Source organism: Rhea americana, unplaced genomic scaffold, assembly GCF_003343005.1.
Source record: "Rhea americana isolate MKP2758 unplaced genomic scaffold, rheAme1 scaffold_20, whole genome shotgun sequence".
In the NCBI taxonomy this organism is placed as follows: Eukaryota; Metazoa; Chordata; class Aves; order Rheiformes; family Rheidae; genus Rhea; species Rhea americana.
The window spans coordinates 5,674,448-5,746,536 of NW_028186150.1; the positions used below are offsets into that span (position 1 = coordinate 5,674,448).

Consider the following 72,089-nt stretch of genomic DNA (forward strand, 5'->3'; position numbering starts at 1 on the left):
CTTACTAGTTTTAAACTCTTGAATGACATGATAGTTAGAAACAACCACCTCAATTCCCTTTGAAAGGCCTTTCTTGATGAAAGCAACTAGTTTCAGGTGCAAAATGTATTTTGATAACTTCATATGTGAGGGGAACCTCACAGAAATTTGTATTCTATGTTATAAATATTGATACGCATTTTTGCAGATTATTACACTCTGTATTTGCTGTAATAAATGTGTATAGTTTTGCAGATACAGTAAAATAGCTATGCTTACCATAAATCAGCATGTTTTAAAAGTTACTTAYGTGAGATAATCAGTCTCTCTTTAGGAAAACAACAGAAAAGCATTAATGTAAAACAAGAAAGAAAGAAATCACAGTTTTCTACTTTTTCTGTTAACTCTTTTCCTGTTCACTCKAAACAGCAGAAAAGGTGTTTAGAAAGGTGGAAAATCTCCATTTTCTATGAACTCAAACTAATAAGAAAACTCTGCCAGGCTGGTCGTCTTTTGAGCCTTCAAAGAAGTGGCTAAAAACCCGCGGGGCCAATGCAGCATGGCTGAACACCGGACTGACCAAGCCCGTGTCGTAGCACGGGTTAGTCACAGCAAACGCCGTACCGCTGTGCCCTTTTGGCATGTCCATTCCTCGTCCTGAAAAAGAAGAGCACGTTGTCGTGAGGGAGGATGGTGGGTGTGTGGTGGTGGTTGGAGGAAATGAGCCTGGTGTACGATTTACATGCATCTTTATTTTTGCTGTTTAATTCAAAGAACTGAAACTGCCTGCCCTACCTCAGCGAGGTATTTGTCTAATATGCATTTGATCACTATTTGGGTTAGAGAAAACATAAGCAAGCAGCCCCTGATGATGAGATACCAGTCAGAAAACCTGCAGACGCAAACTAGAAACAGCAACTGGAAAGAGGAATTCACTCAGAAACTTGGGCAGCTCTTCATAGCAGAAATGATAATCTTTTCACTCATTTGGGACCGGTCTCAAGACAGCCACATGTCTCTTCTTTTGATCCATGGGGTTTATTCTAGCCATGTGCAGTGCGAGTAACTGGCACCACATCCCTGAGCTTAGGGCCTGAGGAGGTGCTGGCTGCCTTCAGCCCCGCTGCAAGGAGGGCTGTAGCACTACTRGGCAAAATTAACTTTGAAGGTGAAGAGGGTTTTGTTCTGAGAAGGTGAAGTGGTGTTATTCAGCACTCAGAGGTAAAGGCCTAATCTGGATTTGGATTCTGATCTCAGCACGGCTGTTTCATAGGGGAAAAAAAAAAAAAAACTTGTTACCTTTTCAGCGCCTGTAATGTGGCAGAAAAAGAAAGCAAATGGTATTTCACAAAGCAATGAAACTCCACGTTTTCATACGCAGTTTGAGTGTGCAGCTGTTTCCCGATTTACCCCAGCACAGGTTCTTGATGGGAATAATATTTCTACTTACTCATCGTTATTCTGTTTTGTTTCTTTTGTAAAAGCTTTCTTTCCTTCCTCCTCCACTCCCATCCCCCTGTTGTCTTTGTGCCTAGTATTTTTCCACACTTTATTTCCTAAAAGACTAGCAGGTTTGACGATGCATTGTGATTTCTTTTCTACAGGGCTTTATGAAGGAAGCTGGAGGCAGTTCTCATTAGTCTCACTGACATCTTTTATCACTTATCAGAGGAACAAGCAAACGGAGAGCAATTCCTTTGATCATGGCAAAAGTAGAAAGAGTATTAAAAATCCTATGAAGATTCACTAAGTAGAAAGTGGAAAAGACAGTCTGTGGCATGTTTCAAAGAAGTAACATGATTTAAAGTTGCCAGATTTGCTTGTATATATTAAAGAATTGTTAATGATGCTACATTTTACATGCATCCTTAGTTTTTTCTTTTTTTAAAAAAAAAAAACAGGCAAAGCAGTTCTTAGGTAGAACGAATGGACTAGATCAATTGGAAAATATCTCTAAAAGGTGAGCTGTGTCAGAGAGGAATTCTGTGATTCAATGGAAATTGTTGGAAATAAAAATAAGGTTGAAATGGTCGCACAATGGATTGAAAAAATGTTCTCATGGGAGAATGCTGAAAAATCTTAAGAATTCTTTTCCTTTTGGAGGCATTCTGTGGTGAATCAATATATGTTTGTGAAGACGGCGTATGCGAACTGCAAGGCTTGCAATTATTCATGTATACCCAACTGCCTAACTCTGACCTCAATGTGCTGTTTCTTCTTCATTCTGCGGGAAAATAAGATTTGTCTCAGTGGTTCTGAGCATTGATTCACGTAGCATGCTGCCATCATCACGTGCCTTGCATTATTAACAATGAGGTAGTGAAAAAGTGAATAAATACACCCTCCTACCCACAGCTTTCAAGCATTCTGTAGTCTACAGCTTAATCATCCACTACTTACAAATCAGTTCTTGATTTCTGCAGGTCAGAGCTCATATCTCAAAGCATCGGATTTGCATTGCCCTTGAATGCCCTTTCCTTAACCTGTATAAGTATGGAGGCCATAATTATTTAGCCATTCTCTGCCAGAGAAGACTCTAAACTAGCCTTGTCCCTGCAGTATTTTTTACTACCATAGCTAATTTTTAACTGTGTTGAACTTGATTTGGATATGATGCAATATAGTATATTTCTATAGCACCTTTTATGCAAGCATCCCCAGAGTAGTTTCTGATCAAGGCAAAATTACCTCTGAACTACATACAAATTCCTAAAAGATTCATTTGAAAAACTGGTAAATAGGAGGTAGAAACATATGCTTACAGTTCAAACTTACAACAGGCAGGAGGCCAAGTTCCACTTTGTTACACCAGAGTAACAGAGAGGAGAAAGTGGATCAATGTATTTCATTTTAACAGACTTGGAGTATGGATGATTCTATGTGATGGATGCCACCACTCCATGAATACAGTAAATGGCCTGGAGGTGAAGTAATATATAGATGGGTTATCAGATCTCCCTGTATGTGCGTGTTGTTCTAACATGCTGTTTCTGATAAGCAAGCGGGAAAGCCACACAATCTGTTCTGGTACATGGCCTTGATCATGCACTAGAAAGAAAGACAGTGGAGGGATAAATAGAGAGCTTTGAGGGACCTGAATCATGGATCCGAAGTGATACAAATCTCATTTTGCCAGAGAAAGAGGCCTAGAGATAAGAACTWACTCCAGCTGGTTTCTCAGGAATACAAAAAAGAAGATTGTTCCCAGAAGCTGTCAGGAGGGACAGGATGACAGAGGGAGAGACTCTGAGGAGGGAGGCTAAAAGAGCTAGATCTTTCCTCAGATTTAAGATTGTTATGAAAAACAGACTAGCATATGATCTCTTTCATTGTTGTAAGACTTTCTTTTAAGCCTTTTGTTCTATATAAATAAAACCTTTCTTTAGGGAAGCAGTTTTGATCACCATCATTGCTCCCTCGTGGAAGAGAACTGTAGGGCCTGAGGCTGTATCAACCCAGCTGAAGAAATCAGAGCAGATTGCAGCATGAGCCGCCAGGTGATGGTTGGAGGTCTGAATTAGCTACATAGCCGAGGACCCCAGCAGGGAACAGAATGTAGCTCACTGCTCTTACTAGCAGTCATGCACATTTGTAGAGTCCTGCCTGTACCAAAGACAGTAGTCAGGCTGGCAGAGGTCCATCTCCATTGCTTGTGAGCAGTGAGACAAAGCTCATCAGTATATTAGGATCATGCCTTGGATCATGGCAACTATRTCACCAGGGCAGATGCTTGAGGGTTGTCTGGAACAGGTAGGAAAGCCTTAAGTGGGAGTAAACAAAAGGAACAGAAGTTTTAAATCCATGTGATTAGGAAAGACAGTATTTGAAACCTGGCATTTGTTACAAAAAAGAAAAAAATATCCTTAGAGAAAAGTCAGATTTTTAAATAAAACYATACAAGAAGACAGAAGTGCTTGTAACCACTATTATTTGATTATGCAATTAAGATGCWTTTTCTGTGATTCCATCAGAAATGCTAAATGCCTTCTAACACTTAATGGCCTCAAGGTGTAGCTGAAAATATGGGTACCCCAGCTGTATTGCAGTATGGCAGGAAGGACCATAAGTTAGTGAGTATGCCTGAAAACCTGATCTCAGGCTGAGGTATTTGGATCTCTAAGGCTAAGGTGCATTCATTAAATYAAGAATTTTACCAAAATAGGAAGACAAAATGTGGAGGCTGTGTACATTTGGGCTACAATGCTCAGTGAAAAATTCCCAACTCACAGAGTCCCCATCTGGGTGCAAGGAAAGACCAATGCAAGAGGTCAATACAAAGTCCAGGGCATCTCTGGAGAACGTCCTGCTGCCAGTGACACTTCATGCTGCGGCAAATCCACCTAAAGTTCATTTTCAAACRTAGCAAGAGTGAGGTGAGAGATGGTCTCTCACGTATTTTGTTTCCGATTTAGAGGCCTTTCCATAGCTACTAAATCCAGCCACAGGAGCTATAATCTGTTTTACTGCAAATATAATTGCAGTGTCCGAGGCGGAGGGAATGGGACAGGAGGAAGCAAAGAAGAAGCAGCAGAGCAAAGGTATGTGGAGCCACATGGTGAGAGAGAGAGATGCAAACCAGTAACTATAAACACATTCAGCAGAAAGATGTCTGCCTGAATTGACATACAAATAAGTTGCCCAACTGTACCATATGCTTCCTCTGATGGCTGTGATTAGTTACATAATTGTTCTCAGCCTCGGCATTCCTTCTTTTGTTTGTTTATTGTCCTTACTTCTCCCTCCTCTTCTCTATTGTTAGACTCAATGGCGTGCTGCAGAGTGGCAGAAATGCGCAAAACATGTTGGGATCAGATGCATGCTATCTTGAGGCTCTGCCTCTTAACTTAGGTATCAAAGGGTTTGGGGAGAGTGACAGGGGACACAYGGTATTGCAGAGTGCACTGTCTTCCCCAAGTGGAATGAATTTCTTTCCTACACAAGAGATTTATTTGGCAAATGAGGTCAGTTTTCATTAAGCTGCCTCACAGCAGGGCAAATCATAATTTTAAATACATTTAAAATGTAAGTACATTTTAAATACGTTCTGGTGATACAGTACAAATCAAGCCTCTTACAGTTGCTCTGAGGATGAACATGGAACATGTTGAAGAACAAGTTAGCTGGGTTCACTGCTGCTTGTGAAGACTACATAATTTATGCTTTTGTGTGTGCTTACTTACAACCAAGTGTCCTCACTGCTATCTCCTCTCTCCTTAGGATAAGCAAAATATAAGTGCAAAACCCAAACCCCTATTCTTCCTTTCAGTCTCTGGATTTTTGTTTTGTTCCTTAAAACGCAACCCTTTGTTCTCCAGAGGAGATGAAACGGCCGGAAATTTATGTCCTTCCTTTCCCAAAGGTTTCTAACACGAGCCCTAAAAAGGCAGCCATCTGTTATGCGATTGAGTTCCTCCTTCCTTGCCCAGGCATTTGTTTACTTCTTCCCAGATTTCTTTTCTCTCTTCATGGTTCCCAAATGACGAACTTTTCTTCCTGGCTGTGCCCTCTTTGAGTCTCCTCTGTAGATCATCACAGCTGAGTTTCGTAGCAGACTTTATAATCTCAGGGGCACCAGAGCCCTCTGCCAAGGTTTATGCAGATTTAAAGCCTGGATTAATCTGGCCTAGCATTTATAAAATGTTCTAAACATACGAAGCACTATAAAAGCACTGTATATTATTACTGAATTCACAGAAGTCCCCCCACCCCGGCCAACTCAGCACACACTAAGCTCCTGTTCCTGGAGGTGAGGTGCAGTGACAGTAACAACCAAATCCATGTCTCGTCTTCTGAGATTGTATCTCTCCCTCTCTCCTTCTTTCTTTCTTTCTGTCTGCCTGTCTGTCCGTCTCTTTTTCTCTTCCTTTCAGGATTTCTGGAAGAAACTGAATAGGAAGGAGGAGACCCCCTTCAAAGCTTTCACCTCCCCAGAGTATGCTTTTAAAGAGTTTGGCATAGTCCTCCTGCTTTTTGCTGCTGCTGGACTGCCCAGTTCCCTCAAGCTGTTTCCTAAGCACTTTTGAAAGCTGGCAGCCTCTTCAGAAACCCTTTGAAAAAAAAAATCTTGATGCAAGGGGAGGCTGCTTTCAAACTCCTGTGCGCAGCTGGCACGCAGCGTGGGGAGAAGGCAGCCCCCCAACCCGGCCCGGTCCAGCCGCTTGATAAAAATCRCTAGCACAACTTGTGGAAACTCAGGCCCAGGCTAGCCAAATCTACCTTGTTTTTCAGTGGCTGAGCACAAAAGCATTTCTATGTTTTTTTACTTAAAGTACAGACAAAAGAGGTGACTGGTGACTTCAGTCTGAATTTAGTCATCATGCCTTCCCTTTCAGGGTTATCAGCAACRAAACAAAGCTCAAATCATTTGTGTRTTTGTGTGTGGTGCTTGGAGTGTATTTTTGTTTTTATATAATTAATGGAGCTTTAAAATATTTTAAAATAGTCAGTCTCAAAACTTGCTCAGCCCTCATTTTCACACTTGGGAGCGCAGCTCTCTAAAATGGAGTCAATAAACTTTCCCCAGCTGCTCAGAACGCATTATGGGTTCAGTTATTTTTCCTTCCCTCCTCCCATTATTTGATAGTTCTTTTAAGAGTTGCAAGTTTTACTTGGTTTCTTTTGATCAGAAGGAAAAGGTACTGTAGGAACTGAGACACTGCACTGGCTCTGGCTTTGAACTCACCAGGTCTTAAAAGCCTGCAAGAACATTTTCTCTTTCAGCTTTCTAGCCAGCTCATATAGCTGCCTGATAAAGCGGTAGTTAAATTATCCTGAAGGACATCTAGAAAGCTAGGTGCTACAGTTTGAAACTCACAAAGAAATTGCTATAAATATATATATAATATATATATATATTTATATTAAACATATTAAAATTTAAATGTTAGACTTTAAAGTAGTTTTTTTTAAATTTCAAATACTTTAATCCTTTCTGTTGTTAAAAAAAGTTTATTTTCCATTCATTTCAGCTTGCTGGGCCTCTGAGTTCCTGCAAATGCTGCAGCTCCATCTAGTGGTCCTGTAGCTATTTGTCACAGTGAAGGCAAATATTTTAAGAAATGCTAGTAATTAAGAAAAGTAGTAGGAGTTAAAACTCTGTATTTTCAGGAAAATTCTTCAGGATCTCCTTTCAGATATCACTGTTAAAGTCTACCTGCATATTGGTTGTAATGAAACAGTATTCAAACGATATTACTTTAGAGAAATTACTATACGAATGTCCAGCCAGTCTGTTTCTCTTTGGTATTTTCCTTGCCTACATAGTCATAGACTTATAGATGTATTCCTACTTCTAATAAAATGAGGTAGTAKGTTTAAGTACTGTGTATATATATCTAGCCGTGTGGCCCTTATAATAGTAGCTTTCATCTAAATCTCTTAAAGCACTTGGCAAACATATATTAAGCATCAAAACATCCAAATCTGTCTGCTCCATCCATCCATCTGTCCACCTATCCATCCATCATGTACCGAGATTGTGCGCATGTTTATACACACAGTAGACCTCATTCTGCTCTCATTTTCGTTTAGACCTAATTTATTTTAGTGTAGTTACTCTCAGCTCTCCCCGGTCTGACATGAAAATTAGTGTCTTGTGTATCTGTATATACAGCAAATATATACTCACAAAGTGTGATGAACATATGTTGTAATGTGATCTTAATGTAAACAGGTTGGTTCTTTGGGGTTCTCACCTCATCCAGATGGGAGTTGACAGTTGGTATTTTACACCATTACAACTGTGTTTAGTTTTTCAACACATCTTGCCCCTGCCTTTGATCTAATCAGAAAATAAACATTCTTGTCTTGATTTGCTCAGCTGCTGTCTGAGCCACAAAACCTTTCTAGATTTCAGCTTATGTCCTGAACTGGACTCCCATGCTGCTTGTACAAATCTGTTGAATTCAATAAATATATTTAGCCTTATTAAGATGCAGGAAAGCAAATATTATCCTCCAGTGATGCAGCAGATAACAAGAGTTAATAACAAGGATGTGATAAAGATCACAGGATTCCCTGTAAACAAGATGCTGCCTTGCACAGAGACCATCTTGTCTGCATATGTTTCATAAGTAACTAGGCATCCTCATGGGCTTCTTTAGTTATTTTAGAAAGTTGTGTAAACAGTATTATCTACTTAATGCCCCAAATGATATAATAATTGATATGGAAATGGGGCAAAGCTCAATAGATTGTAGTACAGCTCTCCATGGACTCTTGGAGATTTTTTGCCCAGATTTTATTTAAATTTTCTTCTAGCTGGTGAGCRTGCAGGCTGTGGTTTGTCAGACATGCTAAGCAGATATTGGCCGGGCAACATTTTCTTTTTTTTKRMYTTTTTTTAAAGAAGATTTTGAATGTGAATATATATCTGGATTGTTATCTGTTGTGCTCTGATGYGTAGTGTGATGTGTATCTCAGCTGAAGGTTGAACAAAGTAGATAATAACAGATTGTTAATATTTAGGATAATTTAAAATACAGGAGCAGGGGAAAGAAATACTAGAGTTCCAAGAAGAATTGCTTAAAAATGGAAAAATGTATTTCAAAATATTTTCCTGTTCCTTCTTGTGGAAAATGATATTGAAACCTGGGGATTTTTTTTAATAYGTTCTAAAACCCCTAACGCTATACTTTCTCTTCTGTTATTTGTATAAAATAGAGGATAAAAAATATTTTCCCCATTCAACCACTTATTACTTCTTTGAATGTTTTAATTAGTCAGATTAACTCAATCATTTTTTTCTACAATTGACATCACATGCAATTGTCCCAGGAATCTGAAATGAGGCAAAAATCAAGCTGTGTTTTATTTGACCATGCAAGATGAATTTAAAAGCATGCACCCATGCCAAGGGTCTGTTTTGCAGATCTGTGAAGCTGGTAAGGCTTAACTATTTCTCCAAACAATTAATGTCATCTCCAGACCATTGTATTAGAGCAGGTTGCTTCTCTTATTTACACCGCAATTCTCACAGTTGTGAAGTAGGGAAAATGGTACTCACGTTGTTTCTAAGGAGCTTTGGAACATAGGGACAAAACGTAGCTTTATAAAAGAGGGCAAAGCACTCTAGGGACTAGCATTTAAAAGAAATCTGAGATATCATTAGACTTAACCAAGGTCACTCAGTAGGCCTGTGACATTGGCAAGAACACAGCTTTGGTCCCCAGACTTTGTGTGTTGAATCGAACTGCCTGCCGGGTGTGGAGATGGAGCGACGATGTTGGTAATGTGAACAGCAGAAATGCCAGCAACGGTTCGTTTCCATGTATTTAATTAGGCTGATGAAAATCTTTGTAGAAAGCACATGTTGTTTTGTGAGACAGAGTTTTTCTTACTGAAATGAATTTAGTGGCTTTTATCRCTTAGATATTGTGTACCAACAAAAAGAAGAAGTAGAATGGCTGGCTGGAAGCAGGAACTACCTGCTCACTCATTTCGCAATATTTTATTTACACATTTGTGGTAATGCCAGAGTTTTCTTCCAAATTAGCTTCACTGATGCTGTAGCATTCACCGCTGCTGGCCTGGCAAGCGGTGTGTCGGGGATGTGTGCGCCGGGGACAGCACAGCCGGGCTGGCAAGCCCCGCTGCAGAAGCCAGGAGGACCTAACTGGTTGTAAAGAAGCTGCTGGAGAAAGAAGAGTTGAGGGAGAGGGCAACAGATAGGCAAGCCAGGGAGATTTGAAAGAAAATGTTAAACATGTTCTTTTGTGAGCCTTTCCAAAAACATTACCCAGAGTAAACACAAGATGCTGTAGCAGGTGGAGAACAACTGTTTAGTTTCCATACATCTAATGAAAAAGCTGGGGCAGATTCAGCTCATGAATGGGGGCTCTGCAGCCACTACCGTACACCTGCACGGGGCAATATTTGTGCAGAAAGAGGTCAATCTTCATAGACTCTCTGCAGGAAATCTGCTGTACCCAGTTACACGTTTTCAGCTGTGGAAAATAATGTCACATGTACAGGCAGGGGAACCTGGACCTTTCAGACTGTCATTCCAAGTGAAAGATGGTAGGGTCAGTATGGGAGCAGGAATGCCTCTGGCTTTTAGTTAAATGTCATTTTGTCTTGTTTCATGGCTTTTCTATTCAATGATCACTGTGGTAAAAAGCTGAATGAGGAAATGCTACTGGGGAAGTCCTGGCTGAGGAAATAGGGCACAGAGGCTGGAGTGACTTGTGCAGAGGTCAGATGAAGCCTGTGGCAGAGCTGCAAGGGGAATACAGCCCCTTGAGTCCCTGTCCAGTGCCATCACTGTACCAGCCTTCTCAAGTCTTCGTTTTCAGTACCATCTCTGAACTGGTTAATAAACAGCATCTGCAGTGATCAGAGGTTCACAGGCTCAGCTGCTTTCAGGAAGGGGATACATATGTGATTTGAGAGGGAGCTGAGTTGTTGCATGTGGAGAGACTTTTATTTTATATATTCCAATAGTAATGAAATGGCAAGTTGATTTGAAGCCTTTTATGGACACTGCACTTGACCCTTTGCTCACATACACTGTTGGCTGTGTGGATTCGTATGTGAAGCAGCTTGTCTGGAAATCTCAGTGCAGCAGAAAATGAAATCAGCCCTCTGAGTGAGGCAGCTGATACGTTCTCCTTGAACAGTTCTCAAGATGAATGACTTTGGTTCTGAGGAATGCTAAGAAACTATGGCTGAGTGGTTGCCATAGATGCATCRTTGAAAAGGCTCTCCAGTAAAGATGTTTAGTATGGGGGAATTACCCAACAGACACATTGCTTTTTCTTCACACCATTCCTGTATTTATTTATTCCACTTTTTTCCCCATAATACAAGGAAACTGATGTGTCTCTGTGTTCTGAAGCACTTGCTGATGCATAGGGACAAAGTGACCTACTGTACGAGCATTTTGCTGACATATCTCTGCCAGTACTTTGTAAGGAAATGTATTCTCAGAAGAAACTTGGCTTATACCAGTGAAAGAGTGCTTTTTTGGAACTGTTTACTTTAGGGCCTTCTGACTGAAATAAATTTTACTGTTAGCCAAATTGCTCCTCCTTACATTCCTAATGTGCACAGCCATGCCAACAAAAATTGGTTAGCACTGGATCAGTTAATCCTTCAGTGATGGAAAGTTATAGCATTACCATAAGTAAAGGTCAACTGAGATCTGCTACTTCTTGTCCCTGACATGCCACTTTCCTGGTGCTTGTCTTCTCTAGAGGGCATGTACTTACAGACCCCTGTAATCTTGTAGTCAGTTGTAGGATGAAGGTCTGTGGATACAATGAGCTGTTCAAGCCCAGTCCCGTAGGAAGCTGAGGAGCATCCAACATGTCAGAGACATGGTACATGGTAAAGGGAGAGGGCAAAAGGAGTGATATTGTTTTTCCCTGTTATTTCAATCTTTCACCATAAATTGCTGTGGAGATGGAACAGGGTAATGGCCATACTTCCTTTCTGCCTTAACTCCCATTTGCCTGAGCCTGGGATGCAGTCTGCAGACATGCTTTCTTCTCTACTGCTTTGWTACTGATTCATTCATGATCCTCTAAGAAGATGTTACCTTTGATCAGTTGTAACTGTCCTGCAACATGCTATGGTTGGGAAGATTAGTCCTCAAGTCTCTTAACTAAATACTCTTAATTCTCTTACTTTTGGTATAACCAGAAAAAATAATAATGTATGTCAGATAAATAAATAATCCACATATTTAGAGCATAATGCCAAGCTGTTAATTACTACTTAAAATATTAACCTTCCATTCTAGACCCTTCTATTATTTTGTATTCTCTCTAAGCTGTCCTTCTTGTAACATTACACAGCAAAGTTTTTGAGATCGAATGCATTTTTAATTAGCTGATTCTTTTATGTGCCTGTGAGGTAAATTAATACAGTTATTCTTAATTTACAGACAGAGTCACAGCAGTGAATGCAGTACTCGTATCTGATCGACAGGCCTGGAAGTACCCAGTGGACTGTGCTCTGTGGAGAGTAATGACCAATGTAAGCATGACCTTGTTAATTACAATATTTTGAGGAATTAATTTATAGGATTGCTAAAACACTGATGTGGGAGAGATAACAGAGCTGAGAATTCCAGGCAGCAGGTAAATACAGACTTTTCCAGCAATTAGGAAACTTTCCTAGAAGCTTTAGGGCCAAGAAAAGCTCAGTATTCATATCTGTGGATGGGGTCCCTGCAAGAATCAGCTGTGTCATTGCAGCACCTGCAAGATGGTATCTCCGTTGTGTGTACCAGGCTGTAAACCTAAGGCAACACCCACTTTACATAAACCTCTGAAAGACAACCAAGAAGTACAAGCTCAGCACAGATTGTCTGTTAACCATGTGTCTCACAGCTTGAAAATTAGAATTAAATACTACCATTATATTAGCCAGATGTTYCCCTCCACAGCATCCTTCTGTGGTTCCTTTTCATGATGTATATATTGCATGCAGTATGAATTTTCTACTCAGGTCAGAGCTGCATTTAAAAATCAAACAAGAATGTGGCTTCAATACAAGTCATTAAACTGTATCATTTACAAAAAGGAAATGAAGMATATTCCCTCGTCTCTAATGGAATCATCATCGCTTGTATTTCTTGCTCCTRCTGAAGTTGACTGTAAACCTTCCCCTAAAACCATCCCCTCAGACCAGTTGACTTCAGGGGGAATAGGAACTGTCCCATCATCCTCAGAACCAGCAGTGCTCCTTGACAGTGCTTCAGTTGGAGGAGTAAAAATTACACTGTTTCTGAAGATGCATCCTTTAGATTGCGTGGACTGATATTTCTTTTCTTGAAAGGAAGTAATTTCCACATAAGCAAGCAATGCCTGTGATTCTGCAGAAAGTATTTTATTCATTATATTTTTCTGTTCTGAAGATACACATGAAATCAGCTATGTTCAATATACTATCAAAATAAGCAAATTATGAAGAATTTTTTGTTACAATTTTCTTTCCAAAAGTTTTGATAAGCTTAGGTGTTTCTTCTATCTATAGAGCAAGTACAATATTGTCCAACATAAACATTAGTGTCCGTTTTGAACATGAAAGATATTTTATTTAAATTTTGCTAAGCACAAAGTTATGTTATCCAAACAGGTGATTTCCAGTTCCTACTCTGTCAGGAGTTTGTGTTCAGGATGAGGAGCTGATGGCTTTACTCTTTAATGAAATCCAAATCCTTCCTTGTGTTCACTGTACATACTCCCGAACTGCAAGTTCTTTCAGGGTAAAAGTCTTTATTGGATGTTTTTTTGCTTTCCATTCTTCCAGTTTCTGTTGCAAAGACAGAAAATCCTTGCCAAGTTCGTATGCCAGAGTGATCATTGTTTCTAACAGCGGAATGTAATACCTGTGACTGGTGTGTACCCGAAGGCGCAGCAGAGCCTTCTCTCCGTATTCAAAGGCACTTGCTGGGTTTTCCAGGTCCTTGTGGCACACCACGATAGCACACAGAGTTGGGACAACCGAGACAGGGTTGCCTCTCGTTAGCCTTTCCTGCAGACCGATGACGTCTAACAGAATTTCCAAAGCTTTGGTGTACTGGCCACCCCGCAGGCAACCATATGCTTCCTTAAGCTCTGGCCTTGTTAAAAAGTCAATAAATTTTTTTGATCTTCGGATATATTTCATAGAATACAGAAGTCTCAGATAGTCCTTAAAGGCTAATTTCCTCTCATTGATTATTTCTTCTGTGAAGTTCCTGGTCAGATTTTTTTTAGGGAAGCTCACATCTTCCATTTCTTCACTGAAGTCCTCCAGAAGATTTCTATGCAGTTTCTCAAAATCTGAATAGCGCCGTTCAATTACAGATTTGTTGTGGTCAAAACTTCCTGTTTGMAGAATGATGATTTTATACATCTAACGCAACAAAACAGAAAAAGAAGCATTAGAATGACCGTTCCAGCCTCAGARCAGCTGGAATTTGTTACTGCTTCAAAAAGACTTCATGCTTTCATATTCTACTGCTGAAACCTTCCTGCACCAATCTTGCATGAGTAATCTTGTATACTGCTATGGCTTGTAGTGGTGCTGCTGCATTAATCGCTGGTTAGGAGTATGGTGCATTCTCAGCACAGGGGAGACCTTTGAGAACTGTATCCACCAAATATTTAATTCCTACCTCCTCCTGTTTTGGACTGTTATCACCAGACTTTACCTTGGCATATATAAATAAGTTTGTAGATAAGCAAAGCACCAACTGATTCTGTCCTGCAAGGTGCTAGACTGGTGAGCTAGCAAAGACTGAAGCACACAAAATCCCTTGCAGAGTATTTCTGTAACTGCACTAGGTTTGTAACAGCCATGGCTGCTGCAATCAATCATCTTYAGTGAAGAGAATAGATTTCCCAGATTTAATATTGAGTGTAGTGTATTTTACATTAGTTATAATACTCAGAAATGCTGTTTTTATCAGACAATTCTCAGGACTTGGGGGTGAMAGAAGAGGGAATAATTGGCAGGAATGGTCAATGTAAGCAAAAATCAGATGGAATCACTCCAAAGACTTATTCCCCTCTAAATCATTGTCCTGTTACTCAAGCTTACTTGGCATGTAATTAACGCAAAATAAAGTGACATTTCTGAAGAAAATATGTGTTTTCTGTCYAAAATCCTTCACTAACAGTTAGCAGCAACACTCTCCCACTTTAACAGTATTCAAGAGTAAGTTCTCAGCTCTTCACTGGCCTCAGAAAGGAAATGACTTTAATAAATGTGATGTTAGAAAAATAATTACAAAATAAAATTGAGTGTTATGTGTTGTACAAATAGATTCCCTTTTAGTCCTGATCCAAGAACAGTAATGTGGAGGAAATCTCTTTGCCAGGTCAAAACCTTAACGTATGTAAACCAGTGAAACCTCACTGAGGTCATCTTAGCTGTGTCATCGTACACCAGCTAAGGACATGGGCTATTGACCTTGATGTCCTTTGCATGATGATGATGTTCAGTCAGCTTCACTGTGTTCCCAGTGAATTAAACAGGAACTGGCTTACTTATGTCACCTGCTTTGTTTGCTGGTATTGGAACATGTAAACTAATACTAGCACGGGTATCTTTCTGGTTTTCTTCTTCTTCTTCTTCTTCTTTTTTTTTTTCCCTTAAGAGAAATTCTTAGTTTTAATCTTCACAAACCATCTCCTTTAGAGATATGTATATTTGAGCTGACTTCACTGATTGCTTTTTATTTGTATGCACTATGACATTTTCCTATACTTTGCCCTGCTCTCTGCTGAAAAGTGTATATATTCCTAGTGCATATCCAAAAATACAAGAGAAATTTTCTAAGCTACCATTTTATGAAGGACAGCTAAGTAAATATTTTTATTTGTGGAATGTTCAAGAGAAGGAGAAGAAATACCATTTCATCAAATTAATATTCAGATCAGCATAATTTTGTTGTAATGTAAAGCTTTTTGCCTAGGCATTTAACTTGTGACAAAGTTTAACTACTGTACGCTACAAGTAATACCCTTGCCCTCATACAGTTTTACTGAAAAAAACTTTATTTATTCAACAACTATTCAGTGCATGTAAGAATGGCAACATCTAATTAGCTGTGTATAGCATGCAACAAGATGTTAGGACAGTTTATGAAATGTTTACTTGCCTTAAATCCTACTGAGTTTAGGCRCCCAGTATGAGCAATGCCAGTATAATTCTCAGTATTTTTCATCTAAGGTTCTCAAAGGCTTTGCAAAGGAGGAAAACATCCCTATCTGAATTTCACCAAAAGGAGTACAGAAGCAAAGAGACACAGGGTAACTTTCTCTAGATGAGTCCACCAGAAGTCCATGAGCAAAATCAAACAAAACCCAAGTCTCAGTACTGTGAGGAAATATATAAGAATCCAAMCTATTCTGTTCTTCCTGTCCCTCATGATTATGTTTCAGCATAAAAAATCTGATAGAAATGTGACATCCAGTGCAGCTCTAGGTAGGGACAAGGAACCATCCCAAAGGAGATCGAGCTGGAGGATGAGTCTTAGACTTTGTCTACATCAAAGCATTTTGCATTTGTGCTAACGCACAACTTTGATATGGAAATTATACAAATACAACCTGCCTGTTATACCAGCCTAGCTTAGAACCAGTGTAACTACGTTGCTGCTTTTATACCTGCGTGAATTTGCTTAGTGTTGACAAGCCTCTGGGTGTTAAGGATACTCAAACTGCTATTTTACTTGATATCACTTTTCTATCGCTGCAATGTTTTTTCACGGAAAGATTATATCAGTAATGCCCATATGAACAGTATCTTACTCTGAGAATAGGTTCTACTCCTTATGATCAAGGCTTGCAAAACCCAGCCTTTGGTGAGACTTTCATCTAGTGAGCCATGCTGTGCAGACCCTTGTAAAGTGAGTAAAAATTAACGATCTTCTTACATACCCATTTTTGCTTACCACGTATTTAGATAAGTGGTGCTCTACAATTCTGGTTGATGGGATTTCAAAAAGGAGATTGACTTGTCTGCACTGGCGTTTTTCATTTCTCCAATATTCCTGAAGCTCTTTAGTGGTCATTGAAGAATTGGAACTCAGCAATGCACTGGAATCTGAAAACAATATATTTAATATTTCAGATTGTAAGCTTTGCATCTGGAAAGAAAACTCTTACATATTTATTGTGAAAGTAAGGCCTAGAATTTCTAATGCTATGACAGCAATACCTGAAAACTGAGAAGTCATTCCACTGCTAATGAGGACAGCTTCAGATTTTCTAACTGAGAAGACTATAGTGCTCTGAAATTTGAAAGAGACTAAATTGGCTGCAGAATATAAACCTACCTACATGATGGCAATTGCCTGAAGTAGGAAAAAATACTGACAAGAAGTTTCACGTGTCTAGGTTGTAACCTCAGGCACAGCCTGAACAAGATGTAAGCTTCACCATCCCAGAAGTAGCCCTAGGAAACCCTGACTCAGGCAGTCTTCTGAATTAGACATTTCTGCAGGCTTCTATGTTGCTAAGAGGAGGAGATAATATAATACAACTGCAAACTCAGACACATATTCAAATCCTTTCCTGATTGGAGCTGTGCAGTAACAGGTGAAAGATGAGAAAATGTGCATATCCTAACCCTAAAGGAGAAACTCAGATAAGCAGCAGAGCCAAAGGGGGAAATCTCACTTCCTCTTTTTCTTTTATAGTGGAGCTGACACCACAGAGATACTTATTATATACCTCTCTCTATGCACACACACACAGATGCACACTCACATGTATATATACATACATATATATATGAGTATATATATGTGGGTGTGTGTGTAAATGGAGGACAAGAGATTGAAGAGTTTGCATATAGGAGAATTTAGTGTAGCTTTTCACAAGGCTGTTTTCTCTGTCTTTGAAATCTAGTGACAACAGGTTTCGTCAGGTGGCATCTAGGATAGCAAAGCGGGTAATATGAATGGAATATTTGTATTTCAGTGGGCACATCAGCCTCCATTTCCTGAAATGATGTATCTGTCAGTGCASCCAGCTGAAGTCATTGTCTGCAACGTGTGTGACATTCAGACAATGGAAGTGAATGATCATAAATGAATGGGAAGATAACTGCTTGATACAGAAATAGAGCTGTAAGTGCCTCATAAAATTCCTTTGGTGTCCGCATTGGGGTTTGGCTGAATCTCTGCAAAGCATCTATTTCTTATCAGTCATGTGCTGTTTAGGACAGCTTTGCAGGGGGGCGGTTCTTGAAAAAAATGTATRTATTATGGATTATATTTAACATTTTTTCTTAATAACAGATGAGAGCAGTTTTAGGCATAGTAAAAGTTCAGTGTAGCTTCTTCCGAAGGGATGTTATAGACCACTGCCTGAGTTTAGTTACAATCCAGTTCTTGGTGCCTTTGCTAATACTGCCAAGAAATTCAGATTTTGTGATGTACAGAAAGCACATTCACAAGACAGACCATCTGATGGCCACTGTTTTGGTCCCTGGTGTGTGAACTAAATCTGTAGCACATTTTAGGAGCAAGGATTGTAAAGGAAAACTCGACATTTATGTATAGGAGGATATGCACCAGTTTTACTATYACTATATTATTATTACAGGTTTAATCAAGGCTTATGTTCAGTGGAGGAATAGCAGTATAAATCTGGAGTATTGCTGCAATAAACAAAGCAAAAGTTTTTATGTAAAAGGACAATAGCACCAATAGATACATGTAACATGGAATGAAAGGATAGCATCAACCTTGAAGGTTATCTTTTCCTGGGTTTTCTTTGCTCACTTGACATGAAACTTCAGCTCTGGGTTGATTTTGTTCTTCATCAGATGGAGTTGTGGCAGAGAATGGAGTAATCCTGCTTACAGCTTCCAACAGCTCTCTTTCTGCTGTATAGTGTGGGTCCTGGTCCATTGCAAAGCTATCACTGAAAGAATACAGTAAGTATGACATTTCTTAATAGCAGGCCTTGAGACGATCCAGTCTGGTAATTTTGCTTTTTACAGACTTACTCATTGATCTCTGTGAACAAATTTCAAGTCATCTATAGTTTATTTAATAAAAATGAGAGTAATAAATAGAAATACACACATAGCTATTAGTAAAGAAGTAGTATTATTGCCACTGAAAGTGTTTGAAATCTCATTGTCAGATTAAAATAAAATGTGGAAACCATAATAAGAAGTTATGCAAATAAGATTAGATGGAGAACTCTGACTCCATTTTGATCAGTGAGATTTTTGTCAGAAACTTCAGTGGTGACAAATACTTGCTCCTTGTATTTTGCCTTTAACCTTGAAGTAGTAGTATGGATGAACTCAAATCTTGCAGCTAATTTGTATGACTAGTAGTCTGATTCTCTTGTATTACTAGAATTTGCTCTTCTTAAGACTCCAGAATTTGGCATCTGTTCCTAACCACTATGTTGGCCTGTAGGGCAAAACAAGGTGGACTCTGAAATAATACTTTTGTCATGTTTCTGTTTCATTTTCCCTCCAGAGACTTGTCTCTGATCTGTGAGAACAAAATAACTGAATCTCACAATGGCTAGGTAGAAGGAAAACCGAGTTTTCTAATTATTATGCAGAAGCATTCTCCCTTTACTTGTCTTTTTTCACCCATATACTGGGTGTGYAACAGATTGGTATGTCTGTCTTATGTTAGGACTGCTATTTTACCACATGTTCATAAAATGCATAATACAATATGGCCCATAGATTGGATTAGCCTTTTTGCCACATTTTTGTCTCCCTGGAGTGGATTTTTTAAAAGTAACTATTTATAACATGATTATGATATACTAGCATTTGAAAAAGTTTTAAGAGCACCTTAAAAACTTTGCTAGAGTGCTGTGTTCAGTTAGTTAGCACGACAGAGAAACTGCTCACAAGTCAGACAACAGGGGAGAAAAATCAAGTAACATAAAGTAACCTTTAAATGTTCTAGTCTTCTTTGCACATATGTAAAGATAATGCTGGAGGAGAGATTATTAAGTAAATAGGCTTTTCCCTGCAGCAAAATGGAAGTGCAAATTACTTTCCTGTAACAAACATCTTTTCCTTTGCGGGGCTTGGACAAGCAACACATACGAGTCCCCCTGCTCCTTAGAAGGAGCCTCATGGAGCCCTTATATTTGGACTTTGTACTAGGTCTCCCAGGATGTGGAAGTTCTCCCTGTTCTTCTAGCCTTCCTTAACACCTGCTCTTTGGATGTTAAGAATGGACAGTTAATTTCCAGCTGCTCAGACCTTTTAATAATCATGACAGTTTATCCTATGGATATAAACTTGAAAATACCTTTTCTTTAAATGATAAATGAAGATTATCTCAATTATACCAGATTAAATAAGGCATCCGAAAATGGCCAAATAATTTAAATAACTTTTCTGTAGGTTGTGAGTTGGTACAACTACATAAGCAAAATTATATTTATGTCAAGATACATATCTTTATAAATGTCTTATTCATTTGTAGATATAAAATTGGATATATATAATTTATATTATAGATAATATACATAATTTATCTATGTATAAATACTGCTTAAAAACATAATTTACCACAGAAATACAACATGATTGTAAGTAGAAGGATGCAGAAGTGAGTGGTATGACATACAAGCCGTTGGGCATTTGCTTCTGAAAAGTGTCTATACCTCATATCAAAATTTTGTTTCATTTTCACATCTAAAAGTCATTGTAAGCTGTTTTAACTAAGGTACTGTTCATTTCTACACTTTAAAAATATCCAGAACAATACAAAGAAAACTGCAACAAATTATACAGTTATATTTTGGAGAAATATTCAGCCTGTTCTTTTTCAGGATAAATGCCATTCCAACCACTTTACTGAGTTATAAGTAACATCAGAAACTGCAGTATGCAAAATGCTCACCTGGGAACTTGGGAAGAGATTTTAGTTGTGGCGCATTTATAGTCTATATCAGTTCACGGAAGGCTTGCTTTTCATTTTCAAAATGCAGAAAAATACCCCTGTGTTTTCTTGTAAGAGGCGCATACCGTTTTACAAAAAGGAAGGAAGAAGTCTTGATTAAATCAGACTTCCTCATCCAATTGGCTCGCTGTTTCAGCAGTGACTGGTTACGCACGAAATTTCCAATGTGCCGTGAACAGTTCTTGTTCCGTCTGCAAGCAAGATACGGCCTGGTGTCAGCAATGCAGCGAGCGAGCGTCAGTAATACATGTGCGAACYCAAAACGCGGCAGAGGAGAGCGCTCAACAGCAGTTACAGAATCGATGAAAACTGCTCCACATGAATGTCGGAAACCAAAATAATAAAATTAGCAAAGGAGAGATGAGGAAAGAAAAGAACTAAATATGTAAAMGTATTTCTGTGCAAAAATAGACCTGGTAGGACATCTTTAAAAGACAGACTTACCATGCAGTTCAGGAAAAAAAAATGCAGATAGTACCACAATAAGTAGCCTCATTCTATATAAATTTACATTTTTGACAGAAATCCTGATTCTACGCTGTGCTTAAGCATATGATTAATTTAAAATATCTGCTTAATTAAAGTTCAGAAAGGAGCATTATTATATCCGACATGACTACTAAACTTGAAATGGACTTATGTGTGTGCCTAAAATTAATCCCAGGCTTAACTCCTTTATTGAACTGAAGACAAAGTGCAGAAAAATGACATGTTAATCCACATGTCCAATGCCCAGAGGCTTCGGTTTGCAGTTGACTTTACTTTGGAAAACTGCTTAAAGTATCAAGATAGTTATTTCTGGAGTAAATAATACGGACATTATCTTTTAAAGCAATGTAAGTTTCTCGGTTGCCAAAGCTCACTCACTGAAAAAACAAGAGATTTTAATGCAGCACAAATGTGAGAGGAAAACATCCAAAGGACCACATGGATCCTGCCCCACACATTCCTTTAAAACAAACTATTTCAACTAATGTAAAATTGGGGCCATAAACTGGCAATGTCTCTCTTCTGTTTTATTCAGCATAAAACAATGCCAATTTTAACTTGGACTCGGTGTAAATGTAGAAGTTTTGCCAAAATAGCAGTCAGAACGATGAAAAACCACTTCTCTGTGGCCACAGCCATACTGGCAAGCCCCGCTTATGTCGATGCCGTCGTACTGGCAGAGYCCCCTAGCCAGAATAGCATGTTCCAGTCAGGAAACGGCTTTAAGTTATACCAGAAAAGAATTCTTCTGCTAGTGTAAGATGTGTCTCCACAAATCTGTGTTTGCCAACACAGCTCTAAGGTGTAGCTATACTAGCCAACCCTTTTATGTATAGACAAGGCATGAGTTTCTGGCTCAAGTCTCATTCCTTTAAAGTTAGATTTATGTTTTTGGTTACAATTGTGAACAAATACCAAGGGGGATTTCACTCATGCTGACAGTTCACAGATGTATCCAAGCCTTTTATTTTGAATTTGCTGATTTATGTGTAGCCAAAAAGCAATATATTATTTTGTGATGCTTAGTGCTATTGTCCTGCTCTTGATACAGCTGAAGGAAAGAGGAAAGTATATTTTCAGTACGTTAAGCAGAACCTTTGTGGTCAACTATTTTAGAAGTAATTCCTAGTTAAATTAACCYGAATGAGTAAAAAATGAGAAATCTCTTATTACGACTACGACTGACAGATATAAATTTAATTTGCAGATCAAAGGTGCCCTGCAAGAATTCTGCCTGCCTCAGTAGAACCAGCTGTTACAGCTACGGCCGGTTCCTGAGCAGGCTGTAGGAAACACCCGCGGGACTATTGTTAAACTTATTGCCAAGAGTCATCCCATGCTGGGTCACCCCATAGCGGGTTTATGAGGCTGCTGCCCCTCCGCCTCCTCTCATGTGCCCAGGTTTGGTCCACACAGCCCCCTGGCCCTTCACTGGGACCAACTGTTGTTAGTCTGGCAGYGTTTCACTATTCTAAATGTCTACTGGATTAGCACATTCAAAAAAGTCAACAACATACAGCGATGCTTGCTAGCAAAATGCAGAACGAATATCTTTCTCTTTATAGCCTCAGTTTCATTTTCAACAGTCAAATGCAGCATGTGTAAAGGATTAAATAGTAGAAAAGGAGAATTTTAACAAAGGCAGCGTAACATTCTGAGGGATGAAGAAGTGCTCTTACACTGTCAATTCATTTCTGTCTACTCAGAAAACTATGGTAAATTTTAATGGAAAAGCATGTTCTGTCACTTCCACCGATGGAAAGCCCTGGCTTTATCTGGTACACATAAAAAATGCACAGTACTAAAATGCATTCACTGAGGGATATGGAAAGAGTATTCTGCTGTAACACTGGAGCTMGTCAAGGTTGAAACCCTAACATTGCAGTGCACAAAAATGGTGGCCACAGGAGTTCTGCTAGGTCCTCCTTACCAATTTAGGATGGAAGTACTCGCTTTAGAAAAGTCTGTTTTAGGAAGAGTAACCTGAAAATTTATCTCTAACACTTGGTAATCAACCACCACATGAGCTAATCTTGTGATGTTATGTAAGGATGCCTATATCAAAAGATCATGTATATGCTTTTGATTGGTTAAAGGGCCAGAACAGACAGCATCAATAATGTAAAATATCCTGTCTTGATTTATATTTGATTTTCAGTTCAGTTATACTCTATATTTGATTTATACCCTGATGAAAAATCCACAGCAATGTTCAAAAAATTGTTCAGATAGATAATTCTGCTTCCTAATAACTTTTTTTTTTTTTTTTTTTTTTTTTTTTTTTTTTTTCTCTGGGGCCTACAATAACATTAATCTGACTTGGGCAATTAACATTTTACCAATCAGACAGATTACATAAACCCAAATAAACACGATATTTAATTATAGACATTTAACCATACAAAGCTCGTATCATCTTGAAAAATTATGAGAGAAAGCAGTGCTACACACAAACTGCAGTATACTGACAGATTTTTACCATTGTAATGGATGTAGCAAGTTCTTATCATGGTGAAAGACAGAAGATACTGAAGTGTTCCTTATGCTAGTTATAGAATATCATGTCTCAGTTGTGGTTGCAGTATGTCTTTTACAAAATACTCTTAAGCTTCTGCCCTGATAAATATAGCTTCAAGTGACCTGATAGAGTCTGTGCTGATTTTTCCTCTGAGGCCACAAACTATGTAACTAATACTTATTTTTTTTATCTCATCATTTATTGGATGATGAAGAAAAATAAGGGGAAGCAGAAATACCTAACATATTTATCCAAGTCCTCTTTTATCACATAACTAATATTTAGAAAGTACTAGAGTGCTGTCTTTGATGCTTCTACAAGAACTTTTCTTCTCTTTTTTAATGCAGCTGGATAAATAGCTATTTCCRTATTTGAAGTAGCAGAAAAATTCASCTGTCCATGAATACTCTGCACTTTTGGGATGATGTTGTGATAAATGAACATCATTCCACCATCCTGGCACAACACAAAACTCTGTTCCATGTTATCTACATAATGTTTAATTGTAGTGTTGTGTCATTTGAAAGTGGAATTTGTTTACCGTACTTCCATTATTAAAAAGATGTTTCTTTTATCAAGCGTGTGGTCTAAAAAAAAATAATTTGCAGTTTAATGGCAAACACCTCTTTGTATTGATGTTATAGACAGGGTTTTCAACATGAAAGAAAGATAACAGACCCATTTTACACTGCCAAAGCCCTGTTATCACTTTACAATTCCTTTATACTTCTACAGGAGTATGAAGGAGCTTTAGCATAAACAACAGCCTTGGCCTTTCTTTCATCTGTGGTCTGTCAGTGACACAGTGCCGCAATGCAAACCCAACGGGTCAATAGCATATTAACTCAAGTTAAATTTCACAAGCACTATTCTGTTGATAGAATGGCAGATTTTCTAAATGGTGTATGCTGAAATAACGGAGGGTTAAATACATAATAACATGGAGAAGTATTTTTAAAATATTTGTTTTTGGGTTACTAGGTGTAGCACATGCAGTCATTCCTAGCTAATATTTTTGYATTTTACTCTTATAACCTGCCTGCTAACATTTCTTCTTGAACATGATAATGCTATACTTAGGCTAATATTTGTATGTCAAGTTCCAGATGTAATTTATTTACACTCAAAATGTAAAAGTCACGAAATTTGGGATAAAACGATTTATAGCAGACATACTAATGCCTTTTGAAGCAGCATAAAAGGCAACTCTACAAATGGAGGAAAATGCAGCTTTGTATAGATAGCCACCTTGAGGATTAGCAGAGTATAACTGTGTTTTATTGTGCGCCCTTCCACAAAACAAAGGAAATGTAATACATAAATCTTAGTATCTTTTCAGTAATATTTATTCTTTATAAATTAAGTATGACTTTAAAGTGGAATTCTACTCTTCAGTGATTAAATTAAATGATTAATAGGAACACTGACTCCACAATACATGCAAACACATACTTTCCTTAGGCAAACCAACAAAACCCTGGTTACTGACATTCAGACTGTGTTGTTTTCATCTGCACTTAACTGCCAGTAACAAAAGTCTGTGTCATGCCTCGAAAATAGTGGTAGCACCATACTTCATCTGCAAAGTAGGCTCTCTAGCCCTGGTCCAAGGCTGCACCACAACCGCTTGTTCTGCATCTCTGTTACATTCTGGAGACCCATGGGGATTAACTGAAACAGCCCTTATTTTAGCTAAAGACTTAAGTATGTAAAAAATAGAAATATTAAGGATGCTAATAAAATAGCAAAGTGTTCATTTGTATGGCAACATTAGTATAGCCCCTGGTGTTTTTAAATTGAAATAATTATTATTAAATAAYTAAATTAAATTAAATTAATAATTATTATTAATAATTATTATTTCACCAGTATTTTAAAGTATGATGTGCTTTAAAAAAAGACGTTTAAAAATAAATGTTGTCATCTGCAAATGCTTCGTGTGCGAGTAGAGCATTTAAACATAACCTTCCTGTTGAGCAACTCTTTTCTATTCTGAAGTTCATTCTCTCATTCGTTATTTAAGACGAGCTCACTATACACATAAAAAACTGATGTTAAGTAGATAAAATAGAACAGCATTTGGATGACAGTAACATTCAAAAGTAGGTCAGTTAAAAAGGAGCTACATCTGGCTTGTATTAGATTAAATATCCAGTAGCATTACATTTCTTGAGAGTAAAAATACTTCAAAACTAGGTATTGAAGTAATACCAAGTTTAATATTCATTAAAAGTTCTCCAGGTAACTCTACCACTGAGTAATTCATGAGGCATCATGTAAAGCTATGCCATGAGTTTAGGAAGCAGATGGCAAACCTATATACTGGGGAAATAGCATTTTGTACAGCATTGCAGTAACGACYGTTACGATCTTCCCCAGGAAGCACTGGAGGCTAATTAAGTTCATTCAGTCAAAAGTTTTTTAACTTGKAGACGTTTTTGACTGCAAACTATGCTGTGGTGAAGTCCTCAAGCCTCCTTCTCTTCTTTGCACAGCTGCTGTGCTTGGAGGGCTGCAGATTCGCGGAGCGGGGGTCTCTCACACCACCTCCAAGGCCTGCTGAACGCGGCGGGGCTCCTCTGTCAGCTCAGCTCAGCTCAGCTCAGCTCAGCTCAGCTCAGCCCAGCCTGCAGCTCTGCCGAGGACTCGCACCGCGAGAAACAGCGGGGCCTCTGCGGAGCCAACCTTCCCGCTGAGGGGCTCCACCCCGCCCCGCCGTGGGGACGGAGAACAGGGTGCCCCGCCAATCAAGACACCGGCATCACGAGCATCTCCCGCATCCCAACGCCCGAGCTTCGGGTCACCCGCAACTCAGCTGCCCGCCCTGTTCCAGCCGGCGCCGGAACTCCCAGGCGCCAGCGCACCCCACTCGCGCAGCTGTATTTGTGAGCAGAGGGGGGCCCGGGGACCCGCCACACCCCCCGCAGCCCCCCAGCCAGCGCCCAGGGACCCCACCCCAGGACGCYGCCGCGCTGCCCTCGCCACCGGCGACCGTTAACGGCCCGCGCCCCGCCGGCTCCGCGCGCTGCCGCGGCTGCCCCCTCGGCTGAGGGCTGCCCCGCCGCCAATGGGCGGCCAGCAACACACGTCCGCCGCCCAATCATCCCCTGCGCAGCCCCTGCGGTCCCGCCCCCCTCCGCCTTCGCGCTCTGTGTAGCCAATCCGCGCTCTCGACGAGCAGCGCTCCGCCAACCGCGCCGTTCTGACCTCCCCGCCCTTCCCCCTCCCCCTCCGCCTCTCATGCAAACCTGATGAAGCGGAAACCCCCTCTATCACGCGTCACGCGGAAGCGTTCTTCGCCAATAGCGCTGCGAGGCGGCGGCGTTCCCGCCTCGTGATTGGTCGCAGGGCGGGCCCGAGAGCAGAAAGGGGCGGGCTCGGCGGCACAGCAGGGTGCGTGTCGCAGGCCGAGGCGGCGGGCAGCGGTGACGGCGATGAGGGCGCGGGGTGCGGGCCGGGCCGCCGCGCCGGGCGCCGCGGGGGCGTGAGGCGGGTCCGGGGAGTCCCACGGGAGGGCCGAGAGCCGGGCCGGCGATGCGGAGGTGAGTGAGGGGCCGCGGCGCCTCCGCCGCCCCGGCGCCTTGCTCGGCGGCGTCAGGTAGGAGCGAGGCGGCCGCCCGGGGCGCGGGTGGCGGCAGAGGCCCAGCCCGGGAGCCGCGCCGCACCGGGCGGCGGCAGCCCGCGGGCCGCGCTGAGGCTCTGCCGCGCCGCGCGGTGTGTGTGTGTGTGGGGAGCAGCTCGGGCCCTGCCGTGAATCCCCTGCGGTGCCGCGTTAACTCCCGCCGTTTCTTCCTTAAAAAGTGATTCGGAGCTTTCGTCTCCTGGTCAGAAACGTTTGGAGGAGTACGGGAAATTCTGAAAATCCGAGGGGGAAGAAACAGTGTTTCCGAAAACTTAGCTTTGTGTTGACCACTGTGGCTTGCAGGTAGATTGTGTGTCCCATGTTACCTTGTCAGGAAATGATCAGATACATCACTCTTTTCATTAAACACTGCTGTTCGTTACTGAACAAAGCTAATATACTTTGGTTTTCGTTTCATAATACAGATACTTGCAGTTTGTTGTAGCGTTGCCAAAAAGGTTGTCAGCAGAACAACCGCTGATTGCATATACTTAACAAAATTTAGTAATGCCAGAGTAATCTTTTGGCAGTTGATAATTGTTTACTCTAGAGTATTTTTATCAAAATGCTAAAGCTTTGCAAAACTCAAAATTAATTGGCATTGATAGAGCTTTTAATTGCATTTAACTGCATCATTTTAAACGTGATACTAATGTGCACACATTTATAACAGATAATATTTTAACTTGTACTTAAAGAAAGAATTTCTGTTTTTTCCACTCTTGACTTCTGTTTCAGTGATGTAATTCTGTATACCTTAAACTGCAGCTGTATTTACTTGTTGCTAGTTTACCTTTATCCCTTTGAAAATGTTTGTTTGGATTATTTAAGAATATTGCTTTACTCTTCAGTCCTTTAAAACTTAGTATTTAAAGGGAAAAGCTTACAAGAAACAATTTGAACAGGTTATTCTGGCCTCTTTATGTTCTGAATCAAGGCTATGGAGTTACATGTTCATGTTGAAACTTGATAGCTGGTTCAAACATCTGTTTGGTTCATACAAGGCTATTGCAGGGTAGACACCAAGTTCTCGTGTTTCAGAACAAACCTCTTCATGGTGAGATGACCCTCCCTGTTGGCARTGACTCAGGCAGGGCAAAAAGGGAAGCTAGGGAAGCTTTGAAGCTGGGCAGTTTGTCGTGGCCTATGTCTGACACTTTTGAAAATATCCAGTGTTGTAGTCATAGTTCTAAGCCTTTTGCCTGTTGTTTCCCCAAATCTTTTGGACATAAAAATGTTTCAGGTAGTAGGTGTGGTAGAACAATGTAAGTGAACTGACTAATGCTTGCTGGTCTGAGAAGGTGGTTAGCACTTGCAGGTGTGCAGGAGGCTTTATAGTTGCTGTTATGTTGTGCAGTGTAATGCACAACTTGCCGCTAACTATAATTTGTTAGTTCCAAATTAATTCATAYTGAGGCCTAACAGTGGGTCTGGCCTTAATCTGACAAAGGTGTATTTTTTATTTAGGGGTCTGAATGTACTTTACCTGCAGTATAACCAATTCAATTTAAAAAAAAGTTTTAAACACMTTAAGATTATGTAACATTGCAGCAGTGGACCAGCAAGCAGACTATGTTTTTTTTAATAGTTACAAAGAAAGCTTCACTTGATGTATTCATCTTTCTTTTTTGTTTAAATTCTTGAACAGATTCTCTATTAATAGCTTGCCTTCATTCATACTTTCTCAGATGTAAATGAATTGTTTCCACAAGTGAAGTGGGTAAGGCTGTGACCCCTGTAATGTCAGAGGTATTTAAGTTTGCARTGTGTTGGAAGTTGATTAACTTTGTGGAAGGCTTGCAAAATGGGAAGTTAAGTGCTTTTGAAAGGTGAGAACATAAAAGGCAACTGTGAAGAACAGGACAGTATCTTACAATATATTACAGCCACCCCCTTCTCCTCCTCCCCACCCCCCCCAGTGTTGGGAAAAAGCAAGGAGAGGGAAATAGTGGATGAAACTTGATTCTTAATATCTTAGACATATGAAAGCTTATAGTCACTTAAATGTGCCTCCTTCAGAGGGAAAAAATAAATAGATCTGTTGTGTTCTTCTCAACTCCAGTATAGAGTATTATTTCAGTCTGATACTGATGTTGGACAGTCTGTATGTACTTTATCTTTCTTGATGATTGTGTGTGTCTAAAATAAAACTGAAGAAAATACTTTTAAACTTGAAAACAGTTTGACAGTCTGTTTACCAGACTTTATCTTAAGGAGGTCTGAAACTGTCCAGATGCTGTGTCTCAGATGTGATTTTTTTTGAAAATGCAAACACTTCAAAGGACATAGCTTCAACAAGTTGTTGCGGCATTAGTGTGATGACACTGATGCCCATGTGTAATATCTGTGAAGATGAAATGCCTGCATACTTAGGATTTGAATGGCTACATTGTACAAGGGTGTAAGTAGGAGGCTTAGCAGTTCAGCATAGGAATGTTTGAATTCCTAGTGGTTGAAAAATGTAACTTTTCTTAAATTCTAAATCCTCTGAAGCTGTTACTACTTTTCTTTGAGGAAAGAACTTTGTTAAATACTCTTTTAAACAAGAGATGAAAATAATTACAATATGACTGACTTCCTTTGCTTCCCAATAGCTTCTGAAGGTTGGGCAAGCTAAGTAGAAAGACTAGCAAAAGATTTGCAGCATGACTGAATGCTGTCAAAGAAAAGATTTTGGAGAAGAGGGTAACAAGAAGAGGCAAAAGACAAAGTACTTGCTTTTTATATACTGAAGATAAAACCATCAGTAATTGCTGAAATTCTCTTCCTTTAACTGAATACAAGGTAGTAACAGKACAACTCAGCTGAGCATATATTCTTAGTTTGTGTGGTACCCTTTCCTGTCTTATCTAAGGAAAAATGAACAAACCCTGTTAAAGTACTGTAAATTTTTATTCATACACATTTTTATTCATATCCAGTATGCTGTATACTGTAAGGTTATTTTTCCCCTCTTGCATATCTGCTACCATGTGCAATGAAATATTTTCAACTTGTTCTTGTTTATTGATTGTGACCTGTAATTTTTACTAAAATAATTTCTTCCAGAGTATTTATATAACAGAAGTTGATGCATTTCCTACACTGTTGRAATGAATTATCATTCTAAAATGGTAAAAAAGAAAGCTTCTGGACTTGTTTTCAGAATTGGATGTTGCAGTGCAGATACATTTTTTTCATATTTAGATTATTCAAGTTAGCAATAAACAATTTCTGTTATTTAAAGAACTGACTGTTTCAGGTTCTTAACTTTCCATTTTCTGATCCTCTATTACATGGACACAGTTTTCTACTTTAGTGTGCTAAAATGATATGCCTATGATGAGAGATGCTGTACACTTTGACAGAAATGGATGGTTGTTAAAGATGAGAAAAGATCTTTGTACTGGGTAGCTTTCATAGAATACTGTTTGTAAACTCAAGGAGAATATTTTTTTCTGTTCCTCTGAAATGAAGTTTCTTTCCTTTTCACTTACATGTGATTGTTCCATTTCCTTACAGTTCATTACAGTTTTTCCATAGGCCCTTGCTTCAAGGAACTAGAAACAGAAAATTAAAAAAAACCCATAGCAATAATAAGTAGGAATGGATGTGTGCATGATCTGCAGAATTTTGGCTGTTATGAGACTGTATTCACTGTCTCAGATCTCACTGAAGTATTTTTACTGTATATGAGTGGTGCTGGTCATAGCACCACTATGTTTAAGTGATTTGCTGTTCTACTTAGATCTAACTGTAGTTCCCTCAACTTAATATTAACTTTATTTTTGTTTATCCTAGGCTTTCTGCTCTGGATTTGGTTCTTTTCAAAATGAATACTGAACCATTAAAGACTGGACCCTCCAGTAGAATTTTTTAAAATTTTGTTTTAAAATTCAACATCTGCTTTGTTTTTTTTTTTCCTTCTACTTGGAAGCATCTACACAACTTTTAAAGTTTTAATCACAATGAATTCGGGTTTATGGAGTCAAGAAAAAGCAAGTTCCTCCTACTGGGAAGAGCGTATCTTTTACTTGCTTCTCCAAGAATGCAGTGTCATAGACAAACAGACTCAAAAGCTCTTGAAAGTGCCGAAAGGTAGCATAGGCCAGTTTTTTCAAGACCGTTCTTCTATGGGGCACTCCAGAAATATTCCTTGTAAAGGCAAGAAACTGCAGGTTGGATTAAAGATTCTGGAACAACCTCATGCAATCCTGTTTGTGGATGAGAAGGATGTTACAGAAATAAATGAAAAATTGGCTGAGCTACTTTTGGCCATTACTAACTGTGAGGAAAGATACAGCCTGTTTAAGAGCAAAAACAGGTTAACTAAAGGTGTCCAAATAGATATTGGCTCAGCTGTTAGAGTACAGCTGAGGTCAGGAGAAGAGAAATTTCCTGGAGTTGTTCGCTTCAGAGGACCCTTGTTGCAAGAAAGATCCCTAACAGGGATATACTTTGGAGTAGAGCTACTGGTAAGTTTATTGCTCATAGAGAACATGATATATATTTTATAAGATAAAAAAATAGTTTTATTTGGACAGGTAGTTATAATAAATTATATAAACATTGTCACTCCTTAAAACTGTGTAATCTTTATTCTTTTCACAAATATTCTCATCCCTTTGAGCATGACAAGTACTCGGACTCTCAGATCCCTTTTAAGCAAAGGAGTTGAGTATTTTGGTTTTCCCTACATCTGGCAACAATGCATGTACAGGATATCATCTGTAAACGTAGGTTTAGAGATTAGGTTTACTGCTTTTTRTAAGGCCCTGGAGATCAAATGACAACTAGCTAAGATTAGAGGATGGKGCTGTTGTGTGTTCCTGTGAAGGTTAATGTCTGGTCTGTTCCAAACATACAGGGTTAGATTTAGGAGAGTGCCACTCCTGCATTAGCACTATATTTTTCATAGTACTCTTTAAATGTTAGGCAAATTCTCAGCAGTTTCCACTAAGAACCTTAGGGAATATCAGGCCTGAGCACTTCTGAAAATCTCTTCTCTATGTGGCATCTCAGAGGTATTTTTGCATGCTTAGGATTCATGTCTAKTATGAAGAAGTCTTGCCTTGATCTGGCAATATTAGATGATGGAAGCAAGACTGCAGCTAAAGAAAGCATGCCTCTCTAAGAGGGGATGGAAAAAGCCTTCTGCCTGTAGCTGCTTTCTCATCTAACGGTGTCTTATTTGTTCACCTAAGATGGACAACATGTATTTTTGCCACAAATTCTGACTTAATCTCTGATGGTAATTTGTCAGGCAAATTCTTATTGTGATTTCTCCAAAACAAAGTATTATGCTACTGTTTTTGTACTAACCTGATTTTGCACGAAATACACTGGGTTTTCTTCTCCCTCTGACACTTAGGAAGAAGGTCGTGGCCAAGGCTTTACTGATGGACAGTACCAAGGCAAGCAGCTTTTCAGATGTGATGAGGATTGTGGGGTTTTTGTTGCTTTGGACAAACTGGAGCTGGTGGAAGATGATGACAATGAACTGGAAAGTGATTATGCAGCTCCAGTTGACACAATGCAGGTAGAACTTCCTCCTCTGGAGATCAACTCTAGGGTTTCTCTGAAGATAGGAGAGAGTATAGAGTATGGGACAGTTATATTCTGTGATGTCTTACCAGGAAACGAAAGTTTAGGATACGTTGTTGGAGTGGACATGGTAAGAAAATCTGACTTTAATMATTTTTTGCATGTGTGTTAGCTAGTAAATTACATGCAATATAGAAGAAGAGACATTATTCACAAGCTACTTCAGTGGAGGCTGACATAAAAATGGGAAATAAAGACTTGTGTTCAAAAATACCCCATGATAATTGTTTTTGACCTCAGGCAAATAGTATCCTATTTAATGCTGACAGCTTAGAAGTACTCTGGTTACTTTGAGGAGCCTCCACTGAGCTACTTGCAATGTTAGATATCAGTCTTCAAGTATTAGAGTTGAATGTTTGTCTTGTGAGCCTGGCTTTGTCTTGTCTATTTTTTTTAAAGGCTGGAATCTTTTTTCTTTATATTTGCTTTTAGCTTTTTTTCTTCATGGAACTGTTCAGTTCGTATGACTTTATTGTAAAAGATGCTGAACTTTAAGAGTAACATCTAATCTTTCTAGAAAATGTGAAATTTAATTGCCATTTAAAATTATTTCTAGCAGCCTCAGAACTTTTAAAATGAACTACTTGCAAATTCTTGGTAGTTGAAGGTGTGTGCGTTGTTTTTTGTTCTTTGTTTTTTGTAGATTGGATGCTTTCATTTTCTTGGTTGTAGTAGTTAGATAACACACTGGAACTGTTCAAACTTGCATATAAATGATGTATTTTATTAGAGGAATGCTTGTTGAAGTAGGAAGTTTTTTTTAGGCTTATATTTTTGCATTTTTTAAAGGATTATAATGCCTGACTGTTCTGAATACAAAGTTTTGTTACAGGGAAAAAGTCACTGTTCATTTCCTGTTTCTTGACCATTGGTCAAACACGTTTCTGAGTTGAATATGTGCATTCTGTAAGAGGCAAATTTTTTTCTTGGGAAACATGCGAGATTTCTTTTAATTATTTTTAGGATAATCCTATTGGAAACTGGGATGGAAGATATAACGGAATACAGCTGTGCAGTTTTGCAAGTGTTGAAAGTACACTCCTTTTGCATATTAATGATGTTATACCAGGTATTCTCTATTTTCTTGACTGGAAAACATGCTTGGAACATCTCAACCTAGGCATGTTACATGACTAAAAGAATGCTGTGGGATTATATCATCTTAAATTCACTTGAACTAGTTTCACCTTCTATGTTTTTGATATTTCTCTTCAGCTTCCTCTTTCTCTCAGACACAATATTACTAGGGGGAAGGATTTAATATAGAACAGTATATAATGGCATATCGTATAGTATTCGGAATACCAGTGTGCCTGAATATGTGAGTGTCTGCAGCAGGAATCTTACTCTTGAATGTTGTTACATTTATTCAGTGAATTTACATATCTTGGATTGGAAAGCTCTCTTCTGTGGTTGAGATGTAAACATTTTGATAATATTATTTATGCATTCTATGCAGCTTAGTGACAGTATGCATTTGAAAGAGTAAACACTTGAAAACTGTTTCTGAGAAATCTATAAAAAGACTGTGCGCAAATTTTCTATTGAGAAATACTCACTGAATCGTGTTAACTCGTAATCAGTACAGTTCTTCTGTTACACATGGGTGCTTTGAAAAAGGCACAGCTATAAAGATTTGTCTAGGTCGTTTGGCCCAAAGTCCTTAGGTAGCTATAAAATAAGTAATTCTGTGATTCTTCTTTGAAGAAAAATTCATGTAAAATTTTTGTTTGAGTTCTGTTTGGAATCATGGGCTAATGCTGAGTGCAGCTTTGTAGCGTGTGTAATCTGTAGTGATTGCCTTGTCTCTCTTCTGGCCAACTCTGCTTTCTTAATACAGTCAGACTAAAGATGCAGTGTGAAATGTTACATATGCTCAGTTCTTCTGTAATTTTCATTTTGTATCTCTCACCTGTTTGTTTTAGCTGAGAGGCATATTCTTGGGTTCTCTTTTCTCTGGAGAATTCATGGGGCTCCTGTGTTATTGGGGAAAAGAGCATTTGCTGTAATTGTGTTTGGGGAAAAAATCAGAACTTCATGCTTTTGTTTCCAGTATGGGAAGCATAAAGGTACATTGAAGAACCTGTAGTCAGTCTATTTAGTTTGTTCATTTCAAGAAATTTAGGTAGCCTTCAAAGTAAAGTAGTTGCTGATGCAATGGAAGCATTTCCTATTTCGAGAGTGTTGGTTWTGTACCAGAGAGGATTTTGCCTCACTCTCTTTTGAAACTTGCCATACCAGATCCAGTTAAATTTCAAGCAAAATTTCTCTGACATGGTAAGGCAGAGAAGAGAAAAACTAATACTTTATTCGTATACCACGTCCTAGAAACTGTGTCGCAGGACAGGAGACCTCCCAAGCTTGCCTATACCTCAAGAGGTGGTGGTGACAAAAGCTTGTTCAACCACAGTAAGCCAAAAGCTGCAGGTATGTATGAGAAGTAGTTTTCTTTAGACAGGTCAGATAACAGATTTGTTGTTTGAATAAAACTGTGGCCTTGTATTTTCTATCACTTTATACCTTCTGTAACATAGCAAGTTAAATTTCTCTGTGAGGTAGTGAAAGCTCAGAATATTAGCAAGTACTTCCTTTTTTCATTATGAACCTGTTAGTTTTCAGATTCTGTTAAAGTACAAACAGAAGTCAAGACTACTCAAAATATCTTCATGTTCATGAAGAAGGAACTGGAAAGAAAACAATAATAATAACCCCCCCATCAGTGTGTTCTCCTTTTACTAGTGGCTATTTTGGGTTATAGAATACTAATGACAGTAATATTGTGTAAACCTTGGTTCCATTCTGACATTGAGCATTGACAGAGATGGTCTTTGCTGAAGTAACTATGGTTACATGTTGACACACACAGCTGTGTGTAGTTGGGTCTGTAGTTTGATTACTCTGAAACACTTTGTCTTAACAACAAAGTTAAAAAGATACTTACTTTCAACTGCATTTCAAACTGCTTTATCCCCATAATTTATACTAATAAGAATTTAACACTTAAAGGGTATTTTCTGTGTTGTTTTTCAGATTCCTGACTTGAAATGTCAGTTTGGAGAATTAACTAGTTTTAGGATAATCTGCTACCTTGTTGCAAGCTTAGAACTGTGTTAGCTTTGATGTAAGGCTTGCTGTCTTGTGCAAAGGCAGTTCTGTCTGATTCGAAGTACATTAATAAATTTATATTATGAAATATGACCCTAACTAGCCTTTTATAAATGTAGATATATATCTTCAGTAAAACATGCTTTGTTTTCTAGGATCTACCTCTGAACCTGGGAATAGAAACAGATCTGAAGTCTTCTACACATTAAATGGCTCATCAGTTGATTCTCAACCTCAAATGAAAACAAAACCTCCATGGTATATTGATGAAGGTAATAAGAGATGATAGTCTTTTATGTAGACATGCATTTTATTTCAAAAAAGTATTTATGTTCTTTAAATAAAGCAAAAAGGAATTTAAATTAAAAGCAGTTGGAATGTAGCTTCTTAGCAGAAGACATTGCATCATGGAACCCCATGAAAACATAGTCTGTCTTAATTGACAGACCTGTTGGTTTTATCCTTTTAGTAGATTACTTTCTTGGAAACATATGTGAAGCTATGTGGGGATGTCTGTGTCTTGCAGGCAAACGAAAAGTTAAAGGACACTGCTTAGCTACAGGGAATGTAAGTCTTCCTTCCAAGTGTACAGTGTGATTATCTTTTGGATTGTCTTGTAGTTAATATTACAGATCTAAGGGAATTTTAATATTCTGCCATGCCAACTGATCAGTCTGGAGGAAAAGAAAATGGCTAATCGTATGTTGGGTTTTTTCAGTAGTTTTTTTGTAAAAGTCATTTCTTTAAAATAACTTTGAATAACAGAATTCTTATGTGGAAGCACAGGTATATGTGCCCAAAGAATCAGTAAACGTTGATTTGCTTCCAGATCCAATGTAGTGTTTCTTTCTGCTGGTTAGCTTTGCCAAAGTGTGGCTAGTTGGCTCAGTGGCTGAGGGGAGCAAATTCTAGATTGTAGTAATATTAATTTACCATAGAAACATAAGTCATCCCAGGAGCCTTAAAAAGGGGGGTGTTAAATTGGTTTTAGTTGCCTAAAAAAATGTTGATCTTAGAACTTATTTAAAAATTAGTTTATTTTAATAATATTTAAAGGGAACAGGGAAAGTATCCATTTTAGAAAGGAATGTGAAACTGAAGAGTTTTTTTCTGTTTTTTATTGTAATTTTTAGATACTAACTTCAGTTTATAAAGCAGTATGGGAAGAAAAGGTAATGAAGTAGAGGCTACTTGCTCTGTAAATCCCAGTTGTCTATTACAGACCATCTAGAGAGATGAGAGAAGATAAACATTTGTGCTAGTACATCTAGTTGTGATCTCATTTATCAAGCACTGTATTAGTCATGACTTATTTAAATCCTTTATTCTCTATGGGTACTGACGGATTCCTTGTGCTAGAACCAAAGTATCCTGTGATATCAGCCGGGGAATAAGCACTCTTCCAATTTCATCTCAAGTCTGCAAGCAATTACTCATCTCTAAGTTGGGAGCCAAGTCCTTTCTTGACTCACACCACTGATTTTTCACTAGATTTTGCCTGTTACAGTAATAATCCTTGGGAGTTATTAGCTTGTGTTCAAACACAAATTTTGGCATGAGATTAAAATAAAAAGAAAAATCTGATTTTGATCTAAACCTTCCCGTAGTTTCTGGCTAGTATCTCACAACTTGTGTTAGAAGAACTATTCTCTTTGCTTCTTGGTTTCCTAAGTAACCACTAGTGGAATTATGCTGCTTCAGGATGACTGTTCCACAAGGGCTGCTTGCATCTTCACTTAGATCTGTGATTTTGACTGAGTTAAAAAAAAAAAAAAAAAAAAAAAAGGAACTGCTGTCTCGAAGGCAGGTGGGTCAGAGTTCCCCTGTTTCACCAGAAGGAACAGAAAGTATTTCCCTGGGAAATCTCATGTCTAGAGGGTTTTCCAGCGTGCTGGCCATGTCCAACAGTGCTCCTTTTTCTGTGCTGTTTGTTTCCATCTGTTGTCGTGAAAGCAACTGGGCTACAGTTGTGTTGCCTCAGTCAGGCAGCCTGTGTCTCTAGTGTTGCCCTGTGCAAACATCTTCATTTATGTTCCCCACTGTTTACTAGATCCTAGCCAGGATACCTGTTACATTTGATCTGGCTTGTAGTTGCAGATACATTTATTGTTTGGCAGCTGAGTGTCCCCTTTGCTAGCGGGGAAAAAAATTTAGTTAACTTTTTTYTTTTAACAGTTGCTGAAGACCCTGCAAAATCGCTCACTGATTCTTCTCCAGGATTTGGGCATTCTTCACCACCTCTGCAGCCACCYTTAACAAACTCTGTGTCTACAGAAAACAGATTTCACTCCCTCCCTTTTAGTTTGACAAAAACCTCGAGTACTAATGGTAGTATTGGACACAGTCCTCTCTCTTTATCTGTTCAGTCAGTCATTGGTGATGTAAATACTACAGCTAACCAGGAGAGTCCATCAACAGCAGGTCCTATCAGTAACTCGCATGGTCTTGAAGCAGGTTCGCTGGCTGAAGTTAAAGAAAATCCTCCTTTCTATGGAGTAATTCGCTGGATTGGCCAGCCCCCCGGAGTAAACGAAGTATTAGCTGGACTAGAACTGGTAAATATAATCTGAAAAGTCAATTTTATTAATTACCTGTGTCCTTAGTTTTGTACCTGGGTATTAGAGTCTGTATACTCTGCAAAAGTCTGAAAGAGTCTGTCTAAACAGATTGTCTTATGATCTGCTTATAACCTAGGTAGAACTTTAAATGAGCTTTAACTTTTGTGGCTGCACAGGCCTTATTCTAAGATGGACTTGTGTCAGAAAGAGTAATTGAATTTGTAGAAGTAGTTACTTTAATTGCTTTGAAGAAGTGACCTTTACTCAGTTTATAAAGATGTTTGTTGAAAAAAGTGTTCAACTATATCCATTGCTTTCCCCTTACAAAGACTCTGTGAACTGGATCTGTATAAAACGTCCCTGCTCTAATAGTCCTTAGTGTGTGGGGCTTCTTCCTGTCCCCCTGCTTTCTCACATAGCAAACATGCACACTCAGTGAGGTAACAGTGATSTCTGTAATCAGTGGTAGTAATCTTGGTACTGACAGACATGTTTTTGTGTTTTTATAGGCCACTTGTAAATTTGTAGCTGCTACAAAGAGGAATTGCTGTTATGAACTGAAATTTACTTTATGGTGATTTCTTCCCCAGTTGTGAATGGCTATCAGTTATATTAATTTCCTTTGTATGCAGTTAGAGATGTACAATTTTTTTTATTCTGGGATAGCTTTCAGTAAAATTCTAGCTGAAGCTGTGTAGGTTTTTATGTAAAACAACAAACATCTTTAGTAAAGTAAGTGAGATATGACTGGGATTTCTATTGGTACAAAGAATCCTGATCCTCTTTAAGATGAAGATCAAACTATAATTTGACATAGGCATTCTGAGATTGTATTTATGGGTTGTACATGTTAAATTTGGGCCTTGAACTTGCCTGTATTGCACTTCTGTTCTAAAATCTCAATTGTTAAATAACTTGTTTTTCAGACTTAAGTTGTATTACCTTTTCTTGGTGTATGTATTGYGTGCTTTGAAGCAGGCAGTGTTTCTGTGCAGACTAAATTATGCTGGAAATACTCACTCTGCCCAAAGCTTGATGATTTTATTTAAACCCTAAATGATGTCCAGTTGTGCATGTTCTTTCTAACTCTACAGAGGATCTGGGGAAACTGACTAGCTTAGTTAGATTCTTAAAATTGACCAGGTGTAATTCTCACTGTCCTCTCCCACCCCCTACAAGTTTCCTCTTATGCAAAAATTTAAGTGTTTTTTTATTTTGTATGGAGGGAAAAATACATGTGAAGAAATGTCTCAGTCTTCTCAATAAAACAAGCTAAAGAACACCTCAGCTGAAACCTCGTATAGTAAGTTGCAGGAACACTGTATATCAAACTTCAGAATAACTGAAGGATGATTTATGGGTAGCTACTTTATCAAACATCTTTCTAGAACTCCATAATGAGAAAAATAATGAATTATCACTTTCATTTTTCAGGAAGATGAATGTGCAGGTTGTACAGATGGAACGTTTAAAGGAACTCGATACTTCACTTGTGCTCCAAAGAAAGCTCTTTTTGTTAAACTCAAAAGCTGCAGGCCAGATTCCAGGTTTGCCTCACTGCAGCCAGTTTCCAACCAGATTGAACGCTGCAACTCTCTAGGTATCAAGTTTGTTCTTATTTATCAGTTGGGAACTGACATGGGTTTTAGTTTGAATTATTGCTGCCTTATGYACTTAATATTGAATGCTTGGAAACCTGTACAGATATTGCTTAAATGAGATTGARTAGATCAGTTTGTATAGAACATAATACTTCTCTGAATTACTTATACTTTAAAACAAGAAAATGTTCATATATTTAAATTTTATGGAATTAAAGGGTTTCTTATGCTCTACATCTTTTTACTGTAGAAGGGGTAAAGCAGTTTTGCCAAAAATGCTAGTGCAACTCCAGCATTACATAATTGGAATTTCAGAGACAAAGGCAGTTATTTTTCTATAATGTCAGATGATCTTTTTTCTAAATATTAAAATAGAGRAGTCTACAGTTGTGGAGGTTAGTGATGGAAAACATGAATAGTTTTAGATTGACTTAAATGTTTTAGATTTTTGGGCTCCTGTCAACAGCAAAGAAAAGTTTCTCTGTACTTGTAAGGTGGTGTAAACAGAGCACTTAAATAGGAGAACTTGGTTCGTGATAGATAAAGCCTACTTCAGTGCTTYGTGGTTTCAAAAGTAATCTTATGTGCCTTGTCAGTGGAATTTAAGGCCCTATTTTTTTAAAGAGAGAGAGWGTCTGTTACAATAAATGCCATTCTAGTCCAGAGAAGGAATGCTTTTCACTAAGACAACACTTAGCCATAAAAAAGTAATAGGAAAATCTTAAGAGGATAAAGTTTGAGGCTTTAAAGTGTTTTTTTTCAAAAAACATTTCAGCCTTTGGAGGATACTTAAGTGAAGTGGTAGAAGAAAACACTCCTCCAAAAATGGAAAAAGAAGGTTTAGAGACAATGATTGGAAAGAAGAAGGGTATCCAGGGTCATTACAACTCCTGTTACTTAGACTCTACCTTATTCTGGTAAGTTCATTATTTGTATAGTAGTATCCGAACGTATGGGTGAGAGGGGGGGATGCTAGAAATGCAGAACATAATCTTTAGTTGTAATGACTGTCTTTATTATTACTGTGCATTTTACAAAGTCAAGCATTGTAATTTTTGGTATTTAACTTCTTCAATTTCAATGAGTTTATGTGCTGGCTAATGTGAAGTGCTAATCGATCTTCCCAGTGTCCAAACCGTACTGATCTTAGGTATCTRTATGCTTTTTGACTGAGGGAGTCCCAGAGCTGCAAGTGGTTTCAGGATGAGTGTACTGTGGCAGAAGTAKCTCTTATACTTGTTCTTAGTCCTGCCTGGACATTTGCTTTTGTCTGCTACTGGAGAAAGGATACAGAGTTAATGGACCTKTGCTCTCATACAACTGTGTTGTCCTCTGTCTATAATCTCTTTCTGAGCTTGTTTAAATCTTTGGTTTTCCTGTGGCTTTAGTTGGTTTGTCTTACACTGCTCAGGCATCTGGTTCTATCTTTTAGAATCAAAATAACCTTTTTTCTTTGCAGCCTGTTTTCTTTTAGCTCCGTTCTAGACACAGTGTTACTCAGACCTAAGGAAAAAAATGATGTAGAGTATTATAGTGAGACTCAAGAGCTGTTGCGGACGGAGATCGTGAATCCTCTTAGAATGTAAGTGAAAGACAAAAAGCTAGTCTCTAGTCTAATATAAATTTTATGATAAATCCTGCTGSGTATGCGTTCTTTTCACCAATCTGAATTTCCCTAGCTGCAGCTGCTCAACTGTTAATTTTTTGGAGTATTTTTAGTTGTTAGTGGTAAACTTAATGTGGTTAGAAGTAATTATTCATTTTTAATGTTTAAATATTTTTATTAGCGTTTGTTATTTGTGAATTAGCGTTTGTTATTTGTGAATGGAGTCAGCATGAAGTGATTATAAAATCTGTATAGGTATGAGTACGAAAGCATTGATAAATAGAAGTTGTCATGTAAATATGGATGTTGTGGAGGAACATGCTTTCAATGTTTTTGACAAGAAAAGTGCTTGGGTTATCTTATGTGGAGTTGCAGGAGTTGTTAGATTTGGAAGGGCATTTAAAGAAACTTTAATTTTTGCGTAGGGAATGCAAGTAGCCAAAACATTTTTATTAAACTTAACATGAGTTTTATTTTTTTAGGCACAGTGAACAAAGGAAATATGGCAAAAATGCATATTATGTTACTTCAGCTTATTTTTTAAAAACTTGCAGTTAATGGTTGTAGAACTGAAATTGTAGACTGTCAATGAACAATTTATCAAGTTTCTCTTCTGATTCTTGGAATAAATGCTGGCTTTTGAACCGTTCATAAGGATCTCTGTATGCTACCTACTGTATTTCAGGTTTCTGTGATACAGACAGTAGGATACACAGAGTAGCAGAAATCTCAAGGAAGACAAAGTCTTACTTTTCCTACCTTTCTGCCATGTTTAAAACTTTCTCTGCCCTTTCTCTAAAGTTTTAGGGGAAAAGATTGAATGCTAAAACTTCAGTTTCTCAGGTCAGCAATACAGTTCTGTATCTCAAATGTTGACTTTTTAATGACTTCTGCAGTCCTACTGTAATACCTGTCATTCTGAAAATGATACATTAAGCAGTGCATGTTTGTGTGAAAATGCAAAAACGAGTAATTATGTAGCTGACTAATCAGAAAATAGTTATCCTTCTGGTAAGTGTTTTTTAAAAAAAGTTCTTGAAATTTTTGCAAGAACCCTGAGTGCTACTCTTAATTTGTGGTGGTGCACTTGGAAAACAATGAGTCAGGTTGAATACAGGGAGTCAATACATAGCTCTGTTCTCAATTAAAGAAGGATCAGAGAGCTTGTTTCAACGTTTGACTAGGGTTTTTTTTTCCCCTCTTCTGACTTGATTAGAAACTTGTTAATAGCTTATTGAATCATTTATTTTAGATATGGATATGTCTGTGCTACAAAAATAATGAAACTGAGGAAAATACTTGAAAAAGTTGAGGCTGCATCAGGATTCACTTCAGAAGAAAAAGGTACCTGGGAGGTTTTCCTTTCTTTGGGATTTGTAAGAATTATACTGTGAAGTAACTTAAATACTTTTCTATATTATTCTAATATAAAACATGCAAATATTTCTTTGTAGCAATAATCTCCCTACCAGAGACCGGAATGAACACTGGGTAGTAAAAAGCTCTTTTCTACTGCCTTAGGTGTGTTTAGGAACCCTAGYCTAACAGTTTCTGCAATGACAACCTTTCACTGCCTCTGAAAAAGGAAACTCCCTTCTARTATGTAGGGGAGATCTAAGGCTTCGTTTCAGAAATGAAGACACTGATAAAGTTGGGGACTTTGTCCTCTTTCAGAATGTCACTTTGTTCTCCGAGGAATGAACTTCCCACCACCACATTTCATCRCAATGTCTGTGTAGTGTTTTAAGAAATAAGCTAGTGTAAGTCACATTAGAAAAACTAAATGCCAACCTTTTGATCTTCTGCATATGATTAATTATCATTGTGTTATGTAGCTATTTCTTTTTTGTCTGGGAGAACACTAGGCTCTTTGTAAATGCTAAATGCTAGAAACCAATATTTATTGCAGTTAGTGGCAGAAAGAGAAATATGCCAGAAAACATTGTGTTATGGAGAATAGACCTCTGGGAAGCTAGTGTTTGCTACGTTCTCAGCGCTTAGTCTCTAGTATAGATGAATTTTGTAATACAGCTTATTTTCCTATAAGGGCTACTGTCACTACTCCTTAAGTCTACTCTGCCATTCTGCTGTTTTATTTTGAGTGCTCTTTCTTCTGGAAAAATTCTGTGGTACCAAGTGWTTTCTCTGAAATACAGAACATCTTTTTAACCTTTACTGGCAAGCTTTGTTACACATTAAAGCTGTATCTTTTATTAGAGCTATTTGACTCTAAAAGATTAAATGAAGATTTGTGTCATGAAAAAGCTCATAGGTTGTCATAACCTTACAGTGTTACTGAAGCTGTAAAAATAAAACACTTATTTTTCATTTTAACATAAAGCTTATCATTAAAATAATATTGCCTTTTTAAATCTGTATTAAAGACTGTTTTTACATGCTAACAAAACTTTATTTTTTCCCAGATCCAGAAGAATTTTTGAATATCTTATTTCACCATATTTTAAGAGTTGAGCCCCTGTTGAAAATAAGGTGATTTTTTTGTTGTTGTGGAACTCTTAGAAGTGAATTTATCTATCTGTGGAGGCTGATGGGGAGGGAGGAGCTGCTGCCTTCCATGTTGAGACAGCCCTTAGAGCACCTTTGACTTGCTAATAAGATTTGATGCAGTAAAGTTAAATCAATAAACCTGATAATTTTGCTTACTGTTGGTGGTTTTGTCCTGCTAGTTGTCTGTTGCAAAAGCTCATGAAAATGGTCACAAGGACTGGACAAAGATCCCTTACCCTCGTGCTGTCTACCTGAGAGCCCTTGTTCTTTCCTATTAGCAATGCTCAAGAGGGGTGTGTGAAAGAGGACCCTACAGCACTTTGTATTATGGCCTACAGTTTATAGCTATTTTGGGGCAAACTGCAGAAATTTCTGAAACAGTGTTTTAAGTGATAGACTCCAACTTATGTTTCCTCATGTCTTAAAAAAAATATTTGAATGGTTTACCTTAGTTGAGCTTTTTTTTTCTTTCTTTATTCAAAATAAAAGATACTGGCATTTATATATGCYTTTGTTCTTACTGTAGTGCTAAAAAGGTTCAATTGCTTAAACTCAGGCAATGGAGCTGTAACAGATAAGGAGATTGTTGCCCACTGCTGTTCTGCTTGCTGATACCTGCACTGCCCATGTCCCTGACACATTCAGTGACATCAGCAATGTTACCAGTTATTTCCCTATAGTTTTTCAGTCATGATAGGAATTTTATTAATTATGTGTTGCTGTAGTATATATGCAGTGTTCATGAACTGTTGGGCTGCTCAGAGATATGGGAATGTGAACTCCAGAAACAGCACTCGGAACTAACTAGTGTCTCTCCACAGTACTGCAGTCCGCTATGCAGACATAATTTAGGTCTACTGTGGCTGTTGTCTGTGGTACTTATGTAGAGAAATTTTGAATAAGTTTGAAGAGGCGAGAGATCAAGGCATATCATGAATCGAGAACTCTGTTGCCATCTCTGCCTAGACAGAAGTCTGTTTGTTGGCCACYGTTAATTTTATGAAAACAAAACACCTCAACAGCTTTAAGGGTATAATTGAGCCTATATAGGACAGGTCTTTAGAAAATAACTTGCCATATTGTGACGCTCACAGTTATTACTTCATCACTTCAGTTCTTTGAAGTACAATGAGCTGAAGAACCATTGTGGCTAATGGACTCCCCAATGCCCCAACTCCCCCCTGCCAATGAAAACAGCTGGGGTACTGTTGTCTTCATGTGAGAATACACTTATAGTTTTAGGTAGTTAACAGGTGCTGCTGAGACAAATCAGAGTTAAAAGGAGTGAAGTAAAAGAAAGAAAAGATACCTCCTGTTTCACTTGTCACTTCTGCACTATCTTCTAGATATGTTTAATCCTTGTTTTGCAAAGCTTGGCCTCCAAGGCCTTTGTTCCTTCATTTTGCTTTTAGTACCTAAGTTGGTATATATTTTGATACATGCTGTACTGTGCATGTATATAGCTTTGAGTGTAATTCAGAAGTCTGCTTTTTTTCTCCCTGTAATAACTGTGTGGATAGGCTAAAAATTAATAGTAATACCTTTGTGCATTGCACTTTGAGAATCCACGCTTAAATGCTTCATTGTCATCTGAGGATTTCTCAGTGTATTTCAAAGTAGAGAGGATAGTATGTAGGATATAGAAGATCTATGCAGGGGAYGTATAGTAGATTTTCTGGTAGCTAATACTATTCTCCCGGTAAAATATAGCTGTTAGAGTAGACTTTCAGGATCTGAATTTTTAATTTGTTTTTAGATCAGCAGGTCAGAAGGTACAAGACTGTTACTTCTATCAAATTTTCATGGACAAAAATGAGAAAGTTGGAGTCCCAACAATCCAGCAGTTACTGGAATGGTCTTTCATTAACAGCAACTTGAAGTTTGCAGAGGTTGGTGACAGCTGTTGCTTTGCATCTTACAGCTTAATTCTAGAAATGATGATACTTAGATTTTTACCCATTTGGCAGTGGGATGAAAATGGGATTTGGTGTGAAGAGAGAATGCAGACATGTTGGTAATGAAGTAGTAGGTCAGTGGTACAGGTTGCCTATATTATAAAAATAGTTTAAAGTTGCCTTAATGACATGTATCCTTTGGCTAAGCAGAAAAACTCTAATTTAGCTCAAGCAYAACTGGACTTTATTACATTTGACAAAGAATTGGATGATAGTCTCCTGGGTGTGTGTTTTGATTAGTTTCAAACATCCAAATTTATTTTGCTTACTGTCTCACTAATTTTAAAGTCAGTGAGCCATGAAGTCTAAGTAGCTTGAAGGTGGCCATAGCATTTCCTATAAAGCTCTATAACTTTAGATAACTATCCATCTCATTACATTATATTCTGCCATTTTATGTAGGCACCTTCTTGCCTGATTATTCAGATGCCTCGATTTGGGAAAGACTTCAAAATGTTCAACAAAATTTTTCCCTCTCTGGAATTAAATATAACAGATTTACTTGAAGACAGTAAGTATAACATGTTATGTATAATGAAAGTGAGTTGCTGAAAGTGACTTACACAGTGGAAGTAAGTACTGCTGCATTTTCTATTATTTCACTAGTACGAGGCTTAAACTGAGGAGGAATTATAACCAGTAAACTTCCTATTCTCTTCCTCATGTCAATTGAGAGCTGTAATTTGGAAGAATGTATAGAATGTAATTTGCTTGATTATGTTTTTCTTTAACTTTTGTGTCTATATAAAACTATACTTGTTATTTCAAGACAGAGTTGTTAAAATTGAGCAAAATGATTCATTAAATGGAGATAAGTAAACTTAAAGCAAGGGTTAGCACCAAGGTTGGTTAACAGGGATTTTATGTTGACTCATTTTCATTAGTCTTCATCAGTTTGCATTGCATGTCTCTAAGCTTTTTTTTTTTTTAATCATTAGTTGAAAAATACTTTTTTAAAGCAGAAGAGATCTGAGATTGTGTGAATTTTAAGCATGTAGTGATAATGTTTTCAACTATAAATGTCATCTTTGTTTATATTGGCCTTATTAATGCCTAGTTCTATTTCTTTTGTTGTATTACCTAAGGCAAAATATCTAGTTATATATTTGAGATAAGAGTTAATAAATTATTGATTAGTTAGAATAATCATCTAAGCTATGGCATGAAACACTGTTATGGCAATTTCACCAGTTTATGCTATTTATTTGCTTGCTGATGTTGACAGACTTAAAAGCTAAGCTAGCTATTACCAGTATGATGAGAGAACTAACTTGATTTGAAAAGTATATTCTTACTTGTTTTATTTAGTTGATACAACTTAATGTTTGTTGTTTTATTTTTCACTCATTATTTAAACCATTTCTTTTATTCTATGTTCTGTCTTAGGGGAGAAGTTAGGTCATATGATGGTATTTCTGCTTTACTGGGCAATCTGTTTTTAAGCTTTTTTAATCTAGGATTTTTTACCCACATGTTAAGTAATAGTTTGCACTCCTTTCTATACTCCTCTCCTTAAACAAAAAAAGCCCCCAAATCAGGAGACTAATGCCCTGTTTAAAAATGCAGCTCCCAGACAGTGCCGTATATGCGGAGGGCTTGCTATGTATGAGTGCAGAGAATGCTATGAAGATACTGATATTTCTGCTGGGAAAATCAAGCAGTTCTGCAAAACCTGCAACACCCAAGTAAGTTGTCTCTTTTAGTCTTGTAGGGTTTAACCTAAATGGTGTGTACTGTAATAATCAAAAGGAAGATATAAGRGTTGTAGTGAGACCTTCTCACCAGTGCTGCTATAATTGCCTCTGCCAAGTAAAGTGTAGCCTTCAGCAACAAATCACGATTTCCACTTGATCCTGCAATGCATTCATCAGTTTTTTACTATAGACATGGCAACTGCCTTATCTAGCACAGAATACAGTGGAGAAGTAGTAAGAGCAAGCAGCTTGGAATGTGTTCCATGTGGCTTGCTTTAAATCACCATTTTGCACACATGTTACCTTGTTTGAATCAATAAATTTATGACATGCAACCATTTGACATTTAGAGCTGTTTGGTAAATTGCATGAAGCTGTCATGCTCGTGGCTTGTTTTGAAGTCTGAGCATAGCAGAAAATTGCTGCATTAAGTCTGACCTCTCTTCTGACCTTAAATTTGACTCTTCTGGGCATTATTGAACTGTGCTGGTAGGGAAAAAAGAAATGTTTGCTACTGTTGTTGCAGTTTCTTCTCTAATGCTGTTAATCTTCAATTCGGCAGTACTATTCTCTTTAGCTTTGTCTGCTACTGAAACAAATAATCGTGTGGGTTTTTTTTCTTCTGAAATATTGCTTCAATTGTAGGTTCATCTTCATCCCAAGAGACAGAGTCATAAATTCAATCCATTGTCACTTCCTAAAGATCTGCCAGACTGGGATTGGCGACATGGTTGCATCCCATACCAGAAGATGGAGTTGTTCGCTGTTCTCTGCATAGAAACAAGCCACTACGTCGCTTTTGTTAAATATGGGAGGGATGACTCTGCCTGGCTTTTCTTTGACAGCATGGCAGATCGGGATGGTAGCTCATTAATTTATTCTCTTACTAATTTTCCTTTAAAGTTTTACCTGTATTACCTGTATTTTAAACTTCAGTGCCTATTTTTAACCAATTTGGAGATATTAACATCACTTAAGTATTTGATCTAGGGACACTATAATCTGACCCAGCCTTTCCTCAGTATATTGATCTCGTAGGAGCCCCTAATTTGCATGGTCTGAATTCTACCTAGATGCCTCAGTAAGTACAAAAGTAACTGCAGGAATTTTCCAGCAGTACTCTTTGTGCATTCTTCTATACCTAGCAAGTTTGACAGAGATTTTATTTTAAATACAGTTTCRGGAACTTTCAGTCTACACTTCAGTGGATGTACACAATTATCAGCATGCAAATATTATTTCTGTAGCTTTGCTTAAATGAACCTGTTGTCTTTGGAATAAAAAGAAATAACAAAATCARTGCCACTCCTTTAAATCTCTAGAGTTAGCAGTGGGAAACTGTTGCCCTGTAATAATAGGACTGTCAAGATATCAAGTGTTCTCTTAGATACTATTGCATTAAACACTGAAAYAAGGACGCTATGTTCAATTCTAGTGCCTGAGAAAAACAGTAATAGATGCAAGTGTCACTTGTAGTAAGAGTTGTTTATATGGAGAATTCTTGAGCCCCTCTGTGTTGTGATTTCTTTGGGGTGTGGAGAAGATTCTTGCCTCCTGCTAAAGATGAAACTGCCACAGGATTAAGGTCTCAGTCATCTCCCTATACCCAAAAGGTTATCAAGCTTTGTTCTGAAGTGCTTGAAATATGTATGACTTAAGCCTATTATACTTGATTTCAAGAATGTAGATCATATGAGATAATTGGTGGATATCTGTCCTTCTGGAATTAGTTTTTGTGTCACAAATTTCTCTCTAGCTGGTGAGATACTAAAAGCTAAAAATAAGTTTCTGCTAGGGAACAGTGTCATTGATATCCATGTTTCTATTTAAATTTGCTTTTTTTTTTTTTTTTTTAACATGGAAACTGGCCAGGAGCAAATTCTGTCTTAGAACAGATGCTTATGGCCTATAATAATCATCAACTGTTACCAGTTGTCACTTTATTTAAAAAGTTTGAGGTGTAGCGTATATTCAGGTCACTCAATGTTTTACTTCAGTGTTAACAAAAAAACCCCAAAGTTCTTGTTCTGGTGGAGTTTTGTTTTACCTCGTAGAATGTRCAAACTTGCAGAGCAAACCTCCTGTATAAGAGACTAAATACATTCCCTGTTTTTTCTTAAACAGTTGGATATTTCAGAGAAATTATGTTTCTTTAGAAAAGCAAATAATTATGCTTGGCATGTTACTTTTTTATACTTTGAAGTTCTTGTGCCATTTAGAACACATAATGAAGTAATTATTTAAAGGCTAAGACTTATACTAGACTTAACTGCTTTGAATTTTTTAGATACTACAAGATACTCTGGCAACTGCAGTTTTTGCTGAATGCTAGTTTTCAGAAATTTACCCTGCAGTAGTGTAGAATGACAGGTGCAAATTTCTTAGAAGGCATTTTCAAGAATTGGTGATATTGTCATGATTAAGTACAATATTAAGTAAATATATGTACATGCTATACTAATCTGCTTCTTTTTTTGTTTTTCCTCTTGTGTATAAAAGGAGGTCAGAATGGTTTTAACATTCCACAAGTTACTCCATGTCCAGAAGTTGGTGAATACCTAAAGATGTCTCTAGAAGAACTGCATTCACTRGATTCCAGGAAAATCCAAGGCTGTGCACGAAGACTGCTTTGTGATGCTTATATGTGCATGTATCAGAGTCCAACCATGAGTTTATACAAATGAACAATGGTCTCTGGAAAACTGAAGTAACAGTACAGAGATTTCTGCTGTTGCATTTACTGTACTCCTTGGTTAGTTGTAATGCAGCCGTTGCTGGCAATGGATGCGAAGACAAGGAAGAAGCTGACTGAGAAAAAAGGATTACTGTTCCAAAAACTACATGTGGAGTTTTGTCATTGAAGTATTTAAGCATTTTGCACTCTAGGAAGTGTGCTTGTGTGTGTTTGTTTTATAAACAAAGTTTAAATGAAGTTACTAAAACTTAAAGCTTTAAGTTAAGTGCATTGATTATATACAGACTTTTTTGAAAATAAGTGGAATTGTATCAGGAGAAAACTCCTTAGTCCTTTAAGAATGTAAAGATACTGTGTTCTCACTTGGTTTATTTTTGTGGACCAAGGATGATGAATTTCTTCTGGTCCCCCCAACACCTGTGCACCACTGCCACCATCGCATCCTCCATCCATCTAGCACCATAATTTAACTGCCTTCAGGAGAGAATAACTTCTGCTTTAGTTTTAAATTGTTCATTGCATATTATTTCCATTAGTCTACTCCATTACATTCAGTCACATTCACATTTTAAAGAAATTAATATCCATTTAAAGATATAATTCCTTTCTTGTGAAAATCAAGCACACAGAMTTCATATCTGTTTAGGATTTTTTGAGGGGGGCAAAAAGAGGGTATTGAGGGGAGGCATAATTACTGAAACAGAAATACAAGTTAACAGATGTCTTTTTCTAATTGTATATTTTTAAAGAAACAAAGCAGACTGGAACAGAACAGCAAATAGATCCAAATCACTGGGAGGACAAAACAAAATACAGCTTGCCTCAGGGAATGTTACTGAAGTGGACTGTAGTCCTTAGTAAAACAAAACTGACTTTTTTATGGTATGTTAAGCTACTACTGGGGGGAAAAAAATACAGAATATTACATACTCCCCTCATTTTTGGGATTACTAATGAATATTCAAGACCTTTGCCTGGAAAGATAAAACCAGAAGTGAAAATAGTTCAGAATTTTACTGGATACCAAGTAGCTAATGAAAACTAACCAGAAAAACAAAGAGAACTGTATCAATGTTTAAAAAAAAAAAAAAAAAAAAAAAAAAAAAGTGGAAGTCTATTGGTGCCAGTTTGCAATGAAAAAGTTTCAGTTAAATACTTCTGTCTGCACTGATTAGCAAACATGCAACATGTGCACTCAGAAAATCTGATTGTACAAATAAGTTATAAATTGCATATAGATAAGCTATACATTTTCAACTCAAGAAACATCAAGATGTTTTGAAGGCTTGCTCATCGGGATCAAGTCTCTAGAAGGAAAGGTCATAAAATGTAACACAAGAAAACCCAGTTTGATCTGCTATTTTAAAGACAATGGAGACTGATCCTGCATTGTAGAAAATGTGGTTACTTTGTGGTTCTTGAAAAACCTAAAATACTTCTTGAGGATGTACTTTACCACAGGGCAGTGTAGGGCAAGAKTTGAAAATTATACCTGAAGGACTAAACCTGTCAGCTCAAAGAATGGAAAGCTGTACTGAGAGWACTAGTCTCTTCCATTGGCTGCTGGATGAAGTATGCTCTTAATTTTTTCACTCTCAGGAGCAAGGAAGCTTTTTAAAGTAAGTTTCACTGTTTTGCCTCTAGTAGTCTCCTGGCTTCTATGGTCACTTGCCTCATTAATATAGTCTGTGCTGCTCAGTAAAACTGCTGATTCTTTAGTTTCACTACCACTTAGTGCTCTTGACTGCTCTTGAAAAACTTCAGACAGGCTTTAGGTGGTAGTTTCGGTAAATGTCCTCGTCAGTGGAAGGGGTTACTGTCCATTGGCTCCTCCTTGGCCATGTACTGTCCTGCTTGGGGACAGAAGCTGCTAATGCTCAGGTCTGCTGACAGTGATGCTGTGGAAGCATCTCTTAGGGAAAATTAACCCCAAAAGAATAATTGTAAAGAGTGCATCTTGGCTRGGCCAGTCTGTGTTTGTTAAAGTGGTCTAGAGAACGTTTATGCAACCTCAGCAGATGGTGTGGTGACTCATCCCCTTGTCTGTATGTTGAAGAGGAAGTCTGGCCACAGCCTCCAGATATCATAAGTGAAMTTTTTAGGTAAAGCAAACAGGCAAAAGACAAGAATACAAAAAAGGCAAGAATAATTCAAATATAAAATAAACTTCTAACTCATTACCTACAAGGTTACATTGTTCAATATCTTCATCCCTCTAGCCCCAACGTGACTCTCAGCAGTACAGTAATTGAAAAGCAGTGCCCTCTTACAAACAGGAAGCAAGTATAAAGGATTTACAAAATGAACAAGCACAAACCTGTTTAAAAGGAAGACCACCAGTTTTGAAGATGTGGACCTTTTCTTCCCTCTGTGTAGTTTTCTCTGTGCATTAACTTTTGTATGGGCTGTGTTCAGCTCTTGTACCCTTTTCCTGCAGTTTCACACACATCACCTATAAGGTGATGTAAGTTATACGCGTACGTACTTCTTGCCTGTTCTCAGCTCAGAGATACAATCTTTGAGCTACTATGACCAGAGGGGGAGAGTTGGGCTTGGCAACCATTTTAAAGTTTTCTGGATGAATAATCCTATAGCAAAATATAATCCATCCTTTTTCACAACTGCAAACATCTGATGGCCATGTTTTTTTGGACTGCATATTCTATTAGTAGAAGTGAATTTTAATGTGTAGGTGTAAACAGTCTCTCTGGCTTCTTGTCTCCAAGCTTTTGGCCTTCGATTGAAAAGGGAAAAGATGACATTTGAAATCTTGCTGTGGTATACGTGGAGAACTTGCACACAAAAAACTGAGGGAATTTAAATGTATTATTGCACACACTAATACTGACTAATACTGTGTTTTGAAATGCAGGCAGTAAAATACTACCTGCATTTTGTACTACTTTATATTATTGCAAAGCAGTACATAGTTTTGCAAACAGTATATGGTTATATGATCAGTTTATTATTAAGAAGACAGAAATGTCTTCTGTAGGGTAAATACTGGTTTTGACAAGTGAGTCTTTCTTCATTTTAATCCAAAAAGCTTCTAAGTATTGCTCTGTGATGTGCTTCTGCATAGGACAGTGTATGCAAAATGCTATGGAAACTAACCCTAACTCTGGTTTCCTTTCTTAGAAGGGGTTATACAGGCAGAAAGCTATTTCACTTGTGACAGCAAACCTGTAAAATAAGTTATATACAGGAGTCATATAAACTTTTTAAACTTCAGAATATATTGTAGGGGAATTGAATAAGCTATTTTTGACGAAACAGCCTGCATTTTAAAGCACCTCCTGCTCTTAAGTGTGATGCCCAATGATTCCAGTGACTAAGCACCCAACTTCTCTTTAGTGCATTTGGGAACCTTCCTTCTCATTTCTTGGGTATTTTTTTTTAATGGTAGGTCTAACCATAAATTAATAGCATTTAGAGGATTACTTCATTGTTCAGCTCTTAAACATTGCTAACAATGGCCTTAATCTATGAGTAAGGAAACAAAGAAAATACAGTTCCTGACAGCCTGTAAAAATATAAAGTACCTTTTTATAACTGGGGAGAGAAACTGCGCCCCTATTCTTAACTCTCAGCCCCTACTCCACCAATCAATTTTAGAAACTGAGACTCAGTGGAAAACTGAACAAATCTCTGCAGTACTTACTGCTTATTTTGAACCTGGGGGATAAAGGGTATTAATTAAAGGTGCTGCCTTGCATGTTGCTGTATGGAACAGTGTAGGCTGCATCAGAATGCTGCCATCTTTCGGTGTGGGAGATGGTAAGAGTAAAAAATACATACGTTCAGTTAAGATATTTCTAATATATTTGTGACACTGGTTCTGAGCGCTTGAAAACAGTACTGTGTTTTACTAAATAGGCTGAGAGATTGCCAATTTAAGCAAGTACTGTGTAACAGGAATTACTCATAATCTTAACTGTTTGGTTCATTTCAATGCACTTATTTTTCTTGTGCACTTTATACTCTGCTGAGTAGATGAACTTGGTAACCACGTCTCTAATGATAGCCTGTTTAATATAATGTTAAGGCACAACATGCTGCAAATGAGAATTTTATGGTTTCAGAACTGACTTGGTGTAAAAGGCAGCCTTGAAGGCTGAGTGTATTTTTACCATTGTAACAAAGCATGTTTCACCGTGCTCTTGATATTTTGCTAAATAAACATCCCATGTTTTGTGCACCAATGGTTTCTTAAACTTACAGATGCTATCTTAAAGAATTGATTAGGGAAATGGTTGTATCAGGTTGCCCTGGACTAGCCTTATTTCCCTCCCCCCCCCCAGTAATGTTAGAGAAACGAGCTGCTGCTGGAAAGGAATGTACCGTATGCTGTGTCTATTAATTAAAATTGTCATTCTGATGAATCTCTTTATTTCTTTGGGGCTCAGATTTTTGTGAGTGTCAGAAGCAATGATGAATACAATGTTGGACTAGCTTGTTTAGTGTACTTAAAGGGTTGTTCCTTTTTAAATGACTTTTTTAAATAGTTGCTTAACATTTCCAGGAAACTTGGCAATTGCTAAGGGCATGAGGTCAGTTTAAATATTTTTAAAATCTTCATCTTAGTGTAAATATGTCTTAAATACTTGCAAAGGATATTTTTAGAGAATAGGTTTTTCTTTTTAACTGAAKTTTTCATTTGCAGTAAGATCATTATTTGATTTTTTTTAAAAGCATGAGAATTGGCATGGAAAAAATGCTTAGACCGTCTTACCTGTTTTGCAGCAAGGACATTAACGTTTTATCTTCTCTAGTGCAGAGCCCTGCTGAGCAACTGTGGCTGGAAGCTTGACTGTGTATTTCCAGCATTCAGTCACGAGAGGGCACTGCTTGTAGTTGCTGAAAACTTGGTGCCTGATCCTAAACCACTGTCTATAAAAATGAACTTTTATATTCACATGCATCTTGAGCTTATTTTTATAATAGGCTTTATAAAGTTTTAACTCAAAATGAGCTCTCTCTGCTTCATTGCTTTCACAGGTTTATGAATTTCAAAACTGCAAAATCTATTGCAGTATTGTTTAGATCGAAAGGGTGAATATGCTTAACTTTCCCCAAAGTCGGATCCAGGGGTAGTTCAGAAAGGAAGTGCTGCAAGAGGAGCCAGCGGCCGGTGCTGGGTGTCAGCCAGGCCCGTGGGCCCGCTCCTCTGCGTCTGCCCCGGAGGGGTGTCAGTCTGGGAAAGCCGCTGACAGGTACTTGGGGCAACGCGCTTTTGCCTGGGCCAAGGCTGGCACTGTGCAGGGCAAAGCTCTGCTCAGGGAAGGTCTCATCCAAAGGGAATCTGAATTTGAAAGATTAAAGTAGATAGATATTTTATACCTCCCCATACGAAGGTTTCTTGAGGGACTGTAGAAGTTAATGGAAACTGTAAGCAATCTGCATGCAATGCACTTAAACCAAGAAGCTTGATGCAAAACAAAAYGTGACAGAATGAAAAAGCACAGCGCCAGGCAGAAAGGCTGCCAGTGCTGCTTGAAGCTTTGGCCCGAAATTACCTGCTCCCGGCTGGCCCATCTTCAGTGTGATGCGGTGCAGTTATCCAGTCTTTTGGGGGACAGAAGGAAGCCAGGCTGGGGCGTGTGCTTYCAGATAGAGCCTCAGTGATGCCTGGGCTAGTGAGCGCCTCGCGGGCGCCGCCACCACTTGCCTCTCAAAGYTGATTTCTGCTGGGGCTCCTGGCCCAGACTCTGCTCCGAGTGGAGCAGGCCCTGCCCGCGGCTCTGCGTGTGCGTGCGGCCAAAYCAGGAATATCCCCGCGTTACTGCCGAGCACGCCCTCCTTGCTCCCCGAGCTCCGCGCGCGCCGGCGGAGGGCTGAGGGGCGACGCGTCCCCTGTCCTGCGCGATCCTGAGCTGCACAGTGCTCCTCCGACACACCGAGCAACGCCTGTCGCTGCCCTGTGCTGCAGCCAGCCGTGGGGACCGCCTATCTGAAAGTGTATTTTGCTGTTGCCACAGCCACTTACAACACCCCCCCCCCTTTTTAAAGGGATAACCAAATGCTGTTTTAGGGGGGAGCAGGGGGAAATGCTGTGGGACACATGCTGAGAAGTAATCTGATGACAATAACTGCAAGGACTGCCCTTTCCCCCAGCTGCCCTTAATACCACACCAGGGCTGCGCCGGCTTTGAAGCCGCCCGGCTTGGGCGCCCGCGGGCGGGCGCGCTGCACGCAGGAGCACGGCGCAGCGCCAGCCCTCCCACCCTGGGCACCCGCTCGGCTGCAAATACGCAAAGGCAACAATCTCCCAGGGCTCCCAAGAGAGAAAAAAACCCAAGGGCAGCAGGGAAGGGAGCGGGAGGGGGGACTCCCACCCTCCTGCCCTTCCTCCCTCCCCCCCCCGCGCTGTCTCTGAGAGCCTCGTGCATCCCCCCCCCAAATGCTTTGGAAACATCTCTTGAAGTTTAGAGAGCTGCAAAAACATATTGGCAGCATTAGCAACTGGCAATATCAGCAGCCGGTTTCATAAATACCACTAACCTATTAAAGCCTTTTAAGAGAAAATGCCTGTGATCAGTGCACGGATATTTTCTGTCCTTCAGCAAAGCCATTACTTTCAAAGAGAATGAGCCCGAAACTCGAAACTAAGTGTGTGTGTGTGTGCGCGCGCGCGCGTGCGCGCATGCATGTGTGTGCGCGCGCGTGCATATGCACACAAATGTGTGTATGGGGGGTGTGTGTGCGTGCGCGTGCGTGACCACAAGCCAACGGCATCTGCACGTGGCAGTGGTCCCCGCCGGCGGCCCGGCTGCCGGCGCCGCGAGGGTTCCTGCGCGAGCGGGCAGCAGCGTGAGGGCGCCCGGCGAGCAGGGCTCCCCGTGGCACGGCGGGGGCCGTGAGCGGGACAAGCCCCATGCTGGCACTCACGGCCCTGGGCCGGAGGCAGCAYGGTGGTTGCGCATGAGCGCTGGCATATGCAGATGCCTTTTATAACTGAGCTTATAGCACAGTTAAGAAAAGGGCTGTGGTGGTAGGGGAAGCAGCCTTTTTCTCAGCCAAGTCAAGTTTTGCAGCTGATTGATCTGGGGATACAGTAATTTGACAATGGATGTTGTTATCATTAATTTTTTCATATTCAAAAGAAGTATTTGGGCTTTTTTTTTTTTTTTTTTTTTTTTTTTTTTTTATGACTAGTATTTGTGTGCATTGATAACTGAAAACTGAAATAATATGCTGCACACGTGTATTTTTCTATCTCCCTACAAGCACGACTCTTCACGGCCCCAGTTATTTATTAGGCTCTGCTGGTGATCGCGCAGCCATTAAGCCACGGCCAAGGTCAATGCTGTGCTGGTAGCTGAGGCTGCGGTGTTACAACGGTACGGGCTGGGGGCTGCGGCTGGGGCTGGTGCCCACGCCACCCTCGGGGCTGCTCAGTGCGAACGGCCAGCTCACATGGAGACAGCTAATGGCTTCGGGACACCCCCCCACACACACACACCTCACTTGCTGATCAACCTCTCCCTCCTTTTGTCTTTCTTTTTTTCCCTTGGGGGGCCGGGGGCACACGACCGCCCAGGAACGTTGCCTCACGTAAAGCCCAGCTCCGCCAAGCTGGACCGGCTCCTTTGCAGCAGGCCTGGCCCATGCTCCAGCTGCAAGGCAGTTAAAGCCAGCGAATGCTGCAGGCAGCAGCCACATAAATACTCATTTTGGAAAAAGAAAAAAAAAAAGAAAAGCTATGCTAACAGAATGTCAGCTCTAACTTACCCAAATGCTTTGTAGMTATCCTACCTTTATTTTTCTAATTTTTGAGTCCTCTTCTCCCCCCATCCACCATCTCTCCCACCATCACGCCTTTTCAGTTATCTCTTCCCTTTCCTTGAGGAAATGAGCATCTAGGAACACAAATATAAACTTCACGTAAGGTACATCATACACTCATTTCCTTGTGATGGTATAGCAATTGGCTGGYTTCACCTTTGCTTTCTAACAAGACCAGTTTGTATGCTAGTGCTCCTGTGTTAAGATGCTAGTCACTTGAGAGCATCTCAAACCACACTATTTTTTTTTTTGTCTTTAACCATGCAGCTTTCCCACCTAACGAATAATTTGCAAAGATAATTTTCTTTCTACCCATCTTTTACAATAAATCAATGAATAAATAAATTATAATGCAGTAATTAAATGTATAATGAGATGGGCAACAACTATTAATAAATGCAGAGCTAGTTGCCCAAAGGTGAACAGACTTCCCCTCTCTTCTTACAAGCCACATAATGATGTTCCTATGATGGAAAAAACAAGCAGCTGCTAAACATGTAAATGAAACCAAGAGATACGAGTTCACACTGTAATACTGTTCTTCAGCCTCATTATTATCGTCACATTATCAGTTCTTCTATGACTTTTTTCCCCTGCATATTTAAAGATGGGGGGAATAAATACGCAATTATTTTTAGACATTCCTCTGCCAAATACCTTGCTGAATGAGCCTGACAGTGCTGCTGAAGTGTCTGCTCCCTTTGGTAACCTAAAACTGATGCAGTATACCTGAGTTGTAGAGCTACTGAAAACAGTGCTGTTCTGCAGGAAAAGCAAAAGAAAATGCTGAAATTCTGAGTTTTTTTTTTTTTTTGTAAGGAATGGAAAAACTTCTTTAAAAAGAAAAACATTCAGTATTAATATACATCAAACCTGGACAAAGCAATATATACAGGATATAAACTAATATATATTTTAATTTTAAACATGGATATAAATTATAACATTACTGATATGCTCTCAGCAGTTTGATATTGTCAAAWGGAAAAAGTAGAATGATCTTAATATACCTTTCTTGCCCCAAGTTCTTGCTGCTGAAACAGGCTCCAGGATGTTTCATTCTTGCAAGTAGTCTACGTTCATTCTTTTTTCCCTATTCAAAATGAAGTYAAAATGAAGTGCCATAGAGTTAACCTATCATAAGAACATTTTTTTTTTCAATAGCTGCAACCATGGATCACTGGCCATTTTACCTTTTCTGAAGGCTCACACTCCCCCCACTGTGATTGCATGTGCTTACTTGCATGCACACTTCACCACAGGCGCTCACAGTATTCAGAAAACTTTTTACCTGCAAGGTAATGATTGATCCACTAACTGTGTTTGCCCYAGTTTGATCATACTCTGGCAAGAATGATCCATTAATGAGAGAGTGGTGGCAGCACTGTCCAACACATCAAGTTGTTGATCTAAAACTTTCTTATATTTAGAGGAAGAAGGGTTTTCTTTCCCCTCATCCATTGTATACTGGCTGAGAATTACAAGGCCAGCTCATTAGTTAGCAGAGACTTCAGTGAAGTTACAGTGCTTGATTTATTGTAATAGATGGTAGGAAACAGAATTATCTTAGCAAATTAGTTTTGCTGATATGAAAGCTGGCCAGCAGATAAGATGCAGTGCCGGTGTTGAACCTGACCTGCAAGTGCTTCTAATGGGGTTATGCTGACTCACCGCAGATTACGTCCCTACAACTTTACAGAAAATGACCATGAAGAACAAGCAAATGAGTCATGACCGTGACCATGACATGCATGCAGTGCACTACCCGGGAACCATGCCCTTGAGACTGTCCTGCTGCCCTGAAGTTTCCAGCAAAGGTGAGAAGTATTAGCTGAGCCAGTCATGATTTTTATGCAATTTAAACACTGAGCAGGAGGCTGTTTCACACAGAAGGCTAGACAAGGTATTTATCAACTTGCTTATTCTAGTCACGGAAGTTCAACTGTATTTATCAACCCTAATGAAGCAATTTCTTTGGCTTTCCATTGCTGCACCTGTCTTGTTCTTAAAAATCTAGCAGCTGGCATGATGGGGACCTATGGCAGTCCGTCGACCTATTGAGGTTTTCTTCCAGTGATACATATAGTCTTATATAGGCTCTTTCATCCAAATGAATCCAAAGGCATCTAAGTTGCCAAACCTCAACACTTCACTGATCTGCTACCACTCACTTGCTTTACACAGGAAGCAATGGCAAAAAAAATCCCAAAGCATTTAATGAGTTCACAGTGTATGTTGTTTAGCACTGATACAGCTGTCTCGGAGGGAGTGTGCAAACGCTGTTTAAAACCAGGCAGAAAAAKAGATACAGGCAGATATGACAAGCTCAGATTAGGAAAGAATTTGGTTTGGGACTGGTAATTAGTCACATTTGTGCGTGTGTATGTCCAGGTGGTTGTGGAGAGGGCAGAGTAGCGATAAAATAAAGCAAGAACTTGTTTTGCCATTCATTATCTTGCCATTGCTACCTGGAGTATGAGAGCCACGGTGGGGAACCTGGGACAAAAGCCTTCAGGTGACATCGTTGGTTTATTGCCACGCAAGGAGCTCAGACTACATTAAATTAGCATAATATTCCTAAGCATGCATTTTAAAGAGGTGCAACTAAGTGTCTGTAACTTTATGCTGGGTCCCTGCAGCTGGCATGAGGAATTTTTTCAACTCTAACTCTGCCWGCAGCATGTGAAGGATCCCTTTCTGACCGACTGATAGTTTTATTAATGTTTGCCCTCTAGATGCAGTTACCTTGCAAGCCCTGAGACACCCACAGTTTGGTTGGCAATGCTGKCTCTGGCCTCACAGTCCAGAATCTTGGAGCTTCATAGGGTGATTGATTTTATGCCTTAAGCCAAACCTACATAAAAGTAACACTGCAGACTTGTGAAAGACCTCACCATGCAAGGAGCCTGAGAAACGTAGGCAGAAGCCCTCAGCCTTACAGATACTAGTTTCAATGGGTGGCCAAAGCCTTGCCACTTGGAGGGGACCCAGAAAAATATATTTATCAATCAACAGTGTAGAAACAGGTGACTAACAAGAGCTTTGCGCTGTGGTTTATAGCATGGGTCCTATTCCTGCAGAGGCCAGGAAACCTGCTAGACTGTCTACAGCCAGAACCACAGCCACCTCCTTTAGTTCTTGCAACAAGTGTGCAGAAATTTAAAGATAAACATGGATAGTAATAAAATGATAAAGATGGAGCGAGGGGGGGGGGAGAATGAACACTTTCTGTAAGGTAAGAACTCAGTGATAAATAGATCTGTGCATATTTCCCATCCTCATTCCTCACTTGCCAAGGCTGATGCTATTTTCATTAGGTCATGTTACCAAACATATCATTTTATACAAAGGTGCAGTATATCACAACTGGAGGTTGAGGTGCTTGTAGTGAACACAAATGAGCTTGTAATGGTCCATCTGCTTTGATTTTATTTAGTGATCCCTCAAGGGCTGGGAGCTAGAGTGAGAATAACAATGCTTCAACCCATCTGCTATTGTAGTACCAGCTCCAGTTGAATTATCACATGTTCTGAGTGGCTGGCATATGCTGTGACATAAAGCTACAAGAAAGTGTTGCTCTCCAGCTGTTGTGTTGACAAATACTTTTCAGCCAGTCATTAAGTTCAGCTCAATAACCAGGGGGAAACTGCAGCTAAAAGTTGATTATTATTTTATTTTATTTTAAGCATTAGAAATCACTAGTACAATATATTCTATTTAAAAATGTGTCACTAAGGGCACACATTGTATATGAGCTCTAACAATAACAATTTCTTTGTGATGCCCATAAATTTTGGTGTTATAGGCTTTGATGGGCATCTCTGTAACTGACAGTGTAAATCTTAAAAATGAAACAATGGCTAACCYTATTCAGGAAGCAGCACATCTGAAGCTGACTGTGAATATAAAAACTTGCTAGTTTAGTAGTGCTATGGGCCATGAGCATGCCTCACTAAAGAAGGTAAGACTCCGAAAGAGACTGTGATCTGAAGCCAYGTGCAATGGCTGACAGCAAGATTGACTTTAACTGATGAAGAAAGCATGAGGGGACCAGCGCAGAGACATTTACCCAGTGCATGCTACAGATTTGGATAGCTCATCTGGCCTTGCACCCCATCTGCACTGCAAAGTGTGAGAGCTAAAAGTGGCAACTGATTCTGCGTTTGCTTCCTCTTCCACTCTTGGTGGGCTGCTGAAGAGCTATGGCCATGATGTAAGCACCCTAAATTGTGCCCATGTGGAAGACCTGCTTCAGATCCAGCAGGGTGTTTGTAGGACCCTTGCTGGTAATGGCCAAGACTGTCCCCTCCTTCTTCCTCTCCCTCCACCCTGTCCTTTTGGGGCTGCTATGTTTGGGACATGCAAAAGTGATAGCACACACGCATGTGCCTGTGCATGTGTGTATTAGATCCACCAATGTGTCGGAGAACAAAATAAGGGGAATTTCCCACAAGTTCAAAGGCTGACAGCACACAGCCAGATGTGTGTTGGAAATGTGATGTTTCCTGCACAGCCTAACGTTCCTCTCCTTCTCCTAAGAAAGTACCCAGACAAAWCACATGCCTTTTGGGCACTGTCCTAGGCATTCAATGAGAACAGAGCAAATACAACCTGCTCTTGCATTACACCAACCATCTCCAGAACTCTTTTGCCTAATCTGAGAGAGCTCCAATGCAGGTGGAGGGATCTGTGAAGTTTTCTAACCATAAGACACTCAGCAGTGGTACCGAATCTTTGGCGCTGCTGTTACAGAGCCCAGCTATCAGGGAAGGCAGGGCATGTTTGCTGGAGCATGGCTCTTGTGCGTTTCTGTTAACCATTGCATTAGGGATTCAGTTCTTAAATACGACTTACGCTTGTATTTTGTCTCCAAAAAACAATAGGCACTCTTTATACTGAAGCATTTCAGTTCTAGAGGTTTATATTTCCTATTGTATCCAAGGACCTGTGGGTGCCAGCTGTCACTGGTGCTGTCGTACTATGATCCCCCTGGCTAGTGCAGGAATTGTTGATTATGTTGCCTTTTGAATCAGTTGATTACCATGAATAATAGGCCAAAAAGGCTGTCAGCATTTTGACTTTAACTATAACTGTTACAATTAATTATGGGTTTAATTAGCATATATGCCTAGCAGTAGAGAATATAATACTTCATGGGTAACAGATGATCCTGCAGCTGTAACATAAAGTGTGATACAGGTTGGGATACAGATAGTTATTAATAAATGGCTTCTATTGTTTGAGGTCCTTATTTATACAAATTAGCAGGCATGACATAATCAACCCAAACTGTATAATTTATAATAATTGATTTCATTTTGACTGACCACCAGTCGGCCTACTACATGCCCTCAGAAGAAAAATAGCCCTATTAGGATAAGTTTAATCCTAAACATAGCTAATGAATCCTATTACTTTAAGGTCATATTTGAAGCTTTTGTTAATTGTCAGAACCATTTTAAATTGATTAGAGGTAAATTAAATCAATGTAATGTTTAGAAAAACAATATTTCTAATGGATGAGGCCAAGCTGACCTCGAATAAACATATTTATCAACCGATTTCAGTGAATGAGAAGGCTAGCAGCTGGGCTCATAATTCATGATTGTCTATAATATGGGAAATGTCACTATCTAGGCAATTAATTATGTCAGGTAATAAATCTGTTGCTCACAGTTGAGCATTTGCCAGTTGGGGTGACAATCCCCTCAGCAAGTTTATGATGTTCAGAGACTCTCCCTCCAGCCCAGTCCTACATCTCCCTCCTCCCCCAAACTCACACTTTACTGTAGCAAAACAACAACATCCAACCTTAGGAGGATGAACCTGGTATGTTTCCATAACTTCCAATCGCTTGGACAAACTGATGACTTAGGATGAAGCATTTCTCTGACTAGTCATTTTGAATAAAAGGGACATACTGTGGTGAAAAAGGTTTYGCTGAAATGTACCACAACATTTCCCAGGTTGAAGAGTTCCAAAGCTGTTAACAGATCCTTACAGGATATTATCGTCAGTGACTGGGGTGCAGTAAATTATTGAGCAGCAAAATGTATAATGATTAAAGAAATAATAGTCTTGCATAATTTTGATAGTGTGAGAAATTCAGAATGAGTTAGCAAGAAGTAGGCTACGTGATATTTCACAGTTAATGATAAGTACAGTTTAATGTAAGCAGGACATAGGAAAAATGATACAGAGAGGTAGGATCAGTTTTAAGTTAATCATACATTCAGCAGCTCAGGAAAAAGTCTGACATTATTGTGGACAAATGACACAAAACATCTGTTCTCTGTTCAATATTTTGTCTCCCAAAAAGCAAAAGTAAACAAATTTTCATGAAGGAAGAGAGAGAAAATAGTACAACAAATAGCACAGCAGTAAATAGAGACAGACAGATTCTCACTTGTATAGTATTATATGCTCAGTACGAATTGTCTTATATTGAACAGACCATAGTAGAGCCAGTAAGACTAAGTAGAAGCAATATAGCTTATCTATATAAAGACAAGGAAAAGGAGGAGGACGAGCAATGGAAAGCTCACTAAATTCAAAAGAATCTGAAGAAGTTCTGAAAGACTGAAATCCTTATTTTGGGTGCTTTATTCTCCAGACCTATCATCACTGCATGTTGATGCAAGACGACATGGTCTGGTCACCATGTTGAAATGGCATTGTGTTTGCAATGAAGTAAGTCTCCTCCTGTTTCAAGCATGGGCTGTTTTTTTTTTTTTTTTTTTTTTTTTTTTTTTTTTTTTTTTTTTTCAGACTAAACTAGAAGCTACACCACTAAATTGGGCCTTAGGCCCTGAACTGTACTAATAAACGATCATAGCCTGACAGCCATAATAAAGAGTTAATACAGCCTATGCAGTCTTAGATTTTGCACAAGGGAGGTACAATGCACTAGCTGGTACACACTGCACTGCCTTGTGGAACCAAAGTGTGGGCTACTATAAATTAATTATGTGTCTTCAGTGGGCCACATCAAACAGCTCTTATCAGCTACAAATGTCTTATGAGTTGGCCTCTTCTGTCTGAAGTACATCACTAGGTTCTTAAAAAGTAGGTGTGGAAATGAGAAGTACTCAACTGCAGGTTGTAGGGTTACATATATTACGAACAACAGATGTATAAAAAGCCGTTCAGTAATAATATGGACAAATAACATAGCCACCTATGAAAAGAAGAAAATACAGATGCTTTCTGGGTGCCCAAGCAAGGTAGAACACATTCATCTGAGGTCCCCACCAGCAGGGTTTTCTTTGCATCATCTGATGGACAAACATTCATGTTTTAGTAAACAAGAAATGAGAAAAAGGCTCAGAACTAAAGGTCATCTGACAGGATCAGACACTACGAAGCACTCAGAACTACACCAATGTAGGACAGATGCCCTCATTTCTGCTGCTTCTCTCATGGAGGCTAAAAGCACTCAAAGGCCTCAAGCCCATGTTCACTTTCCACTCGGGGAAACGGTTTGGGTTACGCAGTTCAGCTTCCCTCATGCTTTGCCATGAGTCTGCTCTGCAGGGCGGCTTGCCTGTGGTTGTGCTGTGAAAACAGCTGCTTGGCCACTACCTTTGACAAGGTGTAGTACAGCTCRTCAGAGTGGGTAAAATCAAGACTTGCCCTCTATAGAAAACTCTTCTGATCAGCTATTATTTGAGTTACTGAGAATAAAACATCAAGCCACAGTAAGAGAGATATTCATCCTTAGCACATACAGACAGCTGAAACTGCCACTTCACTCAAAATCACCGGCTGATATGTTGCAGATTCTACTTGCAATTAAACATTCAAATAAAAAATGTGGCACATTTGCACATACTTTATGATCAGGTTTGGGAAAACATGAGAAAATAGAACCATCAGCTGTGAAACAATGTACTGGAGGGCTCCTGGATATTAGGAATCTGTGTGTGTGTGTCCATGTATATGTGAGAAAGAATGAGAGACTGTGTTTGTATGTGTATGTATAATCACTGTTTCATTTCTTGGGTAAAAGTTCCCTCCACCCTTTCCTTTATGGTGAGGAAAATTGCTCTTCTAACCTGTCTTCAAAATGTAATAACTCTACTTGCAACCAACCACTGTAGACCCTGACTGGACTCTGAATTATTAGTGTGAGATGAAACATTTCTTTAACAAAACTGAGTCCTTTAATATCCCCCATCTCTGTTATTAGATGGACAAATGAATTTTACTTTGAACATAACATGTGGCATTGTCTGAAAATTGCTGGTATGAACTGAAGTTGGCAGGTATTTTCTTGCTCTCCTCGTCAGTGATTGCCATTTATTATATGTTGCACCTTTATCTGTCAAATACTGCAGAGCGCTATATTGATTTGTGTCTGCCGCAAAGCAAAGGTCACTTTGATCAACATACTACAAAACCAGAAAAAGTAGGGTTCTGACATTTCATTACCTGGGAAAAAAAGGACTAAAATAAATAAGAATATGTTTGAGAACAGAGCACTTCAATATCACAGTGTGCAGTAACTGTAATTAACAAAAGAACTGCTCTATTGAGGTTAAAGAGAAAAAAAAGAGCAGGCAGGTTTTGCAGGGACTATTCTTTACATGACTGATTCTGTAACATTACAGCTGTGATCTTACTGAAGGGTTACATTCATTACAAATCAAATATATTGGCTTCCGAGAGTCAGGCTTCTAATGAGCAATAAAATTCAGGAACTCTTTAGCAAATTGGGGAAGATTTTATAACAATTTTTAATTTTGTCTCAGAAACCCTAATGAGATCAGGGACTTCCTATGCTATGCCCAGCTGAAGAGATGGTCCCCACCTTCAGGAATTTATAGTCTGAATACAGAGAATGGGAGAAAGAAACGGGTCTACCGCTATACCCAGCTTGCCCTGGGTCCACAAGGGGTTTGTGGCAGAGCCAAAAATTAAGCCCAAATCTTCATCTTCTAAGCCTAGTTCCCAATAGCTTAGTTGTCTTTCAACAATTTACTGAAGGAATTGTAAGGTAAGTGTGTCACAAATGACCTACTCTTGTCGTCCTTCATGCCTAGTTTCTTTTGGAGAACCCCTACACTTTGCTTTAGTGGGATTAACAGATGCTTCTACCCTATACATATAATATAAGACCAAAATTTCTGTAGTTCTCCATTCTTATAGACATTTCTCTTTTACATTTTAAGAATTTGCTTTCAGAATCAGTGTAGCTCCCTTCTCCTTTCCTAATAGTTCTTGTTTTCAGGATTTCCTTGCTTTTGCAAGAAAACCTGAAAGTCTTCCATATAAGCATCTATTTTTGCTAGTATAAAAATTATTTTTGTTCTTTTTCACACAGCACCCAGATGCCCTCACTCAAGAGCTGGGTTGCTAGACCATGCTCTCCTGCTTTTGGGGCACTAAGTTCTAGAAGCCTTCACCAGCAGAGGTGGCTCTGCGGCTCTGCAGCCCATTATTTCTCTGGAGCTGGGTTGGTTAATTCACATCCCTCCTCCCTTCGAACTTGATCTTTATATATAGAAAAAATGAATCTTTGATCTTAGTAGTATTACTGCCCTACCTGACTACAAGAACAAAGTGGTCAAACTATTGCTGGGGAGTTTTTTTTTTTTTTCCTGATTTTAAATATAGTGTTTAATCTTTTGCCAGAAAAGTCACATTTGTACTGGAATACAGCAAGCAGTTATACCTAGGATCTTTTGTTATATCTAAGATCACCAGGGTGCACATCACAGCTTGCATGGCATATGGCAGTGCTTATCATGTCAATAACAAAGTCTGAATAATGCAATTCTTGGTTGTAATTATCTTTTATTATTATCAAGGGTCATTCCTGGGCTCTTCATCCTTCCAACTCATGTGGAATTTTGGCCTTCCTTATTAATTAAATAGCTAGTGTGATTGAATTAGCCAATTAGCTCTGCCTGAAGGGATGAGCATTGATCCAAACAGAGGGCCTAATTCCACAAACTTGTTGATATGAGAGAGAGTCTTGCAGGGAGCTGGCTGGCAAGAGTGGGCTCACAGGATTTAGCAAGCTACTGTTTATCTAGCCCCGTTAATTTGTGATTGTAATTGTAATTTGTGATTGTGATTTGTAATTAGACCAGGTCAAAATGTTTTATTTGGATATTTTCCTATTGGGAAAATACTGTTTGTAAAACATGCAACCTTTCATGGGGACATGCTTGACTTTGCTGAAAATGTGTTTGAAACAATTGGAACAGAGCATGTAGACATCGATGCCTTGTGTTTTGATGTTACTGGGTTTTTGTCTCAGAATGACCTTAAATAGTTTTATTATCATTTAAAATATGTAATGTTTAAATTGAAAATCACAGAAAAGCCTTTAAACATCATAGAAAGACAGTCCTGAATTTTCAAAGGTATTAGAACAATTTTGCTGTAAAATTCTCTATCACAGGAAATGCCACACCAAGCAAAAAAATTAGACTCCATCTTAAATAGTTACCTCAACAAGACACTGCATATTCACTAATCCTAAAGCACAGATTTAAATCCCTTATAGCAACAGGAAACGGGTATTTCAGCAGGGCTATGAGCATTCTTAAGCCGCTGTGCCTAAAAGGTAGATAGGATATGTATGCAAATGCAGCTCATCTTGCTTGTACTCCACAATTCCTGCTCCCTTTTCTGCCTCCCTTTATCTTGACATGTTTACTATTTCTTTACACTGTGCTTCACTGAATAGCAGATCAAACTTCAAAGGAACTTTTAGTTTCACATTTTTTCCAAGCTCCTAAGCTATTCTTTTTCTGACAGCAGTGGATAAGAAATTGTCACTACTGCTGGTGACATGTCATTGGGAGATACAGAAAATAACAGATGGGCAGCAGTGAGATATCAGCAAGTAACTTCTTTAAAAGACTGTGTTGACATCACAAACTATGAGAGCAGAGGGAGAATGACCCCCAGAAGGGAACCCAATCTGCTCAACTCTTTCTAACACACAGGTGTTAGTGAAAGGCCTTATTTGTTTCTTTACATAGATAATATTGGATTTAAGTTTGTTTGAAGTTTAAAACAACTATGTTAGAATTAATGGAAACTATTAATAAGGATTAAGAAAAGAACGAAGGGATTTAGCCACCAACTCAGTGCTTTAAATGGTATCACCGAAATTATAACTTTAGGATTGCTCATGTAACTGGCACAGCTGAATGCCATTAATAAAAGAGTCAGGAATCCATGACTGCAATGTGAGATCATTGCGTTATGACATTTTGACGTCAGGCTGATGGATCTAATTTTCTAAATTCAGAACAATTGATTATGACTTTAAAAAAGTATGGCTCATTATCAGCTTATCCAGGCAACTGCTGACACCAACCATACGTAACACTCATTATGTTATGTCAAAAGTTATTGCTTTGGGTGGCCACAATTTCTGAGAAAATTAATTGCAAGATGTTATAGTATTAGTATATTGCATAAACCAAAACAGTACATGATAGTTGCAAGGAAAATATTATATAGGCAAAGAAAAGACAGTGATCTTTAGCCTTGCCTAAGCGCATTTTGCATGTAACAAACAGATGGTCCAAGCTGTCTATAAGAAACCTGTCCTTTCTGGTGGTAATAGAAAACTATGTAAAACAAAACTTGGGTTTCATTCACCACATTTTGTAAAACGCCTATGAATTTGTCTTTCAAAGCAGAAGTCACACAGATCCATGAGAAAACAGACTTTCTTGACTTCAAAGAGAGCAGAGTTAGTGCTAATTACTTTTGAAAAATCTCATGCTATGCTGCACCCTATAGTTTAAATTTAAAAACAATGAGACGGTGTTTTATTTATAGTAAATTACAGTTCAGGCCAAACTTTTGCTCCAGAGCATAATTTCCAGAGYGGATGACATGCACACTGTAATGGAGAGTATATTAAACAGAGGGCATAACAATATTCCTGGTAATAAAATAAAGTATTACTAATCCAGCCCAATACACTGTTCTGTACTGAGTGCTACTTTCAAAAGAAGTTCAGATTACAACAGAAAATAATCAAAAAATGTAATGCAAAATGTGGTCTGTGCACCAATACATTAGGGTTCTRTGTCTCCTTCAGAGTTCTTGGAAAGAATCTAAGGCACCGAAAGATAACCCGTTGCAACAGAATTTTAGGTCTGATATAGAGTGAAGACAGAAAATAGACAAGAAGAGACAGATTTATCTCAAGAGATAAAGCACCTAAATACCCTCAGCTACCGGCATCTGAACTGCTAGATGTAGGATATACAGGATTTCAAACAGTTTCAAGTAGTTCAAACAGTTTCAAACCACCACATTTAACATTATATTAATTTGGCTTGGGGGACATCATATTGTATTGACTTTCCATCTAGGAAGCTAAGACATTAGACAATTACAAGTTCAATAATATCACTAATTCTGCCAAGTCTTGCCAATTATCCTGTCTCCCAAAGGGCAAAGAATACAGAACAGCTTCAGACTGAGAAAATCAGCTTTTTACAAAAAAATTAAAGGAAAAGCTAGCATGAAGGAATATTCTTTTGAACTAGAGAAGGGTATGATGAAAGGAATTTTTTCCTCTGCTAGAAAAAATTTGCTGTCTGGCTGAAATAAGGAGGAGGTTATTCAGGTAGGGATTTACTCTTACCRTATGTACAGTAGGAGTAGGACTTTAACCCATGGATTATTTTTGGAAAAGCCAAGTTTTAGCAATAGCTTCCCACTAACAATTACTGATCAATCCTTTTGCAAAATTCTCTCTGTTTTGGAAGGCCATCTAACCATTAAGTAAATTGTGATGGACTAACGCATATTTGTACCTGGAATATGACAGAATGGCTCTTGGGAAGCAGCAATTTCCAACACTTGCTATGCTTGTTGAACTGGTCTTTCAGATCATTGAATAAGTCTCTGTGTGTTGGTTTTGTGAATTCATGTTCATACATATGTTGTTGACTGACATTTACATGAGACAGTTTGCTACTGTTTTGAACCTAGGCTGAGCATATATAGGGAGCTGTGATCTATTTTGATCTGCGCTTATTTTATGTCTATAATGATTGGGGTAAATGGATACAAAAATCACAGGACAGTGGAGACTTGTGACCATCACCAATTAGCACTACTTAGACTCCTAGCTCCTGTAAATTACTATAATTATGAGCTAGAGTTTTCAGGGGAAAAATTGTTTGGGGCTGTATCAGATCTTGAGAAATACTACTTATGTTACATCACTGTATCAGCACAGACAAATCCTAAGAATAAAAACTAGATTAGGCCCTAAATGTCAGTTCAGCACCATGGCACTGGAATTGTTTTCTTTTTTTTTGTTTTAGCTGAATTTTCAAAATCTGCCCATTTCTGGTACATATGACGTGACATGGATTTAGAACCACTCATAAACTACCAACTGAAGCCTTCTAAGCAATTCATCAATTACTGAATTTAAGCCAAAATTTTTCTTCATCCTTAATGGAGAAGTCTGATACAATTTAATAAGGATGCTGCAGAATATTAATAGTGGGTTTTTAGAAATTGCTCTGAACAGCTACAGAATTCACTGTTCCATGTTGTCCAGCTGTGGCAGTTTGAACGCTTTATAGAAGGGAACACAGTTCTTCATCATTTTTAAAAATAGATAAAAGAGAGAAAGGAAGGGAGAAAAGCATTATGTTTAATATTTCCTCTAAGAATGCCTTTTCTTGTCAATAAATAATAATAARAACAACTGAATCACATAACAGCAGCTCCAGGCCTTGGGTTCCTGACACTAGGGTAAGCTTATGTCCCCCAAGATTTTTGCAGGCTGCTCTCGTAGCCCTCTCCAGTGCAGTTCAAGACCTCCCCAACCTGTCCCATGGTGGCTGTTCAGTTCTCTAGGCTCCAGCAACACCCTGGCAAAACCCTCAGCTGGTGCCGGCTTGCTGTGCATCTTGCTCAGCATGCACCCTTCATCTGGAGCTGTGCAACAGGTACTTTGCCTAAGAAAGTTGCAAAAATCTTCCAAATAAATAACTAAAATTTA

The 72,089-nt window shown here is 38.8% G+C and overlaps 2 protein-coding genes across 6 annotated transcripts; one reads left to right on the top strand and one right to left on the bottom strand.

Moving 5' to 3' along the window:
- Nucleotides 1-12,857: 12,857 nt before the first annotated feature.
- Nucleotides 12,858-20,438, bottom strand: SNX20 (sorting nexin 20). Its single transcript, XM_085303873.1, has 4 exons — nucleotides 20,312-20,438; nucleotides 18,166-18,344; nucleotides 16,367-16,518; nucleotides 12,858-13,821 (listed from the first exon to the last, which is right to left on the bottom strand). Exons 2-4 carry the CDS (start codon nucleotides 18,329-18,331, stop codon nucleotides 13,153-13,155), a joined length of 987 nt encoding a protein of 328 aa, XP_085159999.1. The 5' UTR covers nucleotides 18,332-18,344; nucleotides 20,312-20,438; the 3' UTR covers nucleotides 12,858-13,152.
- Nucleotides 20,439-26,781: 6,343 nt separating this feature from the next.
- CYLD (CYLD lysine 63 deubiquitinase) lies at nucleotides 26,782-54,689 on the top strand. Of its 5 annotated transcripts, none has more exons than XM_085303842.1 (17): nucleotides 26,782-26,920; nucleotides 30,781-31,454; nucleotides 32,351-32,653; nucleotides 33,547-33,652; nucleotides 34,912-35,010; nucleotides 35,844-35,960; nucleotides 37,864-38,243; nucleotides 39,681-39,846; nucleotides 40,623-40,764; nucleotides 41,307-41,429; nucleotides 42,706-42,797; nucleotides 43,877-43,943; nucleotides 45,718-45,850; nucleotides 46,319-46,427; nucleotides 47,483-47,601; nucleotides 48,256-48,472; nucleotides 50,110-54,689. In XM_085303842.1, exons 2-17 carry the CDS (start codon nucleotides 30,948-30,950, stop codon nucleotides 50,292-50,294), a joined length of 2,865 nt encoding a protein of 954 aa, XP_085159968.1. In that variant the 5' UTR covers nucleotides 26,782-26,920; nucleotides 30,781-30,947; the 3' UTR covers nucleotides 50,295-54,689. The 5 variants fall into 5 exon arrangements, with proteins under 5 accessions (XP_085159968.1, XP_085159970.1, XP_085159971.1 ...); XM_085303844.1 differs by having other exon boundaries at nucleotides 32,351-32,518; XM_085303843.1 differs by having other exon boundaries at nucleotides 26,905-26,976.
- Nucleotides 54,690-72,089: the final 17,400 nt, after the last annotated feature.